Genomic DNA, 72,089 nt, shown 5'->3' on the forward strand with positions numbered 1-72,089 from the left:
AAGCGACAAATTTTAGGAGGCACGGGGGAACCAAATAAATCATGGTGTGAGGGGACTCTCAGAAGCAGACAGGTCTAACACCTATTCAGCAATGTTTCAACCGGGCCTGTGCATGAGAAGAAGATGTCGTTCCCATGTCCAGTGAGAGATTTTTCCCTGATGTTACAGTCTGCAACATAAGACATGATGATGCGTACAGAGGGGTGATACCCAGAAGACTCTGGTGTGTTATAACAACTTAGGGGCTCATTAGGATAATGGACGGATCGCCACCGCCCGCTAAAAACCACCGCCCGCTTCCAAATTCCCCCGCCACTTTACCATGGCGGGGGGACGCTGGCGGACGGGAAGACTGTCTGCCGGTTTTCCGCTGGTAGGCAATCTGCCCGATTGCCTACCGGGCGGAAAAGCAGTTTATATGGTGGTGGTGTCTGGTAGACACCGCCATCCATATTACTATGCAGGCGGGGACCTGCCTTTCCGTGGCGGCAACGCCGCCCCCGAAAGGAAGGTGGTTTTTGCCATTGGGGGCCTGTAGTGGGCCCCCAGGGATTCTGGGGGGTGGGGGGTGCACAAGGGGGGTACCTATGGTACCCCCCTGCAGTTCCATGCACAACATGGCAGGCACCGCGCGGTGAGGGGTGAGTGTTTGATTTGCTCAAACGCTCTGTCCATCATCCCTTTGGTATCGCTTTGTTCGCCCTAAGTTGGCAGGGTATGCCCAGACGTGGGTCTCTTGCTCACTTTGCCATTGGATTTAAGATAGCCTGGCTGATGAGGGATATGAACCCGAAACTGGTCCCAGGATGCTTGTTTCCGGTCTAGGGAAGACATGGCTTGGCAGTTCGGGCTGGACTGTTCCCATGAGGCACAGGGTCAGACTGATTTGCATATGGCCATGTCTGAACTGGGGTGGAGAAGTGAGCTAAAGAATGATGATGGATGAAACCCAGATCAGTTGACTGGGGGTGAGTGTTTGGTTTGCTCAAACGGTCCGTCCATCATCCCCTTTGGAAGTGCACAACATGCCTTCTTGGCATTGTGGCGGTTGGTGCTGTGAGCACCGCCTGCCGCAATGTCAAGTATGCAGGATGCGCCCGCCAGTGTGGCGGGCGCATCCTAATACCACCAACAGGACCCCCGCACCGATGGCGGGCGGTCCCATTCCCCAAGAGGATGGCGGGCAGACAAAGTCCGCCCGCCATCCTATTGAACCCATTAGTGTTCACCCTGTCTGAGATTCAGATTCTGCCTTGCAGATTCCACACTGTAGATGCTCTTGCAGAATTCTTGCAGACATTTCCCCTGATTTCCCACTTTCCATGGACTTTGTGAGGTTCAAACCTCTATGTCTACCTTTGATTCTTTCCTACGTGTGGCTTAGGCTAACACTTATTCTCTGACCCATAGAAGACTTTTGGCCGAGCTTCTGAGATGCTGGCACCTTCCTACTTAAACTTTCACTTGTCTTGTTCTAATTTCCTTCATGGAAATTCCATAATTGTTTAGATCCTTTATGGTACAGAACCATCCTCTTAGCTTGGACTTTGGTTTAGGAGATTTATATTACTCAGTGCATAGACCAGAGAAGTTTAGACATTTCTCTGAGCATCAAATCCTTGTACTACTCTTTTGTATTGCTGTGACTGAACTTCTAGTCTGCTAATATTAGTCTGTCTCAATTTCTTCAGGAGGTTGGGCGTGCCTGTTTTTATTCTGTACCTGTATAGCATGGTGTTAAGATTTGTGTACCTGAACTTGATTACTAATTTGAATTAAACCTTCTTAACTATACCTGCCAATTCCTGGTCCTTATTGTGTAGCCAAATAGGTTATGCAGTTAGTTAATATTGATTGATGTAATGCTAATTCTCTCACCCCTCAGTGCTTAAAAGGTCTATCGGAGAAAGATATATGGTAAGAAAGTTGGCCTAGAAAACACTGCATCAGCATAGGGGGTGTGCTCTTCCAGCTAAACGGAGAGGGCCTGGATCCGTCAGTGGGTTTTATTAGTGGAAGGATACTCCCCAGGGAACAGAAGTGGAGTGCAATAGAAAGGGAAGCCTTTGCATTGATATGGACACTGAAGAAGTTGCGACCATACCTGCTTGGTGTTCCCTTCCAGGTTCAGACAGACAACAGGTCCCTCAGATGGATAATGCAGATGAGGGGTGAAAATCCCATACTGTTGAAGTCGTCCATCTTCCTACAGGGAGCTGTCACCTACCACTCTGGCACATCACAAAGGCTCTACCTGAGCCCTCTCACAAAGGGTTTGTCACTAGTCTATTTTGACCCCAGGCAGGCTGGGGCCAGGACAGGGAGGAAGGGAATGCCTGACATCTCGAGGGATGTAAACCTCTAGAAGCTTCTTCCACTTCTAAGTGGGCACCAGGTATAAATGTTGGACCTCAGACCCCAACTCTTCAGTACACTTCTGAACCAGCGGTCTCCGCCAGGAAGAAGGACTGCTGTGCTGCTGAAAGGACTGCCACTCTTCTGGACTGCTGCCCTGCTGTGCTGACCTGCTGCCTTCTTGCCTGTGTAAGAAGGACTGGACCTGCATTTGTTGAACCCAGGAGCCGAGAGTGACACCAAGGACTAGTTGGCTATCTTTCTGATCAGAAGCCTCAGGAACATAACAGGTTTCCAACAACCTTTAACCCAGAACCTGCACACTGCCACCTTTGAGTCCTACTGCCAAGCAGTCCCACCCCAGTCCTGGATCCTTAGAAGTGGGCCTGAGGATACTCGTCCAGCCCCTCTGTGGATCCAGTAGAACAGACGTATCTCTTCTATTGGGCGGCGCAACCCCAAGCAGGAAAGAGGCATTGCCTCTGCTGCATGGACTTCATCGGAACTGCCGCTGCATGACTCATCTGTGGTGATGCTGGCAGAATCATCAGTAGGATGTCAGCTGGAGTGTTGACAAGCGTCTTGCCACAAGTGTTCTCTTTGTGGCAGTTGCTGTTTGTGCCTTGGCTGTGCCAGCTGAGACGGCTCTCTCTACCTTCCTAATAAATACTTTAACTGATCGTCACAACGGTGTTCCCTCGTCATCCTTTCAGTGGCAACAGAAGATGGGATGCCGCTCTGACCGACCAACGAGTGCTTTATGGAATATGGATTGAATCTGCTTCATCAGGTACCTGTTTGAATCCCTTGACCCGCGCTATCAGGGCAAACCGTAAGTACTTTTCTTCTTTATCACCAAGCCACACACGCTTCTGAGGGGGTACAGAGAGTGTCCAATTTTGTTTTTGCGCCTTGCTGAGTGAGAAACAGAAAACGCCTCTCATTGTTGACCCAGAGGTTGATGTCTCCATTGAAGAATTGAACTTCTTGTTGACACAGAAACACGTATTAATATTGTGTCACAAGAGAAATACTTTAAGTTTTGGACGAAGAAAAGTTTATTACCACCTGATGTACTTACTGTGGATTTTAAAGGCAGCAAAATTGAGATGCTGGGTTATTTCTGGGCTACCATCAGTGTTTTAGGAGAATCCATCAAAGGCAAGGTGTACGTAGCAAGACAGGGTATCAATGTTCTTGGGTTATTACATCAAGCTGAATTTGGTTTGACTATTAAACCAGGCTTAGCCAAACCTGTTTTCATTGATAAACAGCCTATGCAAGGTCAATCTAATAAGGTCATCAATTACTTGTCTAGCACCAACATAACAAACAATTGGGAGCACAAGTTTGGCAAGGTGTTTCAAGAACGTTTAGGTAAGGTCACTGGCTTCCAACACTCTATCAGGGTAAAAGAAAATGCTAGTCCTGTCAAGCATAAGTTGCGTAATGTTCCGCTCAGCATTAGGGCTGATTTATCCCGAAATTTTAAAAACCTTTGTGATCAAGGCATAATTGAGAAGGTTGATGCTACCCTCTGGCATTCGCCCATTGTTCTGGCAAAGAAGAGGTCTGGGGCCTTGAGGATGTGCATTGATTTAAGAAGTTTAAACAAGGCAATTTGGGTCAACAGTTTTCCCCTTCCACACATTGAGGATTTGATTGCTAAAGTTGGATCCTCTTCGTTGTACTCAAAACTGGACGTCAAGGCTGCCTATCATCAGGTGGAATTAAATTATCAATCTTGCCACCTCATAGCCTTTGTTAGTTCCGATGGTGTTTTCCAATTTTGCCACCTACCTTTTGGTTTGGCCTCGGCAGCTGCTGTTTTTGAGAGACTTATGACCGAAATGTTTCATGATAATGCCCATGTTGTTGTGTTCCAAGATGATATCTTCATTTTCTCCAAAACAGAGGCTGAACACGATCTTGCTATCGACCAAGTTTTCAGCATTTTAGAAAATAGAGGAGTAATCTTACAGAAAAGCAAATGTACTTTCAAAGTGAAAGAAATAGAATACTTAGGTCATATTACCTGGGAGCATGGCATAAAACCCAGACCAGGCTTAGTCAAAAGCATTGTGGAGGCTCCTGCGCCACAAAATAAAGAACACCTTATGTCTTTCCTTGGGTTGTGCGAGTTTTATGCCAAGTTCATGAAAGATTTCACTAAAACTACCGAATGTTTTAGGGCTTTGTTGAAGAAGGGAGCAACTTTTTTATGGTCAGAGGAGTGTGAAAAAGGTTTTCAAACCATCAGGCATCATATTGTTAGAGCTCCTGCCTTGCAAGTATTTGTGGAGGAAAAACAAAGTGTTGTCATGGTAGATGCCTGCGAATATGGTTTGGGGGCTGTAGTCTCACAGTATGTGGAAGGCAAAGAGCACATGGTGGGTTTTCCTTTCAGAACGCTTTGTCCAGTGGAACGGAAGTACTCTGTTATAGAAAAAGAGCTTCTGGCTTGGGTCTGGAGTGTTGAGAAGTTTAAACTGTACTTGTGGGGCAGATCTTTTGTGCTTAAGACCAACCATCGTCCTTTAGTTGACATCTTGTCTGGCAAGAAAATAAAACGCACTACTGCTCGTTTGGCTAGATTATCTGCTAAGCTTTTGGAATACACTTGTAGTATAGAGTACATTCCAGGTGGAAAAAACTGTAGAGCCCATTGTTTGTCTAGGCTTCCCATTGCTGATACGGAGGAACAAGATTGGGAAACAGAAGTAGAGGAGTGTTTTGTGGCTTGCATTAATCAGAACAGTCTGTCTTTTGCTGAGGATGATTGGGTGGCTGAGGTGGACAAGGAGGTTGTTCTCAAAGAGGTTGTGTCATTGATTAGGAAAGGTTGGCCCAAGGAGAAGTGTCTCTCACCAGAACTACAAGTGTTTTGGAAGGTCTGTAATGAGTTATCGGTTGAGGGTGTCAAAGTAGTTAGAGGTGAAAAGCTTGTGCCTCCAGAGTGTTTTCGGGAAAAGATTTTCATGGCTGCGAATGAAGGAAAGTTAGAACCGATTTCTAGTGGCCAAGGATGGATTTTCAGATTGACGAGTTAGTCAAACAATGTGTGCGATGTAATGCCAGTGACAAGGTTTTGGAAGGTGTGGTTGAGTCTCCTGTGTCTCCACCTGGGAGAGCTTGGCAGAGATTAGGGATGGATTTTCTTGGACCTTTCCATGTTTTGCCTGCCAATATGAGATACTTTCTGGTTCTTGTCTATCACTTGTCCAGGTGGGTTGAAGTTGAGCCTATTTGCATCCCAAGTTTAAAAAGTGTTATTAATTGTTTGAACAAGATCTTTCTTAGAGAAGGCTATCCCGAGGAGATTCTGACGAACAATGGTGTTCAGTTTGTTTTGCAAGAAATTAATTTGTTTCTATGTTCCTGTGGTATTAAGCATACCAGAACTCCACTTTATCACCCTCAGAGCAATGGCAAAGCAGAACGGTTTAATAGAGTCGTGTGGAGTATGTTCAAGCTGCTTTCAGATCCAAATCATGTGTTTTTCAAGCTGTAAAATATTTAGTTTGATCTTACCGCACTTCACATCACATTGCCACCAATCCAATTTTAGTCTCTTTGAACTAATGAGGGGAAGAAAAGCTTGTACTCAGGTTTACCCGTTTTGGATGGTTAAGACTTTCCATCAAGGTTGTGATATGAGGTGTGTGTGGGAGTCAGCGAAAAAAAAGTCTGTTGAAGCAAGTTTAAAGAGTTGGGAGCCCACCGTTAAAAAAAAAGAAGCTGATAGACTTAATGTCGGCGACTGAGTTAGAATAAGAAATCAAGTCTCTGACAGCAAAGGTCTTTCTAAATTTTTTGAATCCCAACAAATTGTGGAAAGGTGCAAGAATGCTGTGAAATTGTCCAATGGGAACTGGTGGAGCACTTCTGGTGTTGCTAAGGATCCATGTTTTCTCTCTAAGTCAATTAAAGCAGACAAGAATGTTTCACGGTGGATGGTGTCAGGAAAAAAAACAGGGTCCATGTTAGAACAAGCAAATTACATGATTATGTTTGATTGCTCCTTCGTGTGTTTCAGAACATTTTCTCTGTATATTTTTCTTATATGGTAAATTTGTTGTGTTCACCTTTTTCCTTCCTGTATTCCTTTCTCTTACCCTTCTCCTTTTTGTGGAGACATATATATTTAGAATTGTTTTATTAAAAAGGGGGAGATGTGGTGATGCTGGCAGAATCATCAGAATGATGTCACCTGGAGTGTTGAGAAGCGTCTTGCCACGAGTGTTCTCTTTGTGGCAGTTGCTGCTTGTGCCTTGGCTGTGCCAGCTGGGGTGGCTCTCTGTACCTTCCTAATAAATACTTTAACTGATCTTCACAACGGTGTTCCCTTGTCATCCTTTCAGCATCCCCGATGCAGGGCCTCAAATCGCAAGTTTCTTGTCGACAGCAGCCGCGACGAGGATGTAGGACTCCTCATCACAAGCCCCACAGCTTTTACAGAACCAACTGGTGCGCAAAGCATCTTCAATGCGAGAATTCGCCTTGCAAGCCCCTCATCGATGGCCACCTTGATGATGATGCAGGGCATCACATCGCTGCCTCCCATCTTCTTGAAAGTGATACTGCATAATGCATATCCGACCCGGAACTCACATCACCTTGGCTGCGCGACGCATGCTTGACGCAGGACTCCGCTACTCCTTACTACCAGGGCTTAAGGGACTCTTGGTCAGGGGGCATAACTGGGTCTCTGTTAGGGGTGGGCGGAATTTGCGGAATTAACCTTCGCAAATTATCGCGAGAATGTTTAAAATTATCGCAAACAAGCAGAAATATCGCGAAGATGCGGAAGTTTTTTTCCGGCATGTTCGCGCGATTTTCTGCATGGTTGCGGGTCGCCAACTTACCCATGTGGCTGCTTGCGGGCGCGGCCATCTTGTTTTGAGTTGTTCTCGCGGTGCATGATCGCGAGAAGAAAGACGTGATCGCGCGACGCATGACGTCACTGCGGGCGCGAACTGTCGCGAGACAGCGCAAATGGCTAAAAACAATACAACATCTCATGGAGAACGCGACCGGATCAAGAAAACTTGTCGGCGAACGCAGGGATTCAGGTAAGGCGATCGCGCGCGCGCGAGAATGTATCATTTTACAGCGCGAGCAAGAAACAAATTATCGCCAAGCTGCGGAAACCGGAATTTTTGACATTTTCGCGCTCTCCGCGGAACGCAAAAATGTCAAATTATCGCAATTTCCGCGAACGGAACGAAATTTTTGCCCAGGCCTAGTCTCTGTAGGCAGCTCAGGCTCTATCGCAGTCAGTCTGAACTTGTGAATTTGTCCTTGTGTAGATATCCACAGTTCGTGCTTTGGGCTTTTTGGCACTATTTTCACTTAAATATTTAAAATGTATTCAAAAGTACTTGAGTTTTCTAAATTGGTGTGGGATTTTTATTTCACTTTATTACTGTCTATAGTTCTGCATAAATACTTTACACTCTGCTTCTAAATTAAGCCTTACTGCTCTGTTCCAAGCTACCCTAGGGTTGAGCACAGTTTAATTTGGGGTTTACTTGTGCCTTCACCCTGACAAGGATTGTGGTTCCTGCTTGAGGAGGGTTTCACCCCCCTCAACCAGTAATCCAATTTCTTATAGAGATAAAGGAGTGAAGTAGATTGAGGGAAAATGAGAAGAGGTATAGAAAGCTCGGGCGGTTAAAGACAGCAGTGAGAAAGAGAGAGAGTTGGAAAACCAGATGACATGTTGATGTAGAAAGACATAGGTGAGCTACAGAAAGCATTGAGGTTGATACATAGGTACAGAAGGAGTGAATTTGAGGTAAAGAGATATTTGTGAGGTAGAAACTGACATTTGAGGTAGAGAGATGGAATGGAAATAGGGGAGAAAGTGTAGAGTGACATGTGTGAGAGATAAGGTAATGATAGACAAAAAGGGGAAAATGAAGATCAAGAAATTTAGTGAAAAAGGACTTGTCAAAATCTGTTCAAGCACAACAGGGTACTCAAGAGTTACTGGACCTCAGTTGAGATGATTTAGTCTGTTTTAAGTCCGCCGATATTGGACTGACCTAGTAGTGTCCTGAAAACAGAGTACCAAGTACACCTTTTTTAACAGTTCATTCACTTGGTAACAAAGCAAACTTTCCAAGAATTATTCAAGAAGGTAGTGTGGGTAGGAGCCGCAGAACTCAGTGCGTACACTAAAGTTTAATAATGGATTGTTCATTCAATACTTTTAAACCGGTGCTTTACTATACTGCTGTCTAATTGTAATTACAGATAGATATGGAATGCAAGGGTAATTGCTGTAACAACACATAATACTACAGGAGAAATATTGCTCAGCAAAATCTAGTCAGGCATGCAGGCTCACTTGTGGTGCGGTGAGCAGGTTTCTTGTGTTTCGGTAGGTCAGAATTTCAGTCTTTCTCTGTAAAGAATTTGTAACTTTAAACCTCTTGATGAAGTGGTTTCTACTATGCTAAGTGACCTTTAAAGTAGTATAGTAGGAGCATTTGTGTCTTGTCAAGAATGGTGAATGTTCTGTACCAGTAAAGTAAGTCTAGATTCTGTTAAAGACATGGAGGTGAGTATTATCCATCCAGATGAAAGAGGAAGGATTTCAGAATATTTGGCTTTAACAATATTATCATGTGTTGCTTATCATTAAAAGTGATTTAAGTGAAATGTATTATATATATACAGCTCCATTTTGGATAGTATAATGGGATGTATTTAATTATCATATTGGGTTTTGTTCGGCTTCTTTTTTTTTTTTTTTTAAAACCTTTATTTACGTCACCATGGTACACAGCTATTCAGCCGACATCCCAGAGGTCCGGCAGCACGATGAGAACAATACGTTGGAAGGTCCATAGCTATACATCAGGAGTAACAAAGGTTTAATTTTAATGGAAACCAAAAAATGAAAACACAAGCAGGGCAGAGCATACAATAAGCGTGCGCTAGTTCTCAGCCGGGGCGAGGTCCCACTCCCATCAGCGGAGCAGTACACCACGCCAAAGAAGTGAGGGGAAAGTAGAGGTACAGGACTCCAGGTTATAAACAGTTTTACGTCAAAGTTGGGAGTAGAGCTAGGGGGAAAGTTGCACATCGAGCATCTCAGTAACCGGGGGCACACAAATATCTCCCCTATAATGGTTCCATTGCCCCCATATCTTATGCCATTTCTTAGGGTGACCTCGAGCACTGTACACCGTTTTCTCCCGGAACATGCACCAGTCCATGTTTTCCATCCATGTTACCACGGTGGGAGGTCTCTGGGATCCCCACAGCTGCGCAATATCTCGCTTCGCCACCATATTCCCCAGGGTCACCCATTGGGACTGGGCGGCATCATAGTCGGTGGCACCCCAGATATTCAATAGGCATCGTCTTGCCTCCGGGAAGAGCGTGATACCCGTGACCTCTTCCACCACGTCATGAATTTGTTTCCAGAACTCTACGATCTCCCCACACTCCCAAATAATGTGTAGAAAGGTGCCCAACATCCCACAGCCTCTCTTGCATAAGCCATCATCAGAGAAACCCATATGAATCAGGCGGGGCCCCGTGACATAAACCCTGTGAAGTATCTTAAGCTGCACCAGCCGCAGTCTAGCCGGGATCGCCACCTCCTTCGGAGAGGAGATGGCATATTGCCAGTCCTCATCGTCCAGCTCGAGACCATCCCTAGTCCATTGTTCTCGCACATCAAGGAGGAGGTCGGTCCGAACATTTACAAGCTTCTTGTAAATCAAGGAGATTGTACTCTCCGGCATATGACCATCCAGAATCCGATCCTCCAAAGGAGAAGACTCAGGCACGACCTCCCCCTCGGCCCAGACAGATAGCAGAGCGTGACGCACCTGGGCGTACCGAAAGTATTCAGTACCCCCTAATTCGTATTCCGTCTGCAGCATCTCAAACGATTTCACCTTACCCTTAGTAAGCAAATCCCCAACTCTAGAAATCCCAATGAGGTCCCACTTCTCAAACCCTTTCGCGTGCCATAATTTCCCCAATATATCGGACTCGAAAAGCAGAGTAGCCTGGGTAAGTCTGTCCTTCCAGCCCAACGAGTTTGTAACCGCCTTCCACACATGCACTGCCGTCTTGGTTGGTCCCGTGAGGGACCCATCCAGTGATTTAGAATACAGCGCCCTAAGATAATTACCCCCGCGCAACAACCACCGATCCATAGCAAACCCAGGGTTCAACGCCGGACCATAAACACCGTGGTTAATCGCTCCCAATTGGGTAGCCCAATAATATCTTCTGATGTCAGGGAGTGCAATCCCCCCGTCATACCATGGAAGGGTCAACTTTGCAATAGCTATACGCGGTCGACCGTCCCATAACAGCGAGCGCTGGAGGCTCTCCACCTCACGAAAATAACAGGCTGGAACTAACTCTAGGGTGTTCTGTAGGGCATAGAGAAATCGGGGAAGAGACATCATTTTAAACAATGCGGCGCGGCCTAGGAGGGAGAGCGGCAGCCGCCTCCAACCCGCAACGTCCCGTCTCAAACGTGACAACGGAGGGAGTAGGTTCTTCTCGTATCGGACAGAGGGATCGGTGGAAATATATATCCCCAAGTACAGAAAGCCCTGCTGGGCGATCTGGATGGAGCAATTCCGCGGGACGATAGGGGTGTCACCATTGAGAACATATAGATGCGACTTTCCCCAATTAATGGCGAGACCCGAGTTTCTACCAAAAGAATTCAAGACGTCACAGACCACTATGAGGGATTTCCTAGGTGAGGTCAAGTATAACAAAATGTCGTCCGCGTACAAAGAAATGCGGTCCTCGTGGTCTGGCGACCATCGGATCCCTTTTATGTCTGGCTGCCATCTAATCCATGCCGCCAGCGGCTCAAGGGCTAAGGCGAACAATAGTGGTGACAGAGGACAACCCTGCCGGGTGCCCCTCCCAAGCTCGAACGGAGATGACGCCCTACCGTTCACCGCGATTTTAGCCAAAGGTTCCTCATAGAGTAGCCTAATCCAGCCTATAAAACCCGGTCCGAAGCCAAATTTTGTGAGCGCTGCCCACAGATACGGCCATTCCACAGTGTCGAAAGCCATCGTGACATCAAGTGACGCCAAGATGGCCGACTCCCGCAGCGTCCCAACCCTCGCGAGCACGCCATGGAGTCGCCTGAGGTTCAACGCAGTGTTGCGGTGTGGGATAAACCCGGATTGGTCCGGGTGGATCAAGTCCCCAATGACCCTGATCAAACGGTTAGCCAACAGTTTAGCGAGGATTTTTGGCTCAGCGTTGAGTAGGGAGATCGGCCTATACGATCCACATCTGTTCCGGGGCTTGCCATCTTTGTGTATAACCACTATTGTCGCCAGACGTTGGTCAAACGGGAGACACCCTTGCTCCCGCGCCTCTACAAACATATCTCGCTAATGCGGAGCAACCTTATCCGGCCTGAGTTTATACAACTCGATCGGCAAGCCATTCGGGCCCGAGGCCTTGCCCGGGTTTAGCGAGCGGATAGCAACTGCAACCTCATCCGCAGTGATGTTACCATCAAGGTCTTCCCTGTCTACGTCGGAGAGACAAGGCAGGGCAATATCTCGCAGCAATTTGTGCGAGTCTTCCTCCGGCCTGTCCGACACGGACGTGTAGACCATGCGGAAGTGGTCCGCGAAACACTGGACTATCCCGTCGGGGTCTGTGAAAATATCCCCGCCGACCGTCACTATTTCTGGCACAACTCTATTCACTCGTTCTTTTCTGTCTAACCATGCTATTAATTTCCCAGCCTTGTCACCTACATCATACAATCGCCCTTGTTGTTCCCTGCTAAGAACCTTAGCCGCGTTTGTCACCAGTGCTTTATATTCCGACTGTTTTAAGCTCAACTTATGCAGTGTTTCCGCAGTAACCTCGTCCTCCAGGACTGACTCTAATACCACTATCTCAGCCTCGATCTGCGCCACCTCCGCATCTCTCCGACGTTTGACGTCCGCTATCAGGGAGAGGGCCTCCCCTCTCAGTACTGTTTTAAACGCTTCCCACAAAGACACCGCAGAGGTGACCGAGCCAAGATTCTCCGAAAAGTAGAGATCGACCGCTTTCAGCAACGCACTACGAGTCCTAGGGTCACGGAAATACCAGGGGTTAATCGGGGCCACCCTACCTGCCGCTCCACGGCCAAAATCCATACAAATCCACACCGGCGAATGATCGGAGATGCCCCTAGCCATGTGCCTAGCCTCGGACACCAAGGAAGCTTGGGCAGCCAAGGTGAGAACGTAATCTATTCTAGAGAGACTGCCATGTGCCCCAGAGTGAAAAGTGTACTGCCGCTGAGTGGGGTGCAGCAGCCACCAGCAGTCAACCAGACCTAGTGAATCAATAAAATCTGGGAGCCATCTCTGCGCCCCCCGGGGTCCCTTGGCGGATGTCTGTCTAGTAATCCGGAACCAACTGCATTAAAGTCACCACCCACCAACAACACGCCCTCGGGGAGATCCAGCATAGCCCTCCCCAAGTCAGCAAATGTGGCGGTCTGCAGGCCAGGAGGGACATAAACAGAAACCAAAACCAGTGTCCGGCCCTCCCACCTCCCCGCAACAGCCACAAAGCGCCCCCTCTCATCGACAGTAGTAGAATCAATCTCAAACGGCAGCGAGGTCCTAACGAGTATTCCAGCCCCCCGAGATCCCGAGGAAAACCCAGAGTGCGCAACAAATTTATACCCCTTTCTATTGAGAGCATGACACGTGTTGCCTATCAGGTGCGTCTCCTGCAGCAAAACTATGTCAGGAGAGCACCTCTTCAGAAATTGCAAAACAATCCCCCGCTTAATACGATCCCCCAAGCCATTAACATTCCAACTAAGTATATTCAAACCCCTACCCCCCATCACAGAATGGCAAGAGACCCCCGCCCCCCCCCCAGAGAACAGCACACGAGACTTTCATTGCGATATCCTGCAAAGTAAAAAACAACAAAAAACACTCAAACAAACCCACACCACCCCCCACCCTGCACCCCTGCGTAAGCCTAAAAAGCCCCCCCAACTTGCAGTGTGCCTGTCGCCCGAGCAGAAGCTAATCTACAAGAAGAAACCCCGTAGGAGGAAAGAGGTCCCATTGTACCGTCGCCACCCCCGGATCATAGCCATCAATGAAAACAAATCAGCAAACCACTGTCCTGAGCTTAGCCAGAATGTTCAATCACCGGAGTCCTCACTCTTTTGCGACATGACCACCTTCCGCTCCGCCAGCATGATCCCCGCTAGTCCTCCGCTGAGGCAATGTGTCGAGCCATTCCCCAACCTCGTCTGGCAAGTCAAAGAAAAAGGTTCGCTCTTCGTACTCGACGCGCAACTTGGCTGGGAAGAGCATGGCATACTTCAGGCCCATCTCACGTAGCCTCCGCTTAACCCCCAGGAAACTCTGCCGTTGCTTCTGCACCGCTTGGGTGAAGTCAGGATAGAAGCTCACTGCGGTGTTCTGGAAAGTGACTTGTCCGGACACTCGTGACGCCTGCAGAATGGCATCGCGGTCCCTGAAATTGAAAATCCTGGCGATGATCGGTCTCGGGGGGGCTCCCACCTTGGGCCTCCCACCCGGGACTCGGTGGGCCCGTTCGACCGCAAAGAACTTGCTGAGGCCCTTAGGCGCCAAATGATTAACCACCAAGTCCTCGACAAACAAGTCCGCTGATTGCTCCTCCGATTTCTCCGGAACGCCAACAATGCGCACGTTATTGCGCCTCGCCCGGCCTTCAAAATCCTCAATCTTGCGGGCAAAGAGGTCAGTGGTAGTCCTCAGCGTGCGGACCTCTAATTGCAGATCAGAGACGTCCCCCGTGAGGCTAGAGGTTTTTTGGTCCAATGATTTAACTCTCTCATTAGTTTTCCCCAGGTCAGCGCGGAGCAAATTAACGTCAACTGAGATAGTGTCCACTTTGTGTGCCAGGGTCTCGAACTGCTGCCCAATAGAGGACTTCATCTCCTCAATGGCGCCCATGATGTCTTGCAGTGTCAATTCCGGTGCGGGGACCGAGCCGTCTCTCGGTAATTCCTGTGGCTTCCCCGGTCCGCTTGGCGATCCCTTTTGCTGGGCATAGCGATCCATATTGTTAGTTTGAGTGTAGCCCCCCCGCCTGGTATTCTTGGGCTTCTGTTTATCGGCTTCCGATTTGTCCGACATCCTCAACACCAGGAACAGTCAGGGTCAAAGACGGGACGCTCAGCCACACTATTAGCACGAGGTCCGCTGGATCCGGGACCCCGATGCAAGCCCATGCGTGTGCAGGCCAAGCTACAGGCGACTGTTGCCCAAGACACTCGCGGGCCGGAGCACGCAGTTGTAGAAGAAAACGAAAGTGAAAGTGAAAACAGCCCCCATCCGATGGTCTGCACCACACACGGCCGTTGTTGTTCAATTAGTGTCCGGGCCCATGCCAACGCGAGACCCGGGCACCTCCCGGGGATAGGCCGCGAACTTCCACTTGTCACAACTTCGGTCTCCGGTGTACGATTTCAGTCCGGACAACGACGCTCGCCTCAGCAATGGTTCATCTCCAATATTACGGATATTTAACACAGGATTTTTTCAGGATAGTTGCCGGAGGGAACGAGGGTCGCGGGAGCTCTGTGCTCACGCTGCCATCTTGGTGCCGCGCTAGGCTCCTCCTCCTTGTTCGGCTTCTTTACCAATTTGAAAAGTTGGAGAATCACAGAAGCCCGAATAACCACTATGGTAGATCAGGTCTGATGCATTTCAGGGACCACCAAGAGAAGAGGACAACTGTCACAGCCAAAACAGGACAAAGAGGCGGAGTCAGTTGTAGTTATTATAGAATAAGAGAAGGGTTGTTGTTTGTTGGAATGCACGGTTTAATTCTACCACAGAATTCACGGCAGTTGTGGTTTTTGTGTAAAGAAATGTTATTGCTTGTTACGTCTTGGCTTTCTTTGTAATAAAGATGAAAGAAAGCATAATTTTCACTTTTTTGTCCTTAATAGAATCCTGATTTTTTTTATCGGTGTCAAGAAAATCATAATTTCTGCTAACTCCTGGCTCTCTCTCAAAGGAGGGGTGACTCCAAGCACCCAACTATAAGCCCTATGTACAGCTCAATGGGGAAGACATACTGCCCAGCCCTGAACCCCAATGAGGAACTAAGGAGATCACGTTAGCTAACACTGACTAGGCCATTTATTTGAATAAAGCCTATCAGAAAAAGATTTCATCCTCAATATTTGTACAATCAATTGGGATCCAGCACCAGGAAAACACTCTTTGTGGGATTACTGGTTCCTCCTTCATCAAAGTTCAAACTCTAGGTAGATCTATGTATTAGTGCTGCAGGAGAATACTTATGGTAGGTGTTTACCAGACAGTCTTGTTAACATTACCTGCCATAGCAGGATGGTGAAGAGCATTGTTAAATTCATACTGATTCATGGATCAATTGGGTTTCTTATTTGTAACTTTATTATGAGTCCACAATAGGAAAGTAACCATGATTCACTTGAGGCAACCCGGAGGTATAATACTCATGATACAAATAATCATTCAGTGCTAGGCTACAAAAAATAGTTATTTCTTACCATTTTATCACACAGCAGCTGTCATTTGATCAAGGTCTTGAACTCCTTCTGTTTCGGAATGAGTTCTCCCCTAAGGCACACCGATTGTTATCATGAGGCTTATAGCATTATGGAAATCGCAGTAAACATATATTTTTAGAAAATATTTAGATACCAGTCGGGCGTGGATATGCATAGCTTGGTGCAGATTTTTGGCCAAAAAAGGCTAGTAAACTCATCTAATTTTGATCTTAATCATTGTGACACTAAGGTCTAAAGTTTGAAGAGAAAGTCGATGGTAAGAAAAAATGCTTCTATTAACTGCCTGGGAAGAGAAGCTGTCAAAAAGAGAATGCATGTGATTCCTGGTGTTTGGTAGCCTGAGGAGTGCAAAGCTTATCTCAAAAAACCCCCCTTGTTTGTACAATGAGTGGATGGCCCATTTTTACGAAGCTGTTCGCCACACATTATGTCGCAGTAACCACAGACATTTACATTGGTCCTTGCCGACAAGTGATTTGCTCTACTACGTTTGTGGTAAACCTTTGTAGAGATGTCACAGGGACAGTAATCCCGTGCTGTCCTGCTCCTGAACTTTTTGGTTCTGCTATTACTGGCATGTTTTCTGCCTTTGTGTCACAAAGCCTCTCAGATGCGCTCATTCATTATTGGCATATTTTGCCCCCAACTGGGCACACAACTCTACTGGAGTTAAACGTTCTTCCAGAAAAGGGCAACCTTTCAACATGGGTGACCACTGTTCCCATATTTGGGTTAGGACACGACCAGTGGTTGGTGGTAGTTGATCAAAATTCACGGGCTACATGCCTTTTTACCTGCACCACAGGTGAGGGAAGTGACCCCCACCCCGGCCTTGTATGTAAATTCAGGCATTTTGCTATGCTTGGGATCACTCACTTCACCCTGAGTGTACATCTCTTTGTGTATGGACATGAGAAGATGGGGTACCCAAGTTTGGGATCTCATTTGTGTGCCTTTGTAACCATGATGCGGAATATCCATATTAGACACTAGTATGTGTTTCTCAGTGTTCTTTTCTTCTCCTTCCTCCTCATATCCCTGCTCTGACCTCTCCTCTCTCCAATATCTGCAAACGCCTCTGTTTTTCACTTGAAGTGGGGCTCTACACATAACCCATGTAAAGAGGAAAGGATTTAGTCTAATCCTTTCCATAGTTGGTAAGGACTATATTAAGAGTCAGGGATAAATGCTAAGACTGAAGAAAAAAGCCTGTGCGCTGTGACAGTGCTAGTGGAGCAGCAAGTAGTAAAGGAAGTGACCCGATTAGGGCCACCCGGGTCACTCGCAACCATCTCTCAGCCTTCCATACAAATGAAGAGTTGGTCAGACAGTAGAGAATACAAACCAAGTATACTTTATGCAGGTACACTCGAGCGAAGTCCAGTCTGACCAGCCTCCTGAGATTGCTGCAGAGGGACTGACTTCTGCAAACATAGAGATACATTATGTACGTTTTCTGAACCAAGAATGTCCTGCACCTAATGGAAATCTACTAGCAGGTGCAGCTAAAAGAAAGAAGTATAGTAAGACGAGTCTCAACTCTGAGACCGGGCACACATTATCTCTGGAGTAAGGTCATGCTGTTTGTGTCTGCTACTGGACTAGTGTGGGAAAGCCTCTATCTAGGGGAAAGGAATGCATTAATAAAAAATGAGTATTCATTAGCAGAGCAAGGCCTAGCCTTCGAGAAAGGAACATTTCCACAGCCTGCTTCTCGAGTCAGGGAATACATAGCTGACAACATGATCCAAAATGGCGGCTAAATCTAAAATGGTGCCACAAATGCTAACTTATCACGGGAACAAAGCACAAATAAAATAGCAAAATATTTTCATTTCATCAGTAGACAGTCCTGTGTGCTGAGAACCTGTCCTAACTTATATCCAGATCTACCCAGTGTGATGGTGCCCAGCCTGGCAGAAAGACCCTTTGCAGCAAGACATTGATTACTTTTCCAAATCTCCCTCCAGATCACCCAGTGAAAGAGGTCCATTCTCTCTTTCTGGAACCATGAGAAGCCAGTGGTATAGCAGGAGTATATTGGGCTCTAGTACAAGAAAGGAAATGGGGATGGGCAACCCTTAATTTCATATTGAAAAACAGCCTCTAATCGGGGAGTAGTTGGCCCAAGCCCCCCACGACCCAGTGCCACTGTATCTTCTGCACTGCTATACTATTGATAACCCTCCCCCTCAAGGATCAAGGAAAGAGCCAGGGAGCCGCTATAATGTCAATTCTTTAAGAAGGGTTTGAGGACCTGGCTGTTTTAGAATGTCCTATCCTTTTTCTGAGCAGCACTGCACCTCTGAGAGTGAGTCGTGCACAATAACAAATGTTCAAATAAATAATTTAAAAAATGATGTACCACTAACTTCAGTGTATTGCCTGTGGTGTTCGTTGGCCATTTCAGCTTGAATTCCCTTTTTTTTCCTCTGTGGCTTGGGTGGTTGCAGGTCTTCTCGCACTTAACTCCATGAACAGATTGCTTCTGCAAACCTGATCACAACAGTTGCCTTGCCCCAGGCACCTGCGTTTAGAGTCTGTCCCCAAGTGTCTTGTCATCCTGATTGAGATGTCACTCCTGTAGGGAAACAGTGTTTACAACGCTGTCTCCACAATGCGGTACCTTTACAACGCGGTTGTTACAACGACTGCATTGTTACCACGCATACCATTACATCGCAAGTCGTTTCAATGACTTGCTGTAGGGGGCGCCTTGGTGTTGGATATACAAACCAACACCTTCCCTGCTGTTGCACAAAGTGGGGTAGGAATAGTAAATAATACTATTCCTAAGTCCAGCGCGCCCCCTACAGCAAGTCGTTGTAACCACTTGCGCTGTAATGGTGCACGTGGTAACAACGCTATCATTGTAACAACCGTGTTGTAAAGGCATGCGATGTATTCGCATGCGTTGTAAACAGCCATATTCCTCCTGTATCACCAACTGTTCCCTAGGCATCCCACAAAGCTAAGAACCTCTTCCTGTATGAACGATACCACTTTTGAACAATCAGTCTGGATTTAACACCCCACAGGGTGCAGCCCAGTGACCTCATCTTGCATTCATCTTTTCAGATGAAATGCGCCGAACCAGTACGCATAACACAAACATGCACAATGATGAACATGCAGGTGCTCTCAGTGGCAATTCCAAATCTGGAAGCACTGAGACTAAGCTGCAACTCCATGAGAGAAGTTGTCACATTTGGTAGATATTCACTCAATCATAGCACATTCTTTTTTTTAATAGAAGTCCTATTCCTTTTATAATGTTATAGTATGAACTAGACAACAATTGTATGTTGTGGTGTTTTTGTGTTAGCTGAATTTGAGTTTGCAGATTTATCCCCAGTAAGCCTTGACTGTTAACACTCACTACCCCCTGAAAGCCGAAATCCTAAGAAATCTTTGGCAGTTCACTGGTGTTGCAGTAATAGTACCTAGTTTGTGCGGTTCCAGGAACAAGAAGCAATGCTTCTTACCCAGCCGCCCCTGAGTTATGCCCAGTAAAACTGGTTTGACACAATTTTACACCAAGCGGCATTGAAAGTGATTCAGGCTCAAATATTTAATGAAGCCCCGGGGCTTGGCATTCTAGGAACCAATTCCATATGCCGGATTTCAATGTATCTACAGGTCTTACTATGCCATTGCAAGCCGATATCTTTGGTGGATGTCAATGTAAAGATTGATGGAAAAATGCTCTTCAGTAGCTATGTGACTTAATGAAAACTCATTCAGTTCTTTGGCGCAAGTGGCAGTCTGGAAGGGAGTGTATGCCCTGGAACAATGAAGAAAATTAGCATTATAAAAAGACTGTCTGTTTTTAGATTGCGGCATATAAGCCTATTTCCTTTTCTTTCTAGAGACCAACGCTGGATAGTGCTACTTATTCTGAATTTGGCTGTGTAGTGGCCTGCTTGTTGGTGGCCATACAAACTGATCACTTTGCCAGAGTGAGGTAAGGCCTGGGCATGAAACCTATGGAGAGGTATCCAATTCGGAACAGTGTCCCTCAGGGCTGTGTCCTTTGCCCAGCACTATGGAACTTAGGGCCATATTATCAAGGAACGGCGATAACATTATCGCCGCTTTAGCGGCAGAAAACTGCCGCTAAAGCGGTGATGATGGGCTTGATAATATGCCCTTGTGAATTCACACCAGAACCTGGGCTTCTATGGGAATCCTCTAGGGCCTATTATCAAGCCCATTATCGCCGCTTTAGCGGCAGTTTCCTGCCGCTAAAGCGGCGATAATGTTATCACCGTTCCTTGATAATATGGCCCTAATTTTTAACCCACTTCTGGATTTTATGGCTGGGGTTGGTGCAAATATTATCCAGATGAAGATTTACAAATCTTATAATACTCTTAGAATATAACATTAATTCTGTTAGGCTCAAACTGCGGTGTTTTTCAGGCTCTTTTCTCAATTTCAGGTCAAGAAGGTGATCATGAATACAAAGTAAAAGAAAAGTGATAATTATGAGACAACATACTCACCCAAGAGAACATTTTATATTAATGGTGATTCCCTAGGGGTGGTTTCCTCTTTTGATTACATGGTGTTCATATGTAGCTCAAATGGACCCTGGAGTCATTATATAGTAGATGAGTATTGGTGGCGATCTCAAGGGCTATGTTCAGGTTGTGTACCTGCTCTTCAGGACATCAGCTTCTGCAGATCTGGGTTTAGTCAGTTACGATAGGAATTTTCTAATTTGACTCGATAATGACAGGTGAGAGAATTGCTTCTTTTGGAAGCTCTTGCAAAAGGCTCATCTCATTAAATAATGAGTTGGTGGTTGACAGTGTTGACATAGCTGCTTTTTCGTTTTTTTGGTTCACCTGTGATTTAACCCAAATACCAAGGGCCCGATTCACAGAACTAACTTAAGACAAAATCCTAAACTTACTACCATTTTGGTATTCACAGAAGGCACTTACTCATTTTGGTATTCACAGAAGGCACTTACTCATTTCGGTATTCACAGAAGTTAGGAGTCCTAACTTTAGTACTCCTAAATGCCTTCTGTGAATACCGAAAGTCGTAAAGATAGGATTTTTCTCAGTTCAGGAGTAGTAAAGTTAGGAGTCCTAACGTTACTACTCCTAAACTGAGAAAAATCCTAATTTTAAGACTTTCGGTATTCACAGAAGGCATTTAGGAGTCCTAAAGTTAGGACTCCTAACTTCTGTGAATACCGAAATGAGTAAGTGCCTTCTGCGAATACCAAAATGAGTAAGTAAGTGCCTTCTGTGAATACCAAAATGGTAGTAAGTTTAGGATTTTGTCTTAAGTTAGTTCTGTGAATCGGGCCCCAATATTTTATTGTACTCATGTGCGTTCTGTGATTGCTCTTTCCCTTACTTTCAGAGGTTCGCAATTCTGTTACAGAGACACGTTAGAATCGTAGAGTTAGGCTTTATGGAGACCAGGCCTGAATCCATTGTTTCCGAGATATTACTGTACTGCCTTCAAGATGTGTAGAGGAACATTGCATATTGTTCTATGGTACCAATGTGATTTGAAACAGAGGGTGTCGTTTTACAGGAGCAATGTGTTTTTTGAAGTAATGTGAATCACCAACTTTTTTTAAGTTCAAAAAGCTTTATTAATAATTATGAGGGCGCCAATAAACAACCAAATTAGAACCTCATAACAATGCATCCAAGATAAACATCTTACAAATTCATGAATCAGACTTATGAATAATACTATGTAGTATGGTACAAAAATAACTAATACATAAATAGTCTAGGAATCAATGAGTAGAAATAAAATAAAAAAAGCAGAAGGAGGACGTTAGGGGGGTTTGAGAACTTCTTGTTGTGAAGGTTGTGGCTGGAAGGACCTTTGAGCATGCATGTCCAGAAACGTCGTTACAGGTGACCACAAGACCAATCGTTTCATTGCCAGGGTGACCGGAAAAACAAAAGCAGTATCTAACCTATGGTTATGGCAGACGGCATACCACCAGGCTCTGTAAGAAATTTGCGTAAAGTCTTTCCAGTTGGCAGTAATTTGTTGAAAAGCAACAGCCAATAACAGATCAAGAATTTTAACATTCAACATAGTGCTTTCCCAGATTAGTGAGAGACTTCCCAAAAAAAGATTAACAAAAGAGAAAGGAAAGTTGACGCCAAAAATCAAATTAATTTGAGACCATACCTTTTCCCAAAATTTGCAAACATAGCCACAAGAAAACAGCATGTGATACAAATCAGGATTTGAGGAAGAACATGTCCAACAAGCATCCGAAACAGTTGAAAAGCTTTTGCTGAAAACATGCGGTGTCAGTAACAATCTTTTGTATATGAAAAAGAGCGTTTGAGTCGTGTTAGCTGCCCTGGAAGATTTGCGTAATTTAACCCACAATTTCCCCCATAAGGAAACTGGCCAGGAGATTTGGAAGTCATGCTCCCATGCTGTTTCTACCTTTGATTTCTGCCTAATGGTGTCTGTGGCACGTAGGAGAGTATAGATAGCGGATGCTTTAGGAGTGTTTTTTAACATGACATACAGATGCGAGGGAGGGTCAGAAATATTAGAGGATGCGAAAGTATTGGAGATATGAAGATAGGTAGACATCACAGCCTCCTTTAAAAGGGTGTACCTAGCAACAAACGAGCCAGGCAAACTGAATATGCGACGAAGTGAGGCAAAGGATAAGAAAAGGGAGTTGGAAAATAGCTGGTGGATCCAAATCAATCCTCTCCGCCTCCAAGGCTTCTAATAAAAGGGCTTGTTATGGATGAGCACTTTATGATTATGCCAAATGGTTGAAGCTAGAAAGGCTTCCGTAGTATGCAGTGGAGGGGGAATGAGCGGCTGAAGGAGTTTGGATGTGGATTTAATTATAGGGGAAGATACAACTTGTGGTTTGCGCGAGAAAGACAGATATTCCCGAAAAGAAAAGGGAGATAGAAAAAGGTGTTCAATTGAGGCCCAAAGAGGGGAAGCGTCTGGGAGGTCAAGGAGCCAAAAGGATGCCTGACGGAGAAGGAACGCTTTCTGATACGCACGAAAGTCCGGAAAATTAACTCCACCATCATCCTTGGAGCAAATCAACCTTTTCAGAGACATTCTGTTTTTTTTATTGTTCCATAAAAATGTAGAAAGAATAGAATTAATTTTGTCAATTGATTTTACTGGAACGGGAACTGGTATATTAGATATAGTATAGAGCACTATAGGTGACAGCATCATTTTAATGGTATCTAAGCGACCCCACCATGACAGGTAAAGGGGGTGCCATCTAGTAGTTAAATCTGAGATTTTTTGAGTACACTTTTTCATGCATAAGGCAATTGTATCTGAAATGTTAGGAGTAATGTATAATCCTAAATATTTAATGTGATTAGGATTCCACGTGAAATTTGAAACGGCAAAATCCAATTTAAAAGTGTATTTCGTCAGGGGTAAAATTTCGCATTTGTCAATATTTAACTTATAACCAGAAATTAGGGAATATGCCCGAACTTCAGCCAGAAAAGCAGGGAGCGAGTCACTTGGGTTGGAAATGAAAAGCAGAATATCATCCGCATAAGCTGCAAATTTAACTTGTTGATCCCCTATTTGGAATCCATGTATGCGGGAGTTCTGACGAAGCTTTGAGAGAAAGGGTTCCAGGGCTAAATTAAATAAGAAAGGGGATAAAGGACACCCTTGACGCACCCCCCTACCCAAATCAAAAAAGGGGGAAATTAAACCGTTGGCACAGACTGCAGCACGAGGATTGGAGTAGAGGAGAGAAATCAGAGAGAGAAATTTAGGACCAAAGCCAAACCATTGGAGGGTATGAAATAGGTAAGTCCATTCAACCCTATCAAATGCTTTTTCCGCGTCTAGCGCAATTGCTGCCAGGGAACAACCCATACGGGGAGATTTGGATAAAATGTTAAAATGAAGCCGAGTGTTGTCTGTAATGAAGCGCCCTTTAACAAAACCCAATTGCTCCCTTCCAGTAGATCTGGTAAATAAGAATCTAATCTGATTGCTAATGCCTTTGAGAACATTTTATAATCAATATTCACTAAAGAGATGGGCCTATAATTCTTGCAAAATTTGGAATCCTTGCCCTCCTTGGGAATCAAACATATACGTGCCTCTGAAAAAGAGCCCGAGGAATGACCGTGAGAAGTAAAAAAATTGATTAAGGAAAATAATTTAGGTAAAAGAATTTTAGAAAAGTGCAAATAAAATTCAACAGTAAAACCGTCTGGGCCTGGAGCTTTATCTTTTTTAAGGAGTTGGAGAGCAGACAATAACTCTTGTCGTGTAATATCTGAGTCTAAGGACATCAGATCTGCAGGAGACAGGCAAGGTCTTGGTAAATCAGAGAAAAAACTCGACAATAAATAAGGAGTGGATTGCATCTCGGACGAGTATAAGGACTTATAAAAGATGGAAAATTCATTTAGAATATCAACATCCTTAAAACATAAGTTAGATTTGGTATCATATATTGATTCTATATTCAATTTATTCTGCCTAATCTTTAAATAATTCACTAGTATTTTACCAGCTTTATTCTTGCCTCCGTAAAATCGTGAGCTAGACTTTAATAAAAAAAAGTGAAGCATCATCTGTCGACTTTTTAATGAATTGTAATTTAGCGCTAAGAAGAGCTTCTAGAGAAGCCTGTGAATGTGAAGTGTAGTAGGAATGTTCTAGCTTCTTAATGTGTTGAAGAAGTGTCCTAGCATGTGCACGTGCAGTTCGGCGTTGTTTTGCAACAAGCCCAATAATAAAATCTCTTGCCGACCCTTTATAAGCATCCCATATAGTTGAAAATGGTAGACCATCCGTATAATTTAGGTCAAAATATTCATTAAAGAAACTAGTGAAAGAGGCAACAAAATCTGGGTTTGTGAGAAGAGCATTATTAAAGCGCCAACGTTTAGGAGCCGAGGATGCGGGTAAAATCTCGATGCCCAGCAGAACGGGAGCGTGATCGGAAATCAATATAGGGCCAATTTCAGCGAAAGTGAGCGTTTGGGAAATATTGTGCGATACAAAAACATGATCAAGTCTAGACTGGGTATGATGAGTGGGAGAATAGAAAGTAAATTCTTTGGTAGTGGGGTTACATAAGCGCCAGGCATCCAGAAGTTTATGCTGAGAAATGGTGTGAACAAAGGTTTTATGAGGTTTATTTGGGATAAAAGGAAATGCAGAGTTCCTATCAATGAATGGGTCAAAAACCTGATTGCAATCACCAGCCAGTATAAAATTATCCTCCATGGAATGTGTAATTTGTTTGGCCAACGTAGACCAAAAAGAGGAGTCGCCACATGTGGGAGCGTAAACGTTAAAAAGAGAAACTAGAACATCTTTGAAAATCAATTTAACATTGAGCCATCTACCATTCTTATCCGATTCTTGCGACACAAGGGAAATTGGACGTGTTTTATGACAAAGTATCATCACTCCATTTCGTTTGCCATCCCCAGGAGAGAAAAATACCTCTCCTACCCAACCTTTTTTCAATTTTAAGGACTCACTATCTACTAAATGGGTTTCTTGCAAGAACGCCGGATCAACATTTAATTTGGCCAAATGAGTAAGTACCCTTTGTCTTTTGATAGGAGAATGCAGACCCCTAACGTTCCATGAGACAATTTTCAATGACATAAGCAATCAATAACAAATTACAATACTACTCTAGGACTTAAGTCTGATTCGCTATAATAACACCACAAAATGTTAAAACAGAATCGAGAAAACGTGAGAAAAATATTCAGCTTAGATAATATAAAAATATACAATGAAAACAACAATAGCCATAAATCTAAATCACACAGAGAAGAGAAGGAAAAAAGAAAGTTAAGAGTAGAGAATCGAGAAGACCAGGATTAAGAAAAATAGAGGAAGGAGAAAACTAAGGATATACCACATTGACAAAAAGGAGACTGAAAGAGGCTGTAAAAGGCACCAAGAGTGAAGAGTAATCGAAAATGTAAGATAAAACAAAAAACAAAAAACAAAACAAGTGACATACCTACAACAAGGAAAAATAAGGATGGGGGAAGGTGGAGCCACACGGGGCAATAGACGACACATCCAACGAGGACCAGGCTGGAGAGCATAGAGGGCACGTCAACCATGAATTCAACTGTAAAAATAGAAACATTACCATAGTTAGATGAACTCTAATCCAAGTACTAAGGACGAAACAAGAACAGCACAAATTACTAAACCAATGGTAGCAACTCTGATGCAACAAATGAAAAACAAGAAGTTAATACGTAAAGAAATAAAATGACAGCAAGTACAATCCAAGTGGGAGAGTGACACATTGAGTGAGATAATAGGAAGAATCAAGAACCATACGAAGAGGATGGCCCCGCAGAGTCCATAAGATCCGTTTTTTGAGCGTTGATGAAGCTCTGTAAGCGAATGGGATCCTCATATGAAGCGGTCTTTAAACAAACAAGGATGGAACAAGCCATATCGAGCACAAGCCATATCGAGCACCCATAGATCGGAGGGCAGGCCTCATATCCAGGAAGGCTTTGCGGCGCGCCGCAGTGGCTCTGGAGTAATCCTGAGCAAAAAATAGTGTAGCACCAGACCAGGATATCTTTTGAAGAGACTTGGCTGCAGACAAGACCTTAAGTAAATCTGTGTATTCCAGGAAGTACAAAATGACTCCCCTCGGCCTCTGCGAAGAAGACGAGGTAGCCGTGATCCTCCCCAATCTGTGAGCCCGTTGTATATTCAGGACCGTGTCATCTGGAAGATGGAGTACCATAGGAATGAAGGACTTAAAGAAAGCAACTGGATCGGTACCTTCAAGTCCTTCCGCCAAATTGTAAATCCGAAGGTTATTGCACCTGTTTCGATTTTCTAAATCCTCGGTCTGTTTGTGCAAGGCAGACACCTGGGATTGTAAAGAGAAAACATGCTTAGTAGTATCCTGAATAGAAGAAACGCTTTGTTCCACGGTTGTGATCCTAACATCCAGCTGCGACCAATTATCAGACAGGATTTGTAATTTGGTGTTAGTCTCCTCAATAAACGGTCTAAGCGCTCTTATTTCCTGTAAGAGTAGTTCCATGGAGATTGGAGAAGATGGTTTAGGAGGGGTGGGCGGATCCTTTTTGAGACGCTTCACATTCACCTTCCCGGGTGGTGCCTGCGTAGGCTCCATTTCTGTACCACCGCGCTCTACTTCAGGAGCCTCCAGATTGTGCAGTTTAGAGAATTCCAAGAAAATCTGAGAGTTTTTGATGTAAATCCGCTTGGGTTTCGAGCTGACAGGGTTTGTACGCCTCATTAAGTTATAATTGAGTGAGACCCGAAAACAAGGGCCAGCGTCGAACGTGGATAGCCAGGTCGATCAACAATCCGAGAGAAGCATCCAAAAAGCACCAGGATAGGAACCACCTCACGCACAGGGCCGAGTCGTGAATTCAAGAACACAACCACTTGGGCCTAATGAGTCTTGTAAAACCTCGTAAAATGGCCAAACAGAGAAAGCGCTCCCTTTAATATTGCCAAAAAATTATTCCTAAAACATGAAGTGATATTTTCCCTCACAAGGACTCAGTCACTAAATGAAGGTGAGGTAAAGCTAGGACACGAGCTCTCCAGATGCAGAGAATAACCATTGAGAACTCTCTTATGTGATGAGCAAACAGCTGGTGCTTGGTGGCTATCTAACACAGCTCCTGAAGAGATGAGCAGTTCCTCAAAATGGCGGCCTTAACAAATGCTCCGCTGGCTATGGGTCACTATCCTGCTCCAAAGCACGTTGAATAGATGTCAGGAAATCATAAAATGAAGCCATAAATGCACAAGCGAGTGTGTGTTAACAGGGGAGCAAGCGTGAGGATCTTCCCGCCGAGCGCGCGCTCATGCGAGCCATACGCGGTGAAAGTCCAAGCCATGAAATGGCGGCGATATGACCTCGCTTCTCCGCATTACCTGCATGAAGTAGACCGAGGGCGCCGCACAAAGTCACAGAAATGTCTCCATTGCTTTGCGGAGCATTTCGCAGAGCCGCACTCCGAAAATGTGCAGCGCCGAAGGGCAGAGAGACGTGCTGCCTCCGCCTCGAGCCGGGAGCCTCACAGAATCGCCGCCATTGCCGTTGGGCGCCAAGCCACGCCCCCGTGAATCACCAACTTGAATCCCCAAATTGTACCTGGATGCTAGGCTACCACTTTTGTGACAATTGTATTTGGATTTAAGTTTTGGGACACAACCTCTTACAGTGCTCATTTCTAGATGTTCTGTGAAAGACCACTAATATCTGCTCTCCTTGTATCATTGCAATAGCATTACCCATGGAACCTTTCTGACTTGTTTCTGCCTGTGTCTACATATGCTCAGTTAGGAAGGCACCAGCTTATATCTATGTTCAATGATAAATGCATTTGAAGGGACAAGACAGATTTTCATCTGATGCACTCAACACACTAGAAGAATGAACAGTAGGGTATTGTGCAGTTGTCGTGGAGAGCTCTGGCTAGGTGTAAAGCATCCCCTAAGCCTTACTTATAATATACACAATGGAACATGCTTTATATTTTATATAAGACCATTGCAATTATTGCCACCCTGTAGTTTCATTTGCATTATATCGTAAATCTAAACTGCATTGTGTTGGTGTTGTGGCCGCGATGCAGTAACACACTTAATAAAGGTTTTATTTTGATTCCTAATTCTGAATTGTATTAATCTTTTTCAAAACTATTTATGAGTTTAAAGGCTTGGCCAGCAATAAATACGCATTTGATGAGCATTGTTAGTGCTACTGCGTGGCTGTTGTCTGCCCAGAAGCTTTTCACTTTGAAACCGGACGTGAAAGGAGTTTTCTTCATCGGCCGCTTATAGGTGCTTCATTTCCAGCCCCACGGCTTAGCGCGACACTCAATACACTTTGGTTCTCGACTTTATTTAGTGTGAACCACTCACACCTTTCTGTGAACTTCTCGTGCTTTGACCACAAGCGTGGATAACATTGAGCATTCAATTCAGATATTGGATCAGTATTTCGTAACAGACGTCATCTTCTTACTTGGGCGAAATACCCTCTTGAATCTTTTGCTTTTTGGATCGTCATTTGCCCTGAAGAAGCCCACTAGGGAGAAACGCATTGGCTGTGTTGTGTAAATTTTGAATGAAAGGATTCACTACAGCATTTAGAGAAACAACAGTTGTTCCTGTCATCGTGGTTCTTTCTAGCTTTTGGGGTTAAAATTAAATGATTGTTGTCTCTGCTAATGTGCCTCTCTTACCTTTTGTGTCTGTCTGCCCAGAAGCAGTGGAGTCTGTTGAGTTTAATTTATAAATACTTTATTCAATTAGTCAATCAGTACTTCTCTTGCAGATCAAGAGAGGGAGAGTCACAGAGTAATCACAGTTTTTAATAAAAAGGGATGAGAGTGACGGGGTTACAGGAGGCAAGATGGTCACATTGTGAGTATATCTTGTGTGATGGCAGTCGGAGAACTGAAGTGGAGAGCAGAAGTACAAGTGGCTTTGTAACCTGATTTTTGGGCTGTAGTTATTTAGAAAGGTATCAGGGAAGGGCCAGTATTTACTGATTCCCTTCTTTTAATTGTATTCGCTCTATACCTAGCTTCATGTTCTCTATCATTTGCAGCATTGTATGCCTGCTCCACTCAAGTTGCAGAGGATCTTGGGAACAAACATGAGTACGTGCAAGAAAGTGTGGGACGTTTTAAAAGATTGACTTTGAGGAGTCTTAAGGTCCATGGTAGTAAAAATGTATTTCTGTAGGGAGATTCAGGGAGGAGTAAAAAACATGATTGTTGTCAATAAATGCATCTCTGTTTTCACAAACCCACAGAGAACATTGAGATTTTAAAGAATTGTAATAGGTTAAATATTGAATCACCGATGACTTGAAAAGAGAAAGGTAAATCAGTATAGACAAAAAACACAAAACTGAGGAGATTTAAGGACCAGCGAGGGCAAACTCCCCGATCCCTGACTATGAAATACATAAAAAGGCCTCGGGTTCGGGGTCGCACAAGGCGAGTAGTGTGTGGAGCAGACTATGCTAGGAGGAGGGAGTCCCTTTTCAGAACGTTTTCCCTCACACACCAGAGTTGTTATGCTTCATCATCAGGATACCTCCTCACGTCACGAACCTGGTTGTGACGCGGGCTACGACCCCCTTGCTATTAGGGAGGAGCTCAGGGATGTTTTTGGAGTGGTTATAAAACCCAATGTGAGCGTAGTGTGTGGTGGAGGGGGTGCAGTGCTAAATAGACAGTGGATAAAACTAGCTAAGAGGTTAGCCTGACACAGTTTATTATTGCTACCTAGTGCTCGGGTTAAAAACAAATAGTGAGTAGTGCAACTGCCGGCATTAGAGGATGTGGCACTAGAAAGTGATCGATATGTTTCAGCCTGTTGACCTATACAAGTGTCATGGCTTTCTTCAGGATCTCTTAGGTAAGCTACTGCTTGGTTAGTGAAATAAATTTGATTAAAAGTGAATGTGCCTGTGTGTATATTAGAGATACTCAATTCAGTGATCCGGCAGTTCTGCAGTATCACCAGTAGACCTGATGAAACATAAATAACATACGTCGCTGTTAAAACAGTTTCATAGTCGGACCACACTCTCATATTTTCACATAAACAAATGCATACAATTTGTGCAAAAGTGTCAAATGTCATGAAGCAGAACTAGTGTAGTGCTTGCTTGTAACAATATTCTGTCTCACTCACCTTCAAAAGTCGGGTATACTACCGCATCTGTCCCTGGCAGGTTGCCATAGGTACAAAACGCCAGTCCAAATTAATGAGTAGAGGGTGTGGAGTTAGAATTCAAAGAAGTAGTGCCCAGTTTATAAAAAAGACAAGTGTCCGGAGATCAAGCAATCAGAGGGTCAATAGAGCAAACCAAGCTTATTTACAAACAGAGAGCTAAAGGGATTAGCATAACTGTGCTGGTAACTGCTAAGGATTAATATCTGAGATTCAAAGGAAATAACCATAGCATCAGCATTGAGAAAAGCCACTTGGACTATAGCTAAAAGTGGCTGCTGGAGGGTGAAGACAAAGAGTGACCACTCCGACAGCGGAAGCAATCACAGGGCTCTACCTCATTAGGAAATAGCTGAGGGTGTGCTGCCCAGGAGGATCGTAATGTATGTCACAGCACTTACCCAGAGTGTAGTGCCCTGATGTGACGAAATTATATGTAAAATACAGTGGCTCAATTATTACAATGTATAGGGCCCCTGTGGCTGTGCCCAACTAATGGCACGCCTGGTTAAAATGTACGAGGGGGTGCACAAAAATGCATCGCCTAGCCAGAGGGAAGGCGAGGCTCAGGGTGTCTATTGGGCCCTGGTGAGCCACCGAGGGCAGTAAGGCTGATCGGAAAGGTTGCTAGGATCAAATGATCCTCTTTAATTGAAAACTCACGGCAGCAACATCACAATGAACAGAACATAGAACAAGAATCCTTTAACATTCTAGTCACATTATAGTTTCCAGTGTGGCAGCCATCTTCCTTCTATTGCTGCAAACAACCTTAAATGTCCAACTTAAAACAAATTCGTAAACAACAGGAACCATATCATATACCTCAATTTCTTCTGATTTACTTACTGAACTCTCCTCCTGCGAAAAAATCAAAAGACAAATATTATCTGGTGGGAAATAACAGGGTGGGATAATCTCAGCCTCCATGTCTTTAATAAAATCATGAGTTTCTACCCATTCTAGCTGTGGAAAATCTGAATTTTATGGCAAGGCACGGAGGCCAATATTATGACTGTTTAAAGCCTTGCCATAGTATTCCACACAGCACACTCCGCAGGTTTAAAATAATATTTCTTAAATATTGACTCGGATGACCAATCTGCAGCCGCTAAAATTCCAGTCAAGCCTCCTCCTAACAAATAAGCTTTGGAAGCCATAGCACCACGAACAGAATGCGCCACAAACTTAGAGATATCTATTCCTGACCTCTTCATTATCTCTCTTACCCATCTAGCTAATGTGGGTGTAGACACTGCTTTGAACGGTTTCTTGAAAGAAATTATTAGTTGCCAGTTTGTCACATCTCTTAAACTCTCTGTCCTTCTTTCATATTCTCTCAAACATCTTGCCACACACAGCTTCTTACATTCATCCAAATTAGGGTAAAAAATGGTGTGTGACATAGTCTTTGTTCTCTTTTAAGGTTAAATCATACACCTTCTGGTAGATATCTACGTACCGTGATATCCAGGGCCTTAACATCCAAGACCCTCCTAAACGATATCAGGCAAAGAAGCATCACCAGCTTCAGAGAAAGACTTTTTAAATCTAGGAACTCCTTCTCAGACCAGGATGCCAATTCCTGCAGTTCAACATCCACATCCCACAAAGACGAATATTTAGCTCCTGGTGGGACCCTTAATCTTACACTCCTTAATAGTCTCTTCACTACCTCCAGTTGTCCTATTTGAATACTTTCTACCAATCCATGACCAGCCGAAATTGCTGACCTACAGATATTTAGTGAACTGTAGGACCTTCCAAGCAAGAAAACCTCTGTTAAAAGGTTTACCACCTCTGATATTGGATCCAGACTCCTCGAAGCACACTAACAAACCCATCTTTTCCAAGCCAATCTATATGCCTTTGAGGTTCCTGGTGCCCAGGACTCCTTAATGAGTTTTGAAGACTCCAATGATAATCCTGACACCTGCCATGCTCTCCTGAAATTTACCTAGTCATCGATCGCAGTTGACCCTGAAGGACTAACTTGTGTCTGTCCCCTGCTGTATTCCCTAATAGATCTGGGAAACTCGGAAGAAGTACTGGGTCTACTATCAACAATTCCATCACATCTGGATACCACACCTGAGATGCCCAAAAGGGGGCAACCAACACCATCTCTGCCTTGTCTCTTTTTACCTTCAATAATATTCTCTGAATCAAAGCAAATAGAGGATAGGCATATCCTTGAATTTTGCTCCAATTCTGCAGGAATGCGTCTACTGCCTCCGCTTTCCGGTCCTATTTCCAACTGTAAAACCATCTTAATTGGGCATTCACTCTGTTTGCAAACAGGTCTACCATGAATGGACCCCATCTCATGTCCATCAAATTGAACACTCCTTTGCACAGTTTCCAATCGCTGAAATCTTTCAACTCAATTGAATTCCAATCTGCTATTGTATTGCTCATTCCTGGAATGTACTGAGCCTGAATCTTGATATCCCTACTTAGACAAAAGTGCCAAAAATCCCTTGCTAGATCTGCCAAGGCCTTGGAGGGAGGGCCTCCTATCTTGTTGACATAACGCACTGCAGAGATGTTGTACATCTTTAAGAGTACACAACAAGTCATTTGATTCCTGATTAACCTTTTTATCGCAAAGGAACCTGCCAACAACTCTAGGTAATTTATGTACATCCTCTTCTCCTGATCTGTCCACTTTCCCCCTGTCATCAGCAAGCCACACCTTGCACCCCAGCCCTGTAGACTGGCATCTGATTCTACTATCATATCTGGAACTGGCCCAAATATCGCCCTTCCATTCCATGCTTCCAAATTTTCCAACCACCAACCTAGTTCTTCTCTCGTTTCCATATCTAACTGTACCTCCTGAGAGTAAGTCGCTCCCCTGTGTAAGAACCTTGTTTTTCATCTCTGTAGTGCGTGATAATATAGAGGAGCTGGGAATACCACCTGAATGGAGGCTGACAGTTGTCCTAAGACCCTCGCTATTTGTTTCAAACTCATCCACTCGCATACCAACATTTTGTTAATCTCTCTGCATATCTTCTTTACCTTTTACATCGGCAACCTCAATGTGCAATCCAACGTCCAGATCTGATAACCCAAAAACACAGTTTCCTGTGTGGGTTTCAGACTCATTTCCTTTCGGTTTATCACAAACCCTAGATCCTCTATCACACGTAAGGCCAGCATCATATGTTCCTCTGCCAATTCTCGACTCTGAGAGATACACAATCATATGCACACCTCTGGAACGTAATCAAAGCGGCTATCGGTCTCATCACCTTTGTGAAACACCAAGAAGCTGAAGTGAGACCGAAGGGGAGACTCTTAAATCTCCACATAACTCCTTTCCAAAGGAACTTTAGGTAATTCCTCTGATCTAAACACACTGGGACTGTAAGATAAGCATCCTTCAGGTCCAAACGTGCCAGCCAGTCCCCTTTCCTCAACAGATCTGTCAACATATGGATCCCTTCCCTTTTGAAGTGATTGTACTGCACCCATTTGTTCAACTCTTTCAGGTTTATTACCAGTCTCATACCAATGTCCTTTTTCTCTACGAGAAAGAGGCACTTTCCGCCCTCGCTATTGCCCCTTTCTTTTCCAACTCTTGTACTTATCTACCATATTCTTCTCCTTTATTGAAATAGGTAACACCCTTGGACGCCTTGCCTGTACCGGTTTCTCTATAAAATCTATCCTGTATCCCCTTACCATTTGTAAAACCCAAGGATCTGAGGTTATTCCTTTCCACCTGTTTAAAAAATGGGAGAGTCTGCCACCCAATTTTTTAACAATACACAAAGCGTCTTTTTCCAAACAAACCTTGTTGTCTTTTCCTCCTTTCTCCTCTCTATTTGCTTCTTCCCCTCTGGGGGAAGAAGCCAGTATTGGAACTAAATCCATAGTTCTGGTAACCACTGGGTCTATAGCCACGAGAGAAGGAGCTTCTCGTGATCCCCAATCCATGGCCAGGGTATCGACCCCACATTCTCCTGGCCCTTCCAAAAAGCTTTTTAATGTCATTTTGGACCTTTTGAATGGAGCTCAATGCCCCAGCATAATGGGCCATCTCTTTAACGAATTCTTCTCCAAAAAGGAGACCATGATTCTTTGCATGGAAACTCAGCCAACTTAGGGTCTATTTTCATCAGCAGACTTTTCCTGCGCTCTACTCACAAAGCTGCATTCGATTACCTAACAGGCACTCTGCCCTCTGGACCCATTGTCTCAACTCTAGAACATCTACTACTGTTTCCTGCAGGTATGCCTCCTCGCATAAGTGAAAAATCTTAGTAAATGGTTCAAAGACATCGAGCAGTCAATCTTGGCACCCTTTTAAACCTTTATCTAGACCACGCCTGGGGTCCCTTCCAGACTTATTCAGAAAGGCTATCATATTGGCATCCAGCTCTGGGGTATAAGCCACCCTGTTAGCTAAAGAAGGTCTTGGGCATTCAGAGCGGAGCCTGGTTCTCGCCTCCTTAGGCATTTCCCGCCTAATCCAGTATTCAACGTATTCCGCTACATGCTTAGCAGGAACCCACTGAGGGGAGAGCAGATGTTGGATTGGTTGCGGATCAAACATGAAATCCCCTAGAGGGTCTTTCACTTGATCCATCTCATCCTTCTGTCCTTTCTCTTTTTTAAATCTTTTCCTCTCCGACTCTTTCTCTTCTGATTCATCCACATCGGATAAGCAAGAAATTACGATGTCCCCACTACTGGATGACTCATCACAGATAATCGATCTGTGAGCCTTCATGGCCTTTATGGCCTTCCCATCCATCTCTCTCACAGTTGCCATTCTCTCGCCTTTCTGATTTTAAAGGCTCCTTCATTCTTCTTCATTTTCTCTTTACGGACATGTTTCTGCTTTTGGGCCACTTTCCAGTCACTTCCACTAGGCACACTGCCGCCTGCTACCTCTTCCACCGACCAAAATTGTTCTTCACTATTCTTATCCAATTTTCCCCATGCCCTCATCTATCCTCCTGCCCAGTTGTGAAGCCAAAGCAGAATCAGCCATGTCCTGAATCTTGTCTACAACATTTCTCTCCACTTTCTCTCAATCTTCCATTCTTCAACCTTTCCTTACTATACAGAATAATCAAAATTCAAGATCCTACCTCCTCACAAAGGGACCCTTAAGCAGTTTTCCAAAAAGAGCTGTAAAATATAACTGTCCAGCAATGGACTACAAACACCAACTGTCTCCTCAGACCGATGATGTCCGAGGTAAAAAAAACTATCAATTTTGACCCCAAAAGATGGCCACCGGGGAGATAAGCTCAATTCAAAATGGCCGTCGTGTCACCTAAAGCTAGTACGGCAAGCCAGGAGCTCCAAAATACCTTGGAGGCCACAAAAAAAAAATCCAGCGTGAGGAGCAGGTAAGGGACCACTCCTGCTTTAAATTATATATTTCCTTAAATTAGTAAATTCCCTGAGTACTCCGTGAAGACGGAGTAACGGGGCAACGCTACGGCTATTATTTGTATTTAAATGTGGAAGGGAACCTGGATGCATGAGTGCCTCATACCCGAAACTATTCCCCAATTAAGACTCTGCTTCCAGCGGAGTGTTAAGCGAAGTAAAGTAATACTTCGTGTAACTTCAAATTATCAGGGTCATGTTACCGCTCTGGTCATCGGGATCGGGCGGTGGAAAATTCGCCGCACCCGTGCCTCACACTTGAAGGACACTGTTGCCTTGAGCTCGGTCATTTTTACATAAAAAACGCTTTAGGGGAATGGGTCGCAAACCGCCTATTACACATGCGCAACATATTTGAGTCCTGAAGGGCTCAGCTTTTCAACAAGGGCATTCAACAAAGCGTCTTTACTTAAAAAGGGGGCTCAGTTCATAAAATCTTAAAATCACAAATCTAACGTGTCCCATAGCAAATCAAACCAACACATAGAGCAATCGTCATACATATATCATTCACCAACCAAGCCCAAAGCCACACAGACATAGAATACTGATAAAGGTAAAAAAACATAAGATCTTTAAAATATGACTTATCTGCACTGTGAGCAGCAACAAAGAAGATGGACCACACAAGGAACTATAAAGTGACTAGAATATTAAAGGATTCTTGTTCTAAGTTCTTGTTCAAATAAACTGAATCCGCTTGCATTCTCTTAAGTACTTTGTGTGCATGTTACTGCACGGTTCATTAACTCAAAACCACCTGAAATCAGATGAGAACAGGTGCGAAGTCCCCGACCCCCCGGTAACCTCCTCCCTCTTCCCATATTGGCCAGGTTACAAGTCCGTAACTGGGATTGCCACGTTCCTTCAGGAGCATGGATGGGCACTGAATGGGATTGGTGCCTTCCTGGCTTAGCCATTCCATCTTCCCCTCGGAAAGTCACTTTCATGGTTAACATGGCACAGGTGTCACCTCCCCTGGTTTCACACACCGGTTCTTCCTCCAATTTCCAGCTTATCTCTCGTTACTGTCCCTCCGATCTCCAGCCAGTCTGGAAGGACCAACATCTCGTAAAAGTGTTCCGTCGATCTTCCTCTCAGATCCCATTTAAAGTGTTCCGCTTCCGTGTCTTGCAGGGTTACCTCCTCCTATTTCCTGTCAGTGTGGGGATTCCGAAGTGTCTTGTGTGCAGCTGCCTGACTGTGGGCGAGTGCTGGAAGTAAAGAAGAGGGGAATCAATGCTGGAGATGGCGTTCCCCTCAATATACCATGGGAGCTTGCCCAGTTTATCCTCCGACACAGTTTTGGTATTCCCACCGTCTGACAAAGTGACAGTCCATGAGAATGTTGGTGGGGGGGAGCACATGGGGTTGATGACCTGCCTCACCATGGATAGTGTGAGATGAGATGAAGGACCAGCAACAGGTATTGCAGCTACCACCTATATTCTTGTGTACTTCTCTTTCAAAACTTCTTCTCGTCCTCCAATTTTCATTTTTACTTTCTCCATGGGGAGTTTTTCTGCATTCTGGCATTCACCATGTTAGTGAGGCAGTGCCACATGGTCTGCTTTTCTGCTATTCTAGGTTGTGTGGTGGCAGTCTGAGATGCTCTCCTCACATAGTGGACCACAATCTCTGCCCCCAACATGTTGGGTTTCTCTTCCTCATCACCATCTTGGAATGGAATTTTTTTTTAAATGGCTGCTGTGTCATGACATATATATGCACATGCATGGTGATGCATACACACACATGCATCATCATGCTAGGCCCGTTGGTGCATCACGATGCATACATTAGTAGAAGCTTCTATGCATTAATATATTTTGTGCATCATTACCAACCTGCAAAATATGAATCTACACTCAAATTTACAAGTGTACACTTATATTATGTTATTGCCTTTGAAGCGATTTTGATATGACCTGTTAAGGTTCTTCTTCTAGGCTTATGCTAACTAAGAGTCAGGTAGACCTCGATGCCATCTTATTCAAAATGTATGTCTCACTATGCACATTCACTGTATATTATTTGTGCTGCGCATATGCAAGCAAGCCAAGTTTGTTTATTTCCGAATTATGTTGTTCTCAAAGACTCTCTAGCATGGGCACACCTGAATCCTGGGCACACGTTCATAAGTGTATATATGAGATTTCATAAACGTAAGTCCATTTGAGAATTATCACATTAAAGTTCACAGAACAGTTGTTTCTTGTTTCTTTTATTCATATCTCGTTGAAAAGCAACCAGCCAAAACAACCAGCCAACACGTGTTTCGTCAAGGAGGATACTCCCACGCCTTCTTCAGGGCCCAAGGCCGGTGATACTTCCAACCCGGCTGCAGAGTAGAGTGTGGTTACAAAATTCCAGCGTATTTCAAGTATATGGACATCTGTATTCTTGGTAGATGCAACCGTTTATTTGAGATGCCGGTGATAATTCCAACCCGGCAGGTCTGAAACCGCAAGAGAAGTGATTTTGCAAAACTGTATAGATTCTTAGTGTGCGTTTCTTGGATATCGGTGGCCATGGGTAAGGACACGGGTGTGTGTCTGGCAGTATGCAATTAATGGAGTGCAGCACAGCGTATTCCCGTGGCTTGCGTCTGCTCTATTCCGGTGTGAGCTCGCTAGCATGGGCTCAGTGATGTTTTAACCTTTCGGGTTTCTTCCGTCTGTTTTCAGTATTACATTTATTCACAATAATGTTAATAATAATAAAGACATTTATAAAGCGCGCAGCTGCCCCGAATGGGGTGTCCTGGTGCATACACAGACAGCAACAAAGGTAGAGGTGTGCACATATCTAGTCATTACAACTAAAGAGAGAGGTCTTCAAGGCCTTTCTGAATTCCTATTCGGAATGCATCATGTGTAGTTGGACAGGTAGGTTGTTCCAGCACTTGGTGGTACCCACTTCGAATGTCCTATCCCCCATTCTTGCCTTCGCAAAACGGGGGGGAGGTGAGGTATCGCTTGTGGTTGGACCTTAGGGATCTGTCCTGCTGGTATGGACGAAGTCTCTTCCCCAGATAGTTGGGCCCTCTCCCTTGGTATGCTCAGAAAGCAAACTTAAGGACCTTAAATTGGATAAGTTTGGCTACGGGGTGCCAATGAAGTTGTCTTAGATGAGGAGAGATGCGTTGGCGGAGTGGGACCTTGCAGACCTGTCTAGCTGCTGCGTTTTGAATTATCTGGAGTCTACGGATCAAGCCGATCGGCAGACCCATGTAAAGACCATTAGCGTAATCGAGGTGGGAGGTGACTAATGCATGGACCACGGTTTTGCGAACTGACTCTGGCAAGTAGTCAATACATTTTCTGATGGTTTTCATTTTGGAAAAGCAGGCCGCAGATACCAGTTGAATGTGGGTATTGAGGGACTGGTCTTTGTCCCACCTGACTCCTACGTTCTGACTAAGTCCTTAGGTGTGAGGGCAGATCCCAGTTCAGCTGGCCACCATAAGTTTGTCGGGGGTACAGCTTGGTTAAAAAACGAGACCTCCGTGTTGTCAGCATTAAGCTTTAAGAAGTTGCAGCTCATCCAGGCAGAGATGCTTTTAAGGCACTCTTTTAGTGGGTCAAAGGTGGATGCTTACACCCCGCTAAATGTGAACAGCAGTTGAGTATCATCCGAGTAGGATGTCACCTTGATCACCATTTTGGCAATGAGCTCCGCCAGTGGTGTCAGGTAAACATTAAAAAGTAGCGGGCTCAGGGCCGATCCCTGCGGCACCCCCCATTTTAGTGGTTTAGCGGGGGAGGTGAAAGGGTGGATCGAGACCTGTTGTTCTCAGTCATGCAGGTAAGACGTGATCCAATTCAGCGCCGTCCCCTGGATGCCAATACGTTTAAGGCAATCTAGTAAGATGGAATGGGACACCGTGTCAAACGCTGCTGACAGGTCTAGAAGCACCAGCATGGTTGCGGAGCCTAGATCCACCGCCCAGCGTATGGAGTCAGCCATCTCAATCAGTGTGGATTCTGTACTGAATCCAGGGCAGAAGCCAGACTGGGACTCATGCAGTAGGCCTTTGGACTCAATGAAAGCTGCCAGTTGCTGGTGGGCTAATTTCTCTAAAACTTTACCGGGGAGTAGAGCAGAGAAATAGGCCTGTAATTACTTGCATTCGCTTTTTTTAGTATAGGGAGAACAAACGCGTGTTTCCAGGCTGATGGAAAGATCTCCTGTCTGAGTGAGGAATTCCAGATGGCATTAAGAGGGGGGTTAAGGCACTCAGCCAGAGCCCTGTATTGTTTAGCTGGCCAGGAATCGCCAGCTGATAGTAGTAGTTCACTGTTGTTGTGTAACTAGTTTGTTGTGACAGCTCCAGATGACATTAGCAAAGAGGGGTCTAAATCAATTGTCAGTAGTGAGTTAGATCTTACAGCCTTACCATTGAATGACATTCTACATTATGATGCTCTGCTTTATAATCGTTTGCTCAAACCATGATGAGTCAGCAGTTTTATTACTTTTATGAGAACATATCTGGGGGTCAGCCAGATGACTTTCCGATGCCTGTCTGATTTCTTTATGATTTTCTGCTCACATGGGAATGTTTTTGATTTTGGTTATTATTCTGTATTGACTTATAACCAAAAGCATTTATGGCAAAGACTTTATACATCTGCACCTTACAATTTCTATATTGTACCCTTAGAATTATTGTAATAAATCATTCTAAATGTCTTCATTCTCTCCTAGAACCCCTTACTTATTGATTGTATTTTAACATGCTGATTTGTACCTTGTTTTGGGACACATTGCCTCATGAAATTGAGGTTTAACGGGGTCCATGATCTACTAGTTTGTTTCCATATATTTGGTTTGCAAGAATGTTGAGGTATCAAGTACCCACACACACACACATGTGTGATGATGCATTTGTGTGGGAAAGCATCATCGGTATCTGCTAAAAAAGTCTCTTTTTGCCGATGTTGAACAGTATCATCAAAAAGTATTGGCAAAGCCAAAGGGTCTAGTAACACAATTGAAAGGGTTGTCCCATTGGCTTTACCAGTGCTTGTTTGAATATATATCCTCTGGCAGATTCTTCCACAAGCTGCTTCCCTGCACGAGGAATGACCACCTATGCATCCAGGTTCATATTATAGTTGAGGGGTCTGATGATAAGGTATTTGCCACTAGATGTAAGGTCTAAATTGCCATTTGGGCTGATATATTGGTAATTATTTCTTCATGTGATGTGGAGGGAATGAATAGCGGACTCGTTTGTGGATACCTGCGTTAGATTATGGGTGGTTCACATTACTGCCCTGGAACTCTCCACACCCCTCCACCCATGCTCTTATGAGACGATTGACTACCACACAGCATCCCACCATACCTGGGTTATATTGTGTGCGATTAAATATTTCCACAATAAAACCTATTGTCGTGAATGGCGCAAGTGACTTTCCACTTACTGAAATGCTATTTGTTCATGTAAGCTGAATTTACTCTTGCAAAAAGATTTGAGAATCTGGTCTACAGGTCTTCCTGAGTACTTCTGGAATTCTTTGCAAATTAAATAAAATATAAAAAAAATGCTCTAAATGCAGGAGTAATCTTATAAGATTAGATTTTCAAGTTTTATAACTTGGCAGTCATGTAATATAACTGACATCCTTACCTGGAAAGGAAAGGCTGGAGAAAGGTTCGTGTGATACAACAGACACCACTCGGTTTCCAACCAATCCGTATGTAGAATTTGATAAAAGTACAAAAATGAAGAAAACATTTATGCCCTGCTTGGGTAATGGTGCTAGGAATTGCACCTGTCCATATTACATAACGGGCATCTTTATGAATCACTTGATAAAAATGGGGCGATGGTACTTGACCTGTAGTATCGAAACCAGGTTGCATTGCTCCTCATTCCTGGGCAATTACAAGATTTGGGCCTGGGATTAGTAATATGTTTTGCAGCAGAATTCTGCACCGAGGAAAAATCGTGGTTATGTGGTGTCATACTTACACAAGAAAAATATGTAGATGCACCACTCTGCGGAGGCCCAAAGAATTTTGGACCATGGAACATATTTAGGAAAATGAGTGTTAAACTAGTGCAAAAATATATGCAACCTTTGCTGCTTGGACATCATATTCTGAGGGAAATACAGTTTCTAACAAAGGAAAACCTTCCCAGCAAAAAATAAAAACAAGCATTGGCATAGCCAATAGGTCTCGCTTTTGGGACCTTATAAGTAGTTAGTTATGCAGCACAATATGCATGCAACAACATCAACTGTCGCATGGCTAAACACTTATAAGGTCCCAAAGGCAAGACTTATTGGCTATGCCAATGCTTGTTGAAGTTGGCTTGGTCGTTGGGCATTTTATTGGCGCCCCAGGTTCTTTCCAGTCATTTGCAGGTGTGTTTGGAGGATTTGAGCTCCAAGGTGAACCAGCTGCCGGTTGTGCTGGGTCTGCCCCATCTGGCAGGTTTGAGGGGGGAGAAGGCAGTGTATTATTTAAATGACCTCCATGTTATCCACAAATGATGTTTGTAGTGTGTAACTACAGTAAAGAATCCCCTTCAAAATAAGCTTAGAATTCAATTTAGGTTTACTAAGCTTCATTAATAAGCCCACAGGAGCAGATACGAGCGAGCAGAAGAGCAGAAATCTCCATTGCGAAGCAAACATTCTTAATTTACTCAACCACAAAAATGTTCAGAGATTAATTAGGTGGACATTTGATTTCTTCAACGGCACACACAAAGGTGCGGCATTTTGGCGCTCATTTAACATGTTTTATTATGACTAGGATTGACTTTTATTTGCACCTAGCTTTGAATGAGCTTTGAGGATTTTTAGAATTTTGTTTCCATACCTACTGCTGAACACCCTGCGCACCTTTAAGAGAATACATTCTGTACATTTGTATAGCTTGTGCTCATTAGACCTTCGCTGAAATGCTGACACATCACAGATCAGAAAGCATTATAAACCACCAAACAAAAGGGTGCTTTGTTAGAACTGACACACACCAAAACGAGAAAGAGTGTTTTCTGCCACCTGGGCTGGCAGCAGTGAAACAAAAACGTCTCGTCCACAAGTCTCAGTCGAATGTGTGATCTCATACATTTCCTTAAGGTTTATAATTATTGGCCATCACTGGGAATTGGGAGAGTGGTGTTATAAAGCAGCCAGAGACCCGGACCCCCTCCCCCATGACTTAACTCCACTTTTTTTTCCGAATGACTTGTTTTCCTTCATCGCCCTGTCCAAGTGTTAGCATGCATGCATAAGCAATGAAGGAAATCACATTGAAATTCTGAACAGACGTACAGCTACCGAGGCACCCTTGGAATCACAGAATGGTCTCTTATGGTGCGTAAGATAAAGAGAGGAAAGCATGAAAATTATAGAGATGAACAAAGGAAATGGAACGAGGAAAAAAAATCCCAAAAGCTTGTAAATTTTCATCGAAGAGGCCGAATTCTCCGGAGGGTGTTAGAAGTGATCGCGATCGTGATCAAACATCATAGCGGCCGTGCGGCCGTGCGGCCGCAAAAGTGAAAGTAATCTCGGTCAAGCGCGGCGTGCGCGCCCGCGCACATGCACTGTAGCTCTAGGCTGGCCCGGTAGCACTTTTTGGAGCCCTCTCAAAAAGTCTCGCCAGACCAGCGCATGCGCTGGGTCAGGCGAGACCTAAAAATATATTTGTCTCAGTGTTTTGGCATGCGGCATTGTCTTATACTAGAGGCAGAAATAGTGCTAAATTCCTCTGTTGTTGGTACCAGTTCAAACTTTATGTAATTTTGATCTGTTAATCATTGGATAATATCAAGAGATGTCAGTTACCATGGGAGTGAAACCATCAATGAGTAAGTAATTGATGCATCATTCCCCAGGCTGGAAGTGGTTTCCCAAAGCCAGGCAGCTTTTTAAATCATAGTCCAGCTGCTTTCAATAAATGCGTGTCTGCAGTATGCGCATGCTGTCTGTTGGATTGAAAGCGTACCTTCCACTGATGTAGTCTTTCCGGCAAATGGGCATAGTAGTATGGCCTCCACCCATCTTTATCGCGCTCTGATTTTTTTATGAGCCCGCCTACCCGCCATTGCTTACTGTTTGCTGCCACCAACATTGCTTTCCCTCATGCCCAGCTCATCCATTGCCAACCTGCCCATCCTGTTTGTTTTTAATTATTTTAACTATTTTGGAGGGCCTGATAACTCCACTTTGCTGCTGAGCTACTCGTTTCGACAATAGCACTTTAGTGCTATTTTTTTATGTATTGCACCATCTTAGAATGATAAATTAAAAAAACAAAATGGCCACAATGTCAAGACATATGCTTGCAAGCATGAATGTTGACACATGAGCACATATCTGTCACCACCCCGGGGGTTCCAGTAGCTTCATGACACAGACATGTGAATTCATTATGAAGTAAGCATGCATATAAACAATCACACTTGTTTATTTTTCATTTTTTTGCCAATGCTGTTTAACATATGCAATGACCAGCCATTATGCATACATTGGAAAAGCCAAAAGGCGAGACTGATTGGCTTTGCTAATTCTTGTTTGTTTTTCTCACAGGAATAAATTGTATTGCATCTTTAGCCATTAGAGAACCATAGGACAGAAGCAACACTATGCGGTTTTCCGAATCGATATGAAAAATAGAATTCATGGTTTCTTTGAAATAGATCAATAATGGCATACACGATTGTTGCATTGAGCATGCGAAAGCGGTAGCATCTGCAAAATCCGAGAGTCCACATAATATTCTGAGCTTCTTCAAACAGTACGTGTGCACTTCTCTATGCCTTAAGTGTTATTTTAAATATTTATCAGATGTTTGTACAGTTCACCCCCTTTGCCATGATCATTCCTAGAACCACATTTTAGGTAAAGTTAATGTACAGATCTCTTACCATGGTTTAGATTGGATGAGTTGTCTCCTTCCACTGCTGACATCAAGGAATCATTTTTCTTTTTTCATGTTTTCATATCATTTGCCATTCAGTGCTGATAGCACAGGAGTGCACAATCCTTTCTCTTTCCTTGAGGGAGATCTATCTCCCCCTGCTTCTGTATACCTCCAGATCACTGTTTATGCTTCCTCTCTCCCTTTTCATCTCTTTGCTCTTGCCCTCTGCTGCAAATCCCTGGTGGTCCCACAACTCTCTTTCCCTACTCACTACCAACAAGTGTTCCTCAGAGTATCTCTTTCTAAATACCCTGCATTGCTATGTCCCTTTTGCCCTGGTCATGGCCCCCTCCCTCTCTTCCCCCATAATCCTCCCCCACCTCTCCTTCTCTTCCTCTGCCCCTGCCACTCCAAACCACCAAAGGCTGCCGCCACCTCTCCTGCCAATATTGATTCACTGAACCATGCCCTGCCTCTTACCTGCTGATGCTGGTGCTTCCACTGCTTCCGCGTGGAATTATTTTAGTTTAATTTTCTGTAAAGATCTTTAACAGCAAATATTGATCACTGGTGAAGAACCCAGCTCAAGAACTAGACCATTTAATTAGGATTATTGACAGCAACAGCAGTGGTCTATCGCTGCCAGAGAGCCCGATGGTCCATTGTGCAATGGTCACTGGGAGGTCAGGAGCACTTAACTTTATTGACCCTTGACCTCCACAGTAATCAAAAAAGAAGTTTTCCATCTCCAACATGTGAGCGCTCAGCATTGGGCATTTCTCATGGGACTTGGCCAAATCCCCATCTTTGACTAGTGACTAAGGATTTCCCATGATTTAGATCCTGGTGCCATCTGAAACAGGACCACACAGCAGGACCCTATTTCTGATTGAGTTCATCAGCTGTCCATAACCATTGGAGCTCCAGCCAGGTGTGTGCGGATGTGAGGTCACAATGGTTAGTGCAGTAGCAGTGGATAGGGAAAAAGCATCAGTTGGCCGGTAGATTAAAACCGTAGTGGAAGGAGGTGCCCGCGTGGAGTGTGGTAGGCCTGCAAGTTCAAGCGAGCGCGGCGCAGTGTTTAAGGTGCGGGAGCGGAAACTCTTCAGGCTGGTTCCAGAAGGGAGAACGCTTTGATGAGGGTTGTTCAAGACACGTAGATAAAGATTTCTATGCACAAAAAGTTTTAGTTCGGGTGGAGATTTCTGCCTCGGTCTGGACATACTTATTCACCTTTTCCCTATTCAACAACATTCTCAGAAGCCTGGAAGATGCGCCAAGCACAGGTTTCCAGCCGCATCTCTCGGGAGGTCAGGTACCGCTTCCATCAGACTCCTTTTCCTGGTGTGAGAAGTTCTCTAGAGCATAGAAGTCCACACAGCGGGGACAGAATCCACTGTGCAAATGTACATTTTGTAACATTTTCTTTCATAGGGAAATGATGTTTCCATGTTGAGAAAGCCTTTCCACTTCAGTTAATCGAAAGAAGAGCGTCTAAACCTGGAGTGATTGTATTAAACGCTCTTGTTTAATGTGGAACCCACACAGCCTCCGTGTAAATAGAAATGCACCCTGGAACCTACCGGCACCACCGCTTCACCGCGGAAAACATTGCCTCGCGCTGGGACGAGGGCCAGGCAGCCGCACATGAATGGACTGGTGTGGGAAGGACATGGAAAAGGTGCCCCGAAGAGAGAGCGCTATTCAGAGTTATTTCTGAGCACAGCTGACAAAGGTCTCAATGAAGGGGCCGAATCCAAACATCTGACTTCAAAATGAGGACCGTTTTGGACTACAGCGACCACGCAGGATGGGAGAGGCATCCTCTGGAGCTATTTTAGTAAGCTAAGCACGAGCGGTATCATTCCTGCCCCAGAACACGTCAGAGTGACGAACATAGGGGTGTGCATATGAAGGAAGTATATACTGGGGGCTAGGGGCTGGCAAACTACTTTAAAGGGTTGTAAACACTTTCTTAGTAATCGTGTGCACAAACTCAGGTCGTGAGCCTCAGAGGCATTACCCAGGCCTCTGTAGCGCGGGGTAGGAGGGGGGGGGGGGAGAAGGACCCCACCCAGCCTCTGAGCCGCGGGGGGAGGGCACCCATTCAAGGGAAGCACTAAACCTTTAAGGGCCCCCCATTGAGCCCAATGTCAATGTATATCTGTGACATATGGGAAACTCAGGGGCCCCTCACCACATTCTGCAGGGGGGGCCCCATCATCTTGTGTTAGGCCACTGGTGAGCCTGGTACTTCATCGGGCCCCAGATTTTCTGCTGTTAGGGACAGATTTAACGCTGCGATATACAGAACCTTGATAAATAAAAGCAACTGGACAATAGCAGCATATTCGCGGTATAATATGAAATGTAACATATGCTGTGTATTATGTTGCCGGGTTCTCGAGGGCATGAACAAAGAAGCAGTGTGGGAGCTTTCCCTCACTTCCAGGAGTGGAGCAGAGCCAATGCTATCTTCCAGCAAGAAAATGAGTCATGCAATCGCTGTGCACAGCGAGAAAAAGCTTATATAATTTGATTCGGACAGACAATGCTGCTTTTGTGTGATAATACAGAGAGTTTTGAAACAACGAAGAATACCAGTGAAGAATAAAACAATATTCCCTAACATCAGTGTTACAGTATTACCAAAATTATTGTATACAAGGGAAGTACAATATGTAGATGACACATGACAGTCACTGTTCTTAGTTTATATGGGGCCAAAGGAAATACAGCCAATATGAATATAAACAAAAATACGTTGGAGTATATTCACAAAAACGTGTGATAACTACCACAAGAGTAGCCTAACGCAACTCTCAACATTGCAGCCGAATGCGGGAAAATTACGCCATGCCAACCAAGTATTCACAACGCGGCGGTAGCATGCGATAGTCACCAGATAACGCATCAAATGGCCGCACAAAATTCAACACTGCGTCACGAAAATGTGAAACACAAACACAAAAAAACATGCGACGAGTCCAATCGCAGTACAAAAAGTCGCGAAAACCAGCCACAGGCCTGCATATACCACGCATCTGGCGGGAAAAAGCACCATAAAAAGACACAGAAACAACACACCAGAAACAAGCCAAAGCACGTACCAACATGGATGCAACCTGACCTAGCGCAGAGGCCAACGTGAACCCCACAACCCCCACAGACCACCAGCAAGGAACAACGGGGTCGGGGAAGGCCAAGGAGAAGAGGGGGAGGAAGACGGGGTGCAGACCGCGGGGAAACAAGACCAGCGTCACGGAGGCGACAGAACACTACCAGCAACTGACCCACAAGCAGACCACCTGGACTGCAGTCAGAGTGCCGAGGAGGCCAATCCAGGAGGCCAATCGGTGCCGGCATGACGTGACAACTGAAACCAGGCACAAACCCGCTGTCAACAGGAAGGCAGCAACGACGACAGGAGGTGGCAGTCCTGCGCCACAGGAGGAGCTGGAGGAAACCGAGGCCACAGTCATCAGTGTGGACACGGTGCAAGGAGAAGGGAGTATGTACACAGCTCGAGAGGGACAACAGGCAGAGTAACCAACAGGGACTGGGGGGACGGGGGGAGATGGGCACAATGGCACACATACACAACGAGGCGTAGAACACTGCACATCCACAATTACCCAGGATCATGTCCCTGATCCCCTTGGCACACTGCAGCACACACACATAGCAAGAACAGCACATCCACATTGACGACAACGTGGTACAATGCGAATAGCCAACACTGCAGAACAGTGAACACAACTGGCTCCGCACATGCACAGAAACATGCCTACTACATCTGACAGAGCAGGAAACTGTGAAATGGAAATGTACGCGTAGGACCTCACATCCGTCATGTAGATCAAATGTACACTGTCCCGCTGCAGAATTCAGCACCTCACGAACAGTCACAATGTACATTGTCATACAGTCTGCATGATGACCAGAACAATGCGCAAACATACATGTCACCACAATGTCAACATGCATCTCCCCTTCACATTGCAGAGGGGCACCTCCAGCAGAGTACACAAGACAACACATCTGTGATGCCGGAGATGACCACCACACCTTCGACAACGACGCCCTATAACAGACCATGGACATCCCATGCAACCCAACACCAGGACCCGGTTAGCCAAGCTACTCAGAGGAGGACACAGAGCTCACAACAGACCACACAGCAGGAAGCACCCGCAAGCACAGCTGGCTCACGACACTTCACCCACCCACACATGGCACCCCATTGCCATGTGTGAGTTGGCCAAAAGGAGGTGGCCGAACAGGTGTGGTTGGGGTCTGAATCCATGGAAGGCGAACTAGATCACATACGTTGGTGTCCATTTACACTTCAGGGACCACCCACACCCCACAAAGGAGACCCACACACCATAGAGACACATACAGATGCACATTCACAGTACAGAACCATGCCCAGGGGCACGCAAATAGCAGTCACACACCCACGTTGGCTCTGCCTACGACGGCCGAGCCCACTCCCCTTACGAATTGAGTGGGTGACGACAAAACTACATGTCCAAGCTCCAACCCGTTGCCTGCGGTGACATGTCTGCATCCGCTGTACACAGCACAATGTAATGTCATAGGGCCCAGGGCCCTCATGCAGACAACAAGACCACAGGGAAACACGCAGATATCATGTTGAACTGGCTGCGGGCACATGCGCCTGGTCCCTTTATTGGCAGGGCCACATGTATAGTGACGCCTGTGCTGGATGTGTGTGGGGTGAGTGTAAGCCAGCACACAAGTAGTGCTTGGTGCTGGCAACCACTTGAACAGTGGACACCAGTGCAATGGGAATTAAAAACACCTGCATAACAGAGTCAACTGCTGAGCAACATGGAGGGAGACGGAGAAAGTCTAGAGGACACACAGCATGCAAACAGAAGTGTCCGTGAGTTGCAGTGCACTCTGGGTGGGGCACTAGAGATGAGCGTGCTCATGTGAAGAAAAAGTCTCGGATTGTGTCCCTTTGAGATATTCCTGATGCAGATGCAGTGTGGTGTGTGAGACCTGCATCAGCTTCCTCAACAAAGTCTCAGGTCTCCCACACTGCTGGAGATGACATTGCTGCACAGCCTCTCCACAGCACAAAACACAATCAGTAACGGACAGGGTACTGAGTCAGTGGCACCTGGAGTGCTGAGCAGGGTATCAGTCTGATGATGGCATTCACGACAGGTGTATTGCAACTCCGTAGGTTTGTCAGGACCACCGTTTCGACTCTGGCAGATGGCGGTTGGAGGTTGTCCTGGCGGAGGTGGCGTGTGCCTCCTGCGGTGATGCAACGTCCGAGCCGGTCAGTACTCGATTTCATGTCTGAGCCCTGGTGGACCGCAGATGAGGCAGCGGACAGCGCAGAGGCCACAGTCACATGGCGTTGATGACACTAAGGCCATCGCCTCAGAGGCCATCCAATACCCCAGAAGAAGGGGTCCCGGACATATCCAGCACACAGTTAGTGGCCCTGGATGCACAGCGGCCAGCACAGGCACCCTGCCACGGGACAGTGACTTGCGGTGCAGTCAGATTGGCCATGCAACCTGAGCGGGTCCTCATCAATGTCCGAGGTGTATGTTGTGGAGTGTTGCGGAGGACAGTGGAAGGTGTCCTCTAGGGCATGAGGCGAAAGGTCTGATGTTATCCAGAAGCAGCAAATGGGAGGGTTGAATGCCACGGCCTCGTTTTCATTATGAAGTCAGTATCACCGCCATGATGGTGACGAAAACCCCAAGTCCATGGACTCAGTCGCCCCCAAAGTCCAACCAGAAAGTGACCATGGGTCTCAGGTAATAGACATCTTGGCACCGGGGCTGAAAGGGGATGCAGTCTGCGATGAGGCCTGTACAATGACATGAAGTCTTCCAATAACAAATCGAGGCTGAATTTGAAGGCGTGTGTGACCTATTCGACCGCAGTGTAGGCCGGGGGCAGTGGTCAGCAAGGGCCCACAGCCACCGGTCGTTGGCCCTTGATGCACAGAGTTATTGGCAACAGGGCAGTTGTCGGTAGTGTTCAATCACCTCCGTGACGATGATCCTATTGCCTCCGGGCTGCAACGCGTCATCCTCTCACACCTCTCCTTGCATGCAAAGATATGTAATCTGCCGTTGAAAAATCGATGTTCAGTTCCAATTCTGTGACCTACTCATGCGCAGTGTAGGCCGAGGGCAATAGTCTGCGAAGGCCCACAGACAAATGTGGTTGTGATGCTATGCACAGAGTTGGTGGCATTACATCGAATGGGAGTACACTGATGTCAACTCTGCAATGAACATATGTACTCTGCTATCGTGTAATCAAGACTCAGTTCCAAATGTGTGACCTACTTGACCGTAGTGTAGGCCGGAGGCGGCAGTAGAGTACGTGAACGAGAAAGGTCTAAAGCAGGCCTGTGTCGTTTAAGCCGTGATGGTCTGAGAGGCTGCCAAGGATGCTGCACTCGAGCTTGGAGCTTGCACAGGCACGTGGTGGGCCCTCCTTGACACACGCCGGTGTCGGAAGGTAATCAGTGTGGCCTGGCTGTGCAGGGGTGGGCCTGATGGCTTCGGGGTCCAGCGGGCGGGGGCATGGCAGGTGCACAGGATTGCAGGCAATTCCGCTCACGAGGACGGCATCAGCCTAGTGGCGTGGTGAGTGGCGCCGCCCTGGCAGAGACGCTGGGCTTTCTGTAAGAGGATCACTCCCAGGCCTGCCTGCGTACACTGGGTCATCCCACTCTGCTCATGCTTACGGGGGGGACATAACAGGCAACATTTCCGCGAACTCCCCCTCTGGCTGAGGTGACATGGTTGCGTCCACTGTCCACTACACTCCATACACCAGCGGTGTATGTCGCCATGGATATGGGTGTGTTCTGCATGCTGCAGTCTGTCCAGCACATCTCCGCCACTCTTGGCATTGTGTACTTTCCCATTAATGGGTCACTTGCCTCCTCCACACATGCCTGGTTGCCACCTCTCCCCACATTCGACTATTGTGTGGCTGGGGTGCCATGCCTTTGATGGCTCATGTTCACGCCTTGCCAAGGTTACCGTTGTGAGTTGTTCTGTCATGTCTGGTGGGTAGGCATGTTATTTTGCATGTTGGTTGTGATTTTGTGTCGTGTGCACTGCCAGTATTGTGAGTTGCATGGTTATGGAGTTGAGGTGGGTGGGGTGTTCATTTTGTACTTGCCAAGGCACTGTGCATTTCCCTTGGTGCCATTCTGGTAAGGCTGGGTGCTGATAGACTGTCGGAGGATGAAGGTATCATGCACACTGGCGGGGAATTTGTTGGCGACATCGGTGGAGGTTCCACGGTGTTCGTTGTTGCCTGCACATTGATGTGAGACGTGTGCTTTCTGTTGCGGTGATTGTGTGCTGTGTCACCAGGGGACACAGGTATGACATGTGTGCTGTGCATTGTCCCCAACATGTGCGTGCATCCAGCTATGGCGTATCGTTCTTGCCTGGTCTCCAGCGGATCCTGCGCATTATGTTGGACAGATGGGGACTGGGGTACCAGGCTGATGGTGATGTCCAGGACAGGTGTGAAGGACTGGGATGTGGTTGGCTGTGTGACTCCTCTGACTGTGGTGGGTGTTGGTTGGGGGGTACCAGGGGCCAACAGGTGCAGCACAGCCAGCAGCTTTGTGTGGGGTGGGATGTTGGTTGTCCACTGTGTTGGTGCCGTCGGCCTGTTGAGCGTTGTTGGTCATGATGCGTGCGATGGTTGTCCTTTTGAGCCTGCAGTGGGCAATGACATTGTCAGGTGTTGGGTCTGTGAGGATGGTGTGTTTCCTGGGGGTCTGCTGTCTTTGTCAGCACTGCCTGGGTGTTGGCCTGTGGGGGGGGGGGGGTGTCCCGGGTGCTGTATGGGGTCCTGGGGTGGTGGCGGTGGGTGTTGTGGCCCTTTTGGGTGTCTGAGGTAATTCAGTTTTAACTCCATTCTGTATTCTGTCGCCATTTTGTTGCCCTCACTCAGGCAGCTTGGTAAACCAAGTGTTTTTGCCCTTTGTACTGCCACGTGTCTAATAACCTTCCCTTCCTTGTTGTGAAGCCAATTCCAGGAACTAGCCAGACTGACTAAATCCCTGCCTATACTGACTAATCCTTGTCCCAACTATTTGTTGGCCTTCAGTATTCTTTCTCCGCATTATGCTATTTTGCAAGTTGTCCTTTGAAGCACACAAACATGTCTTGCCGTTACTGATTGACCTATAGGTGCTGTCATTGATTGACTTATGGGGTTGGGCAAAAACACGACTCAAGGGGGACGTTCTGGTTACATGATGCCTTGTTTTGAATGTTTTCCTATTGGCTAATATTTGGCAGATCTTGTATGTCCATATTGGCATTTTGCATGCTTGCATGAGTCAGGACTGCCCCTTTCTTTTATGCTGAGTATGTAACCCTCACATATATAAGGCCCCAGTGTTCTGCTCTATTTGGACTGCCTCATTCAGTTGCTGCGGCTTCTGGGTGACGTAGTCACACTCATTTTGAGTTTAATAAAGATGTTATTTTATATTTCAGTTTCTGTGCCAACTTCTTTTTTTGTTAGTTTAACCCTGAGAAGGAGTTTTGAATTTCTTCAATTGGTGCCCTCTGTGAGGCTCATCAGGAGTGGCTATCTGAGGGAGCGATCTTGTCAGGAGACTGAAATCTACTGAGGAGGGCAGGACAGGACTCTACTAAGGAGGTACTCTGTGCACGGAGATTCTGGGGATTCTTTGTCTCTGCAGCCCAGTATATTTCTGATCTTCCTGATTTTGATCCTCCACATGATATCACTCCTGACTGAGAACTTTTTTTTTTGGCGTGAGTATTCTAAAAAAAGACCGTTAGGTCATTCAGAACTTGGCAGTTGGAATTTGGACAACCTTTTTATTGGTAAGAGTCGTTATGAATTTTTGTTGGTCAACTTTGGATTTGTATTGGATTGATATGCAAATTACAATTTGTGTAGGCAGGTCATGAGGAGATTTTTCTCTACTTTGTATAAAATTTGAACGGTGCAACGTACGGAGAGTACCTTAAGCACTACTTTGATTATAAATACTTGCATATTCTGAAGTATTTTTTTGGCATGCCTGTTTCAAGCTCACATCGAAGAATGTGTTGCTTTTTTGTTTTTGAAGGTACCATAGTGAGATGTGAATTAAATTAGAAGGCTCCCATGAGGGAATACCTAAATAGGTTTAGGTATAAAAACATATTTCTTCCTTGGTGATTCTGTATCCCCAGGGAATTAAAATATGGACATAATACATACAAGGATCCTTTGTTCTGCGCAATCTTATGAATGGAGTGTATTTTGGCTTCTTGGACATATAGCAGTCTGTTAGGCTGGTTTTTTTGCAGTCTTTTGGAACACTATTAAGAAGCGTTTCTTGTAAATATGACTTGCAACTAGTATTTACAAATGGTTTGGTTTAAGTACAGTCTGTGGGCTGTCCTTTGTTTCTGTCCTAAGTGTTGATCTGTGGGTTAAATGTGTGTTTCTGTGGGTTAAATATATGTGTCCTGAGTGTTTGACCCCTTTCTGTTTATGTCTGAAATGAGCTCAATGTGTGTTTGTGGTTTTCCTTGATGTTTTCAGTCTTTTAAGCAAAATGTCAGTTAATTAATATTAAGTAGAAATTAAATAAAAATCCAGAAATGAACCATGTGATATGCTAAATAGCTATATGTTGCTATATAATTTATAGAGTAAGCAACTATGCACATGTACAAACTGTAAAATGCTTAAAAAAATAAAATTAAAATTTACATTCACTAGGAATACAATGGCCTCAAAAACAAAATTGTGTGTTTTGTAGAAAAATAAACTTATAGTATTTTTTACTTACATACATTGTATTAGATATTAACAGGCAAACACTTCCGCTGAAGTAAATGTTTGCTGAACTCAAACGCAACACGCATTGATATGTCTTAGTTTGAAAAAGACTGCCACCGTGCTCATGTTACAACACTGAGAGACAAGCTTTTATTGTCGCTAAGCAAGCAGCTCTAATAGACAGGAATGTTTACTCAGCCAGGACTTCGCCCTCAGTTGAACACGGGTGAAACTTTGCATTTCAAAATGTTGTTTTAAAAAGGTTCCAAAACTAAGGTTCATTATTTTGTATTACAGGAAGACATTTCAATTAAGGGTTTCCTCTCTTTAAGCATTTTTATAAGAATATGTTTGGTTCTAATGTTAAAATAATTGTTCTGTTAAAAAAAAAAAGTGGCGAAGAAAAAACATTTTTTTGTCATGTATTAAGTTAGGCTTCTGTGCTTAGGCTTATAAATGAATGCATCTAAAATGATAGGCAAGGGATGCAGCTTGCTTTTATATGTGAAATTATCAAAAATGATTGGGTTTATCAAAAATAATTATTAATTATGAAAAATAATTATTAAAAATAAGTGCTTCTAAATTCATTTTTTTACTATTTATAAAGCTTAATACTCATACTGTGACCTCCTAGCATTATAATTTAATTTAAGTTGTGTTGTACTGCATAATGAGGACATTTGTATATGGAATGTCACTTGGCGCAGGCTTAAAAAAACTCATTTTTCTAAAGGATTTGCAAGAGATATGTCTAATGTCCAATATCTGCAATCTGTAAAGAACATTCTGAGGATGATTAATATGTAGCACAATTATATAATATTTATTTTTAAGTGCCCCAAATATCAAAGTCGAAATTGGGTAAAATAGACTATTTAACAGCATTCTTGCCCTTTACAATAGCTTTAAAGTGCCTTAGGCTTCAGTAAATGCATATATTTAGGTATAATACAAATTTTCAGGATGTTCCCATTTGGGATTTCTTTTAATGTCTCAGTGAGCCAATGTGCCCAGTGCAGAGGTTTGGGTTTAATATCAAGATTGAAGGTTCTAACTCTAGCTAGACCTACTGAGACGTTCATCCTTTTAAGGTTGATGAACTAAGTACCGTTGCATAGGGTAGTAACAAACATTTGTTCTAAAGCTAGTAAGTTATGTTATTATGTTCTGTGAGTTATTCACAGTAAACGTTTTAAATAATTTAAGAATAGAAATAAATTGTAGCCCCTAAAAGAAGTAATATATATAACATGTGTTTTTAAAAAGGGTTAATTATTGCAGGTTAGGAAGAGTTAGGAAGTTTTTTTTGTCTGTGACAAGCTTCAGGGTGAGGAGAGAGACAGGTCTGAGGAGCGCAGAACGCGAGGCAGATTTTGACCTTGAGGTCAGTAAGGTGGGAGTTAGGAGTGAGTGTAAACAGATGGAGAAACCATTGCTTGGAAAAGCTTCTCCGACAAGAAGACATTAATGCTTGCACACTATAGGAACCTTGAAAAGTGGCGGGGACCAGGAATGCTGGCAGAGGCTGGATAGCACTCCAGAAAGTTCTGCTGAGGTGTTATTCTTAGCTCTTGGAGGACTGTGCAAGGTCGAGAAGTGCATTCCTGCACGGCCTCGCTCAAAGCAGGGCCTCAAAGGGGGTGATACATTCATATTTTTGCTTTTGAAAATACTGTCCATGTAGTTGCCTTAATTTAAGATGGTTGGTTACAATTGATATTTTGTGTGTTATGTGAAGTATCAGCAGTAGGTTGAAACAAGATGATTTTTTTTGTATGACTTCTTTGAAAACAAAACAAAATGTTTGTGTGTTTTCCATGTTTTTGCATTTTGTCCTTCTATGAATTGTTCCTGCTGGTCCTGTGTGTCAGAAGCGACACAGTAAGTTATATTTGACAGCCGGTCACCACTAATTGGTGACCAGCTGTCAAACGGAGGGTTAGGAAAGTAAAAAAGGGTAATTTTCATTTTAAGCCTGACAAATTAAGCAGGCCCGAATATTGGGTTTTGGGCTGCAGGTTCATAGTGCATAAAGTACATGACATGGTGTTGTGAGGAACTGGAACATTAGCTGAGATTACCGTATATGGTGTAGGGGCCAGCTGTAGAGTTAAAATTTGTGTACTATTTTGACTTTTGTTTATCACCCATACTCTTGGTATTGTGTCACAAACTTGACTATCACCCGAGTAATTTTTCGTTCTTCCTATAGATTTTTCTTTTGCCGCTTCTCCCCTGATTGATGTTGAATTGTGCCTAGTTATTGGGGATTTTAGCTATGTCCTAGTCCCATTTCTCTTTTTCGAATTCCTTTCACCAGTCAGCCCTTTAATATTATTGGTGTATTGTTCAGGTTCACATTTCCAGACTGTAGTAATGTACCAGGGACCCCCATATTATGTAAAATTACCTTTTTGTATGACCAGACTGGTTTTTAAGAATTTTCTTTCGGCCTACTTCGTGGTTTTCCAGTCTGACTGTCAGGGTAGTGATGGACTGGTTAACTGACTCAATACTATAGTAAGACAAGTTTTCCACCTCAATAGGAGATACCTTACATTTATTTTTTTGAACATGACAAATTTTCAATGACTATTTTAATTTGGTTGTTTACCCTTTTGTTCCTGCTTCTTTAATTTTCGGTGGGATCAGATGTGTTCTAAATCATGGAAATACCAGGACTCTCTAGTTCTTGTCTTTTGTTTCCACATTTGATTATTATCCTGTGTATTGCATAGTGCACCTGATGCACAGTTATTAAAGGGAGGTATCTACATGTCCCTGATAATCTGTATCATGTGATTTCTCTTTTGAGGTGTTCTAGATAAGGAATTTAGGAACACCTAGACGTAATCATTGAAAAAAAAAAAGAATAAAAAAAAAATGTTTACCCCATTAGGCAATGCCACCATGTTATAGAATTCCCATGTAATTATCTACCCTCAGATGGCAGAGGGTAATGAAGGGTACCCAAATTGAAGAGACTAGAAGTACTGCCTTTGAGAATGACAGTGTATTCTAGACCAGAGTTGTTCTATGGCGTATGGTCACTTCCTTGCAGATTGTAGGCCACCTGCTTGCAGTCCCATTGTTAAAAACAATGAACTGTTTTTATACTAAACTGAGGGAAACTAACAACTGTGTCACATTTCCTACGTCACTAGATTCTGCGGGAATTAAGTCATAATAAACTGCAGAACACTGATTTAAGCCTAATTCCCATCAGTGACAGCTACAGATGAAAGACGGACGTCTTGGCCCTACAGTCCCAGCACCCAGAAAGTAGCAAGGCTGGACAGCGATCGCCAGCGCGCCATCAATGGTATCTCCAAAGCATCGTACTTGCTCCATCAGACGGCGTTGGACATCACAAAACCAGAGTTTCAGTGTAAAAGAGCGAAAGAGAAGGATCCCTGTTGTTGATGGCAGAGCTGGTTTGAGGCTTCAGTTTTCTACCTGTCATGTGCTGGTAACATCTGACAGTGTGCAGTCCCTTGAGCCCCTTGGCCTGAGTTTTGCCCCCCCCCCTCTTTTCTTTGCTCCAACGAAAGGGCAGTGCACCGGAGGATCTAAGGCACTACATGATGAAAGGAAAATTAAATGAAAGAGCAGCCCAAACATCCTCTGACACTGAATAGCGAGTGTTGGAGCCTGAAAGTGTTGCTGAGCGTGAAAGTCTGTTGCTCTTTCCGATTAATAGTACTTGGGTCTGCACGAGATGATCTGTGCCCATGACCAACAAAGAGCACAATATCTGTAGTGCCTGCCGCAGAGGAAATATACTGGTGCACTGCCTTGAGACATTGAGACTTTCGAGTAAGCTGTGAGTGTTTGCCAGGAGGGCACTCCAACGGATACTGAGAAGCACTATTTTCATGGAAGGCCTAAATGAAGAGGCCCAATGCGGAAGAAAACAACAGAAGCAGATTTGATGGACGATAGAAGCCTACCAGAGAGGCTTAGAACGGACTTTGGCATAGTTATGGTTGCACAAGCGGTTCCCGTGCAATTGCATAGAATGGGTGTTAGGAGACTGATTCTTATTGTTTTGCTGGCATTGTTTTAGAGTAGTATTCTGTTTAGTAAAAGCAGAATGAGGTCTATCCTCTGTTGAAGAGTATCCCCATTTCACCTGAGAGCATTGATAAGGATCGCCACTGTTTCACCTGAGTATACAATAGTCACTGAAATGCATAAGAGCCCTGAAAAGGTTCGCTTAATAATTTTAGGATTTGCTTTTGCCTAGGGCTGTGAAAAAATGATAATCCTGTTTGTAATAATAGTCATTACTTTCTTCTGCTATCTGAATGTTAATTATGACTCGATGCTTTGTTCTCTTTGTATCCCTGTTGATAGCTTACATATACCTGCTTAAATGAAATGTGTAGAATGGAAAATGCTCACCTAGCAATGAATTAGGATTTGCCTGAGTAATGGCAAAAGGAGGGTCTGAGGTAATTCAGTTTCTGTATTCTGTCGCCATTTTGTTGCCCTCACTCAGGCAGCTTGGTAAACCGAGTGTTTTTGCCCTTTGTACTGCCACGTGTCAAATAACCTTCCCTTCCTTGTTGTGAAGCCAATTCCAGGAACTAGCCAGACTGACTAAATCCCTGCCTATACTGCCTAATCCTTGTCCCAACTATTTGTTGGCCTTCAGTATTCTTTCTCCGCATTATGCTATTTTGCAAGTTGTCCTTTGAAGCACACAAACATGTCTTGCCGTTACTGATTGACCTATAGGTGCTGTCATTGATTGACTTATGTGTTTGGGCAAAAACACGACTCAAGGGGGACGTTCTGGTTACATGATGCCTTGTTTTGAATGTTTTCCTATTGGCTAATATTTGGCAGATCTTGTATGTCCATATTGGTATTTTGCATGCTTGCTGAGCCAGGACTGCCCCTTTCTTTTATGCTGAGTATGTAACCCTCACATATATAAGGCCTCAGTGTTCTGCTCTCTTTGGACTGCCTCATTCAGTTGCTGCGGCTTCTGGGTGACGTAGTCACACTCATTTTGAGTTTAATAAAGATGTTCTTTTATATTTCAGTTTCTGTGCCAACTTCTTTTTTTGTTAGTTTAACCCTGAGAAGGAGTTTTGAATTTCTTCATGTCCAGGCCGCATGACCATTGGCTCCATGGCATCTGCTGTCCTTCCGATGTGGCTGTGGGTTGTGCTCCCTTTTGTGGTGTAGGCTGTGGTCCGACTTAGCACCAGGTCAGAGCAGGTGTTATTTTCCTGCTGCTGACGCGCCTTATCGCCTGTTTTTTGTTCTTATCGCAGTTCTGGCTGTTTGTTGTGAATGTTGTGGAGTGGTGTTGTCGCGGCTTTTGGCACGGGAATGCCTACTCTGCATCTCATTAGCGATAGTTGCGTGGGTCATCCGTGGCAATGTTTTTTGCGGCTGCTATCGCGGGTAAACTGGTGCTGTGGGCTGTTAACACCAGCTTGGGATTGGGGCGATAAGTTTATCGCAACTTTGGCTGCAATAAAGTGCCGTTAAATCGGCGATAGTTCCTTGTGAATATGGCCCATTGATTTTTGTTGGAAGGCAGCAGTGACTTTTGCAAGAAAAAAGGTGGTGATGCGGCATGGAAAAATACATTAAAGTGTGGTAATTAGCACTTTAGTAGAACTTATCACAGATCATGAAGTTCAGGGTGGCTATGCCAACCATCCTATTGATGTTTCATAGCGCTTTTATACTTCATAACAATCATTTTCTGTCATTTTTGTTTCTGTGCAGACATCATTAGGTGATTTTAAATAGAACAAACTCTGTGTTTCCCACTACTGTTTATGAGCAAAAATTATGATAAAAGCATTGGAAACATTTTTTATCACATGGGAAACAAAACATTTTTGTTTGAAGTTATTTCATGTGATTGGTGGTCAGTTAAGGCAAAGATTGTTGCAAACATCTTTTGTCACTGTACTTTGAATACAGGATTTTGGAGGTGGTAATACTTAACAAGAACACATGTTCACACTTGCTGTGTCAAAATCTGTTGCGATGGTGTTCTCTTGTTTTTTGTGTTGCAGTTTTTCTGTGTTGCATTACTGCAATGTAATTTTGTTGTGTTGTACTATGATTGTTGTGTGGCGTTTTGTTCAGCCGGTTTTACTGTGTTGTGCCATCTTATGTAATGTTCTCACTGTGTTGTTATGCTGCTTCGTGCTCTTATGTTATGCTTTGTTGCATACTTTAGATATGTCAACAAAGGCTGCCACTTTTTAAGCTGAACGCAGACTATGCCTTTAAAGTTCCAGTAACAAGTAACCATTTGCCCTGTCTTAGGTGGAAAAAGAGCACTACTTAAGACAGTAGTTAGCCCAAAACAGTGGCACAGATGGTGTCTTAAATTAGCGCTTCCAGTGCTCATTTCATGGGATACACCCTTTTATCTCGTAGAATGTCCAGTAAAGCTAAAGAAGTTTCAGCAACATTGGAAATGGGGAACAAATCAAAATGTAAGTGTGATTTTTCTGCACACTTTACTTATTGAGGACACTCCGTAGATTGATCTTTTAGCAAAAATTTCAATGATTAAAGTAAAAGTGCCATGTTGTATCCCTCAGAGTGGCAGTGTAGCAGTAACATAGGAGCCACAGGGCTACCAGAAAGTGGAAGATATTCTAGGAAATGCAACTCCTACAAGACCCACGTCAATCAGGCATTGAGAAAGCTATTGCATCTTGCTTGCACTGTATGAAGAGCTCTTTGGAGACTTACCCGGGGAGTGCCACCTCCAGTGGGGAGAAGCAAGGGAGAGATTAGCTAACGTGCCATTGACCTTCCAGTGTAAAATCACTACCAGGACTGGAGAAATTGCTTCTTCTGTTGACAGATCAGAACTGCTCTGTTTGGCTGGAAGTATCTATTTTGAACATAGGTTATAATTTCCTTTGACTTCCTACCTACCATTTACTTATTTTATATTTCCAATTTTATATAGCACACTCCACCCAAGGGTATCAGCATTCTTTACAGTGAACCAATGTGTGAATGAGCATCACTTACAAAAAAGTAAGTGAACAGAGTGTATGACATGCTTGATTCAAACTAACTGGGAAGTGAAAAAAATCAATCAATGGCCCTTGTGCCTCTCACTGCTAGTATTGTGTAATCAGGTGAACTTCAGAAGAAACACAGCAGAACAAAGTGGGTGAGATGTTAGACTGTGACTTTGCAGTTTCTGTTTCTTCCCAAGGCTGAAAAGAAAGGCACAGAGAAGGCCTGCTGTTTTGCCGGCCCAGGGAATCAAAAAGCTGGGCTAAATATGGAGGTCAGTCACTACCCTGATATTGAGGACATAAGTAAGGTCACGTATGGATGATTACTTAAGGAATTGTGATTGAACTGGAGGCAATAATATCTGGAGTCAATGTTCCAGGTCTATAGAAGGACTGTGCCTGTTAGCATTGTTCTGCAGCCCAGCTGACTTTGTGAGATTGTGCAACACCTTATCCTAAGTGCAAAGGGACACAATTATATTACCAGTTCATCCTAGCTCTTTGGGGTATGTTCCGTTGAACAGCAGGGAATCCTAACTTCACAACTATTTGAACAATTTGTTTGCAACCGAATGTTTCAGTAAGTGAATGGATCACACATTTTTAGAGTGGGCTACTGCATATAGGTGTCCCAACACTTGAAAAAGGTCCTAACAACAGTGAACCCAGTTTAGAGATCGCCAGCGAAGAGAAAAGTCTTGAGCCTTTTAAGGAATGGATTTAAGTAGATGGATGTAAGCCAAAGATCTTGGGGAAGGCAGTTCCATAATATGAAGCCTCTATATGTTATGTTATGTTATCCGGATTTGTAGAGCGCACAGCTGCCCCAGCCAAGGGGCGTCCCGGCGCTATAATGGACAAAAGAAACCGGACAACAAGCAGTATCAGGGAACACGGCCATAACAGCTCTTACAAGTCCAAAGGAAAGAGGAAGGTTTTGATGGCCTTCCTGAAGACTATCAGTTCATCAATGGCACGGATATGAACAGGAAGAGAGTTCCATAGCCTAGCAGTAAGTACTCTAAAAGAGCGGCCACCGGCTCTGGCCCTCTTAAAACGCGGAACTGTGACCAGGTGAAGCCCTGAAGATCTTAGAGACCGTGGAGGTACATACGGTAAAATGAAATGATCCAATATCTGGGGAGAAGAAAGCTTCAAGATTTTAAACGAAAGACAAAGAGATTTGAACTGAATCCTCTGAACAACGGGGAGCCAATGAAGTTTATGGATAGTTTTTTTGGCCGAACAAAATCTCGGCAAACCAACCAGAGCCCTGGCAGCAGCTTTTTGAAAACGTTGGAGTCTGGAAAGTTCGGCCACGTTGGCTCCCAGCAAAAGAGAACTCGCATAATCCAACCTAGACAAGATTGTGGCTTGTACAATAAGCTGTCTGGTTGGAGCATCAAAATATTTGAGAATGGGTCTAAGTCTACGAAGAGTCCCAAAACACATGGCAGCGGTTTTCTTCGTGTGGGAGATAAAACTGAGTTTTGAATCCAGCCAAACCCCTAGATTTTTTACCTCGGTGACAGGAAGAGGAGTTGGGCCAAGCTCAGACGGCCACCAATGATCGCCCCAAAGATGACTCTGCCTGCCAACAATGAGAACCTCAGTTTTTTTGGCATTCAATTGTAGGCAGTTATCAGTCATCCACCGGGCCACTGAGCTAATTCCCTCACGAAACTTAGCAGCCTCAAGGTCGGATGCCCCACTTATTGCAACCGCCAGCTGCGTGTCGTCAGCGTAGGACACCATAGTCAGGTTCCAACGCTTGGCGACAGCAGACAGCGGCTGCACATAGAGATTGAAAAGTGTGTGGCTGAGAGCCGACCCCTGTGGAACGCCTTGTGCAATAGGATAGGGTTTAGATTGGAAAGGAGGAGTGACAACCCTAAAAGTACGACCAGATAGAAACGATCGAAACCATTCAAGAGCCATGTTGTCGACACCAGCCTCAACCAGACAATTTAATAAAATGGCGTGGGAGACGGTGTCGAACGCGGCGCTGAGATCCAAAAGCACCAAAGCCGCCGTTTGACCGGAGTCGACCAGAGTACGTAGATGATCGACCATTGAAAGCAGCGCAGTCTCAGTACTATGGCCAGATCGAAAGCCGTTCTGTGAAGGATCTAAAATATTAGCAGAGTGGAGATGAGTGGAAAGGATAGCGTTGACATAGGCCTCGGTCAACTTTGCCACCCACGGAAGAAGAGATATGGGACGGTAGTTCTCCAGCTTTAATGGATCCAGGGCAGGTTTTTTTAAAATAGGCATCACCTGGGCCTGTTTCCAGCTGCCAGGAACAGAAGCTGACGTCAGAGATAGATTGACGAGGTCACGTAGAGGAGGGAGACACAGTGACGCAGATTCTCTAAATTGGGCAGGTCGAAGAGGGTCCATTGGCGAGCCTGATTTGACTTTCGCCACAATTCTGTTAAACTCCTCCATTGATAGCTCTGGGAGAGAGCACAAAGACATAAGGGTCTTCGGGCTGGATTTCAGCTTCTCCTGAGGTACAGACGAGCCAGGCAAAGAGCGGTAAATAGCCTCCACCTTTTCTACAAAGAAGACGGCCAAGTCCTCACAATGTGAAACAGAGCAGATCTCAGCGACTGGGGCTCTACTGGCTGTAAGATCCTTAAGCACCTTAAATATTAATTTAGTGGGATTGGTGCTGATGTTAAATTCACGAGAGTAATAAGCAGCCCGAGCTTGACATACCGCTCTATGATACTTCTTGATCTTAACAAGATACAGCTTTTTCCTAGCAGGCAGATATGACTTACGCCAGGCTCTTTCAGCTTGTTTACATGATTTTTTTAAGAGCTGGAGTGAATCATCATACCATGGGCTAGGTTCAGCACGACGACATTTACTCTCGGCAATTGGGATCAGACAGTCTAAGGCTCTAGTCAGCCAGCTACAAAAAAGATCATAGCCCGACTCAACATCGGCAAAAGGGCCAAGCGGATAGAGCCCAAGAAGCCGATGAAAATCTGCAAGCTTTAGTTTTTTCCATGGGCGTCGAAAGGACACAGGCGCAATTGCTCTATGAGGGAAATCCTCAATTGTAAGATGCAACTCTATGAGATAGTGATCAGTCCAGGCCATCGGCCTGGGAGAAAGCACTTTAGCCGAAGTGAAGTTGGTAAAGATAGGGTCCAAAATATGTCCACCAACATGAGTGCAATGCTCAACCAGCTGAAATAGCTGGAGAGCCTCCAGATCGGCAATGGTGCTGCTGACCATGGAAGAAAGAGGAGCATCAAAATGAAGATTTAAATCGCCAATAATACTAAAATTGGCAGCCCCTAAGGCTAATGCGCTCACAACTTCAGGAAGAGCTGACCTAAAGGCAGCATCCGGGCCCGGAGGTCGGTAGATAAGTAGCCCCGAAAAAGTAAAATGAGGACTAATAGAGATACGAAAGGGAACACTTTCGCAACCTGCAATGTCTAAGGCCTTCCAAGTACATGAATAGCAGGATTTTACAGCAGCCGCAATTCCACCACCTCTCGAGTTACGATTATGAGTAAAAATCGCATACTCAGAGGGGAGAGCCAAATTAACCGCTGCTAAAGCTTCCTCATGCAGCCATGTCTCTGACATAAAAAGAATATCAGGAGCTTCCTCCGTAAGTAAATTATGGACATCCAAATGATGTCTAACCAGCGACCTCACATTGAGGTGACAAATCTTAACATCATAAGGGACCTGAGAATTAGGCTGCGGAGGAACAACGCAATCAGAGCATCCCAAGGAGGCTGGCCTGTAAGCGGAAATAGGAGCGGGGAGTGGGAGTTTAAAAGCACACTTAGGGCACTGAAAAGGGCCGGATAGAGGATGTAACGAAGTAGAGATGCAGGGTGCAGAATCGCAAAAAGTAAGCAGTTCTGATCTAGAATACATTCGTAATAAACAATCCAAAAGCAATACCGAGAAACCAAATATCCCTGCCCTGCCTTAGCCCTGACTCGGCGCGGACGAGCGCAGACAGGCAGGACTCTGGCACAGAGAAGGCGTCCCCACTGCGCGTAACCGCTGCGCGCTTGAAGGACTGGTTTAAATAGGGTGTCGGCGTGTGTAGAAGACAGCTAGACCGCTCAAAATGGCGGCCCCACACGTCCCAAACACCACTCCAAAATGGCTGCCTAATCCCCCTACTGACTGCCACCACCAGGACCGGACCCGCTAAAACAGCGGTGAAACAACAAATTTAAATGCAGGTAAGAGGGAGGAGGGAGGATGCTCTATATTAAGAACAAGGAAAAACAAATTAAATCAAAACGTAAATACTAAACTAGGTAGTTTAAAATACAAGCGCGAAGCGCCTTCGCTGCAGAGCACAAAGTGCGAGTCCTTAAAATGCTCTAATGAGCCAGGTTACCTTGTCCAAGCTGACCCCCTTGAAGTACCGCCTTAAATAGGGTGTCGGCGTGTGGAAAAGACCGCTAGACCGCTCAAAATGGCGGCCCCACACGTCCCAAACACCACTCCAAAATGGCTGCCTAATCCCCCTACTGACTGCCACCACCAGGACCGGACCCGCTAAAACAGCGGTGAAACAACAAATTTAAATGCAGGTAAGAGGGAGGAGGGAGGATGCTCTATATTAAGAACAAGGAAAAACAAATTAAATCAAAACGTAAATACTAAACTAGGTAGTTTAAAATACAAGCGCGAAGCGCCTTCGCTGCAGAGCACAAAGCGCGAGTCCTTAAAATGCTCTAATGAGCCAGGTTACCTTGTCCAAAGGAGGAAGATCAACCATCCAATAAGGTGAAGTTAATTGTGGGACTTTTCAGTGAGGGTATGGATTGGATCTTAGATAACTGGGCATGATGCAAGGACAAAAACAGGAAAGCAATGACTAAAGGCATCAGAGCCTTGTGGAAGATATAACGATATTTTAGGAGTCTAAGAAGAACAGCATTGCCAGGTGAAAAATCATTGCTTCTATTACCAAGTCATTTCCCATCAGGAGAAATATAGGAATGATCTTCTAAAGAGGATCACATGCAGGTGGAAGTGATTTTATTTAGGTGAGGAGTGAAGGAGAGAGAAGTCTCAATAGGAACACCGATTTACTGCTGTGGGTTTTCTGTAATATTGTCTTGCTGTAATGTTTTTGTTCTAGGATATTGTAGTTTGAATGTATGATGGGACACTAGCATTTTCTCCACTTGCTAGAGGTGATTTGTAGGTGCCCCCTGTACAGAACTATTTTGACCTCTAACATCTGTTTTTTGAGATATGATACCTTGAATTTAGGTACCCTATTAGGAACCTAATTTGTGTTTTAAGAACATTCCAAGCACCAATAGTTTCCTTGTTAGAATATTGGAATTGTAACTTGTCCTAGTAAACTGTGTACATTGCCCATGTCATTACACAATGGATCTTTGACTTTGGGACCGTTTTCTTTGCTGACCAGAAGTCAGATGTCTATTTTGTTAAGACTCCAATTTCCCTTTTGGGTGATGTCCTTTTAGAATTTGGACATTTCTGTTCATACCTTCTCTGAATTGTGCTCCCTTGGGCCCAGGACCTCTGGGAAGCTAGGAAAAAGATCAGACAAAATATAGCATGCTTGATACATACCCATAGTAAAGAACTGAGACTTAAATCATCTGTTTATTGTTATAATGCCTCAAATCACTTTATCAATAGGTCAAATGTTAGCAATGGCAAATCATTATAAAACAGTTTGAGATTGCATCTCTGTAGGAGGGTACTAAGATCTTCAGTGTCTGTGTTTCGTGCTTAACTGTAACTGCCCATCTGGTCACCTATCTGTAAAAAAGAAACAAGAGAGACAAATGTTTAAATGGAGTACATAATTATTCAAATGGACTGCAACAATACTGGAGGGTCTAGGATAAAAGTCACAAGCAACAGCACCCACCACATACTACCCAGTAGCCATGATCTTCCCCAAAACTCAAAAAAAGGCCTCACACCATCTGAATTTAAAAACATTTTCATGGCGAACACTTTCCAGGGCACTAACATTATAATTTTCGCCCCAAGATCCATTCTCTGTTGTTCATTTCATCATCAGGCTCAATTATGAAGTGCTGTGAATACAGGTCACATTCTGTGTGTTGCTATATTTTTTATTTCTCATTTTAGCATCAGCTGTGGTTGATCTGGCAGGTTTTATCTATAGATACTTAGATCAGTGCACATTGAAATCTTGAAATGTTATTGACTCCAGTGTGGGGTATTTAACTCAAATGAGTCCACCCAAGGCAGTGAAAAACCTTCCAAATATTCCTTGGCCTTGATTTCGGATGTGAAAAATTTAACTTCCCCCTTATTAATTATTTTGAGACGAGCAGGGTTGTTTAAGTAGGCCATCGCTTTTTTGTCCTGAAACGGTTTAATCATTTGACGTAGGCGCCACCTCCTTTCCACCGTAGCATGGCAGAAGTCTGGGCGCACAAAGTAGGAGAAATTACCACTAGTGCGTTTTGCCTCTGGTCTTGCTTTATCAGAGATAGCCTGTCTCAGGAGGAAATTACCAAAATAGACCAAGATTGCTCGAGGATAACCCCCTGGACGTACAGGTTCCTTTTGGTACATGGGGACCCTATGTGCCCGCTGTATTTCGATATCCCAGCTCCAAGAAGAGAGTTCTGGCAGGGAGTCGCGAAATAGTCTAATGATAAAGGAGCGTACATCTTCTCCTTCTGACTTTTCCGGAACCCCCAGCACGCGGAGGTTGTTTCTGCGTAAGCGATTTTCAAAATCCTCTAGCTTCCATCTGACGTCAGAGAGCTCTGCTTCATGTGCCATCGTTATTTCATGATTACTAGCAATCGCTGTTTCATTTGCTACAGTGCGAGACTCTAACTCAGTTAAGCGGTTCCCAAATGTGGTTACTGTTTTGTTTAGTCTCCGTACAACCCCTTGCACTTTACGGAGAGTATTCTGTACCTTACGCCCATCGTTTGCTGTCTCTTCTCTGTGTGCTGCGATGGCTTGCAGAACAGTCTCCATTACTGTGTTTAGTGTCGCCGTTGATCCTGGAGGGATTTCCGTAGAGCTTGAGGGAGCCATTTGGAAAGGAGAGGGAGAGGGCACTGCGCCATCTGAAATATGATCTGTCCGTTGCAGGGTAGGGTCCGTGGTAGGGGTATAATCCCATGCCAGATCGGCCGCCCCATGATGGCCTTTTTTTTTCCTTACAGTTTTCTGGGCTCCGTAGTCATCCTCAATGTCACTGCCAGTAGATATAGTACTTGTCGCAGATGAAGTTTGATAGTCGTCGGAGAATGAAAAAAAAAATCGCTGGGCTCCCTTTCTGCGTCCGTTTCAATAGCTCTTTTGTTAACCTCCCCTGCAGTAGGGCCCATTTTAACCTTTAGGTTTCCGATAATATGGCCAGAGCTACCCGCCAGGGTGAGTGCACAAACTTGGGCTTGTTCCGTCGCAGTACTCCCTTCCACAAACCAATCTGTGTCTGATGACGCTAGCCCGCCTTCCCCACTTTCCCCCTTACTCTTGATTACTACAGAGCTCAGGTATTGCAGGGTAGGTACAACAGAAACCTTTTGTGCCTGTTTTGTAGTGCTTGGGTTCAAATTAGTGAGTGATTCTGGAGCTATAATAATGGGGGATCCTGAGAGAGTATATTTGTTTTAGGTAGATCCGTGGCGCCAGTATTAGCCTTTTTAGTGAGAACAGTAAGGGCAAGGCTGTCTGCACACGGGTCATTACCTGTATCTTGAAGCGCTTCACTAGCGTTCTGAGATGCTGCCTGGACGCTTCCAGCTATGCTCTGCGTCAGTTGACCTGGAAGCGGACCCGAAGCCCGGCGAAGGAGGAGGTCAGCCACGGACGGGACGCTCGTGATTCCTTTCCCCATCGGAGCTGCTCGTGATTGCTTCGTTTGAGCTTTCCCGGGAGCGCTGGGGTCCACCTCTGTCTCTCTTACGGATCGTCTTGCAGTCGAAGCTTCCTCGCGCTGTGTGCGTCTCGCAGCAGCCACCGCAGCGGCCCTGGCCCTGGCTGTAGCGGACGCGGCATTTTTGGGAGGCATAGTTGGATTCACTCGTCCGTCGGTGTCACTACCCACGAAGCGCTGCGAAGGCTGTCCCACGGCTGCTACGACTGCTACGGTTGCTCCGCTCTCCTCCTTCAGCGTCTTACCCTTCAAGAGCCAGCCGCGACAGAAGAAACGTACCACACACAGACCGATGAGTGTAGCATACGGCCTTAGGTAAGCTCCTGTACTCTTGGTTAGGCTGTGGTCTTGTAACGCATCTGATTCTGGTACCATTGGGGAATACTCGTCAGTGTACCGCCAATTCTGTAGTGGTTTAATTCAGTCGATCGCCTCTTGTTTAGGCAATAATGTTTCCATGTAACATCGCGCCTTCCTCCATACAGGGACTTTCTTTAGCAGATCTCAAATCGAAATCTGAGTCCAAGTCGGTAGAATTCGGCTCCTCTCCAGCACCGGTACTGATCTCTGCACTGCGGTCAGTCAACCGCCATCTTGCCTGTCCATACTGCTTTTTAAATGCACAAGTATTAAATATATTTAATTTCTCTCTAATCATTTCATGCCACCAGGGATCCTAAAGCAGGGTTGCGTAAAATCTGGCATATACAATTCATGTCAAATCTGTGGATCTACTGCAAAAGTGGTAGCAACTCTGCCAAGTTAAGATTACAGCAGCATAATCGGGTAAATGGATTTATTTTACCAACACATTCAATAATGAAACGTGTTTGTTATGAATCTGGCCTTTTCTTCCAAGCATATCCAAGCTAAAAGTTAGGAACAGTGATGGCAAAGGCCTTAGTCATTATAACCACCAATGGATTTCATTGCCTGGTACAAGGCAGCATTCTAAAATATTTTGTTTCCCAAACCTTCATTTCATAAAACAGTGGAGGCCCTGTAAAAGCTAGATCATAATCCTATAATCAAAAGTAGATCTCTGACACAATACCGGAATCAACAATCTTGTGTGACACAAATATCATGTCAAAAATATAATTTACAAAAATATTGTTTCCCTATCCTTATAATGGTAAGTACAGAAATATAAAAAACAAATTGTTCAAACTATATATATATACATAGTCAGGTAATCTTTATTCGATCGTTTCACGGATGATCATAGAAGACAAGCATCATATAAAACACACACAATTAATATTAGAAAACTGCCAAATATTTAAATAGTTAAAATACATCAATAAAAAGGATGCGTACCAAGCATAAGACCATAATGAAAAATCCAATCTTGAAATATAAACTAATATAATACATTATCAAATTGGAGCAAAAGATCTTAAAGGCCTTGACATAAGGTGCACATGGAAATGAGATGACGTTATTTAAAATAAGATTGCCTTTCTCACACCTAGGATACTCATCAAGATGCAGCCAACTAAATAACAGGTATCTTGATTGTTTAGTTGCTGTAGGAAGAGCAAGGCAGCTTTACACTTAGTAAATTTGTGCCTGCGCAGCAGAGGCAATACAAATTTCCTAGTGCAAGGGAGGCAATAATTACAAAAGAAAACAAAGTGCAATAAGGTCTGATTTGATTGCTCATCACACGGGCAAATACAAATATCGTCTGGGGAGTATTGTCCTAAGGAAAAAAATAACAACCATTGTATCACACCTGGCCTAAATCGAATCAATAAGTTGTGATCATACACATTCTGCACAAATTATAAACATGAGGCGAACCTAGCTGTTGCCTGGACTAGACAGTAATCTCTTACAAACAGCTTCACCACTTCCACAGCTCCCTATTGGCCTGTCTGTACTTAAAGAGGCAATCCTGAATTCATTTTGTGTCTTTCTCATTGATGCTGTCGGGTTCTCAAACAAGTATGCACAGCCCAGGTCCGAGGTGGCATCTATTATATACGTTAGCCACCGGATGTTCAATCCGTGGTCACAAGAAAGACAATCTCTAACAACTGCCCGGTTGGGCTCCTCTTCCTTATTTGACCACATTGAACACCAAAGAACCACAGGAGCCGCACCAATAGGGTCCTGAACATACTCAAGCCCTAATTCTTGATGTAAGGAGAAATGGGGAGTCGAGGGAGAAACCCCCAACAGGCAATGACGAAATCTATTTTCCTTTACTTGGATAATAGCAACACCTCCGTAGCCCATAACCCCATATTATACGTCAAAGTCAGGAGGCACTTACTTTTGTAGATTTCTGATAACGGGGCCACTAGTTTCTACCAAT

Source organism: Triturus cristatus, chromosome 10, assembly GCF_964204655.1.
Source record: "Triturus cristatus chromosome 10, aTriCri1.1, whole genome shotgun sequence".
Taxonomy (NCBI): Eukaryota; Metazoa; Chordata; class Amphibia; order Caudata; family Salamandridae; genus Triturus; species Triturus cristatus.